This window comes from Bactrocera tryoni, chromosome 3 (genome assembly GCF_016617805.1).
Source record: "Bactrocera tryoni isolate S06 chromosome 3, CSIRO_BtryS06_freeze2, whole genome shotgun sequence".
NCBI lineage: Eukaryota > Metazoa > Arthropoda > Insecta > Diptera > Tephritidae > Bactrocera > Bactrocera tryoni.
In genome coordinates, this window is record NC_052501.1 from 34,048,986 (window position 1) to 34,121,074 (window position 72,089).

Below are 72,089 nucleotides of genomic sequence, written 5' to 3' on the forward strand. Positions count from 1 at the left end.
CGTTTCATAAATCAAGAATTTTAACAAATTCACATTACTTTACCCTAAATTGCGAACTCGGAAGGTGTTTTGTTCAAATTTTGCAACAACAACAATTACAAAATGTTTGCAAAATTTTCCTTGAATTTCGAATGTGGGCTTAACTTTTTTCATGATCAATTTATTTACTTAAGTTTTATTTACTACGTACATCATATGCTAAAATCGGTTATGTACTCGAACATTTTTATATTTAACACTAAACACACAGTTGACAGCATAAAAAGTTAAAAAAACAAGAAAAAACGTTAACTTCGGTTGCACCGAAGCTAAATACCCTTCACAGGTGCATTTCTGTAAGTAACTATGTGTTCAGTTTGTATGGCAGCTATATGCTATAGTTAACTGATCTGAACAATTTCTTCAGAGATTACATTGTTGCTTTAGAAAATAATATATACCAAATTTCGTGAATATATCTCGTCAAATGTGAAAGTTTTCCATACAAGCATTTGATTCCGATCGTTCAGTTTGTATGGCAGCTATATGTTATAGTGGTCCGATATCGGCCGTTCCGACAAATGAGCAGCTTCTTGAAGAGAAAATGCCGTTTCCAAAATTTCAAAACGATATCTTAAAAACTGAGGGACTAGTTCGTATATATACAGACAGACAGACGGACAGACAGACAGACGGACATGGCTAAATCGACTCAGCTCGACATACTGATCATTTATATATATGTATGTATACTTTATAGGGTATCCGACGATTCCTTCTGGGTGTTACAAACTTCGTGACAAACTTAATATACCCTGTTCAGGGTATAACAAGGTACAAGAGCTAACTTCGGTTGTAAGCCATCATTTCATACTCTCGCAATTTTCAGGGGTCAAAGCTGGTGAAATAATATTTCAGTCATATTTGATATATTTAGTTTCTTATCTGAAATATTTTTATTAAATTTCAATCAATTTTGGGCTCGCAAATCTCTACATACTATATATATTATATTAATGCCGGGAGAAGGTATGTATGTACTATATACATATACCATGACTTGGCATAATACTAAATGCAATATTCTTGCTTAATTTAATGTACTTATGTATATATGCGAGATATACTCAATTAAAAGGGCTAAAATTAAAACATTGCGAAGATCAAGAAAAGGTCAAACAGAGATTCGGCTGGACCAAGATCTAGATCGAATTTATTAATTCGTAATGCTAAACTACATTATGTTTAAGAACCTATATTGAAATTATTTAAATAACACCCAAATTGACCTAAATAAACAGTTTAAAGTCTGACTGTGCCAGGTATGTGGGGCAAAGTATTGACCCGATTTCATTCTTTTTTGGCATCAGAACACACAGTAACCTTTCTGAATTTCATTAATATCATCTTACAAAGTAACCGATATTTCCCGGAAAAACTCAGTATACGCACCGAAGTCCACGTGTTCGATAACATGGGGCTTAAAAATTTATGGAACGATTTTGATTATTTTAGGATGAGCTATGCCATCTAGCTTGAAGTAAGTATTTTTGCAAAGATTTGTTTCAATATTTTGGTTCGTTTTTAATGTACATATATACTGTGTAAATACATGTTATATGGACAGTAGGCGTAGTTGTAATTTGATTTCGTAATTTTCACATTCAGCCATATCACGCAATCCATCGTATGCTATTTTTTCGAGAAAGTTACGAAATTGCTAACATCTCTACAAGATGGGTAATAGTTAAGTAACTGGTCATCGATAGGTTATCAATAATTAATGCCTGCGTTATTCGTTATATTATTTTTGCTCTAGCCTCGGGAAAAAATAACCATTTGTTTCTCTTTCACTACACGTCGGTGGGATTAGCTTACTCGATCTCTCTCATTGATTTTGCGTATCTGTTTGGTTAGCCATCTTGAGGGTGACGAGAGGAGTTGAAGTCCGGTTGACTGTCTGTCTGTCCGTCCGAGCAAGCTGTAACTTGAGTTAAAATTGATGAAACTTGGTATGCAGGTTCCTTAGTACAAAAAAATATTCGAGTTTATAGATGGGCGTAATCGGACCACTGCCACGCCCACAAACCGCCATTAACCGAAAACCTCTAAAGTATCATAACTAAGCACTAAATGAAGATATAAAACTGTAATTTGGCACAGGGGATCGCAGTAGCAAGGAGCATCAGATGTTGTCATCGCCCATGTCTCTGCACCATATAGCAGGACGGGAATAATGATTGACTTATAGAGTTTGGTTTTTATTCGTCTAGAGAGGACTTTATTTCTCACTTGCCTACTCAGTTCAGAATAGTATCTTTTGGCAAGAGTTATTCGGCGTTGGATTACTAGGCTGACATTGTTGTTGCTGTTAATGTTGGTTCCAAAATAGACAAAATTATCTACAACTTCGAAGTTATGACTGTCAATAGTGACGTGGTATGGGGATTAGCTGGACTGATGGACGATTAGATGTTAGTGGTGTGATCTCCACTAGTCGGAATACCGAACAGTTAGGGTCGTTTGCGCGTGAATTATTTAAGCGGCGAAGGCGGTTAGCTGGAAGTTAGGGTTAGTTTCTGTATGATTGGGGTGTGTAAGTGATGTGTGTATGGGGTCCAACCCCTGGCCACCAGTCCAGAGCCGTATGGAAGCTCAACTGGTAGTAGTTTCGGCTACGAGGTCTGACCGGAGACTTGCCATTTGACCTGGTACCACGGGGAGCAGAGCCCTTGGAGTTCGCTCCAACCTGCTCGTGCGGACCGTCATTCTCGGGGAGTATCGTGGGTGAGTTGTGGTTGAAACCCAAATCGCGGGAAGAACTGACTTTGTCAGTTGAATGTGGAGTTGCATTGCAACCGGGTGCTGGACCCAAAGCACGGCAGAGGTTTTAGATGGGCCTCGAACCCTACCAAGGTGGTTAGGCGTGTCCATTCCACACTGCCAATTGGTACTGAAAATGCTTTGCATTCTCAGGGCGCTGATCAACGCATTGATTTGATCCGCTGTGCTTTTGAGCGCCGTGGAGTAAGGCTGTCGTCAGCAGGTGCACACGTAAAACACACCGGACGTTGTCAATAGTGACGTGGGTGCCTAGTCGCGAGTACGACGACTGTTTGTTTGATGACAGGAGATATTTTTATCTTGCCTTCGTTCAATACCAGACCCGTTTGCATTTTTCCTTTTTTCCTTATCTAGACTTGAGAAAGCAAAACTAACGGCGCGGCGGTTGAGGCCAATGATATCAATATCATCGGCAAACGCCGGCAGCTGTACACTCTTATAGAAGATTGTACCTGCTCGATTAAATTCTGCAGCACCTTTCCGATCCTGACGGAGCTTTTGGTATTGCATAACGTCAGTTTATACAACCGTATTAGCTTTGCCAATTTAACAAATTCAGACATCGCGGCATAAATCGACGAAGAGGTGGTGTATGTCGATTCGCTTCTCACGGGTCTTTTCAAGATTTGGCGCATGGTGAATATCTGGTCGGTTGTTGATGTTCCAAGCCACACTGATAAGATCCAATTAGTTTGTTGACGATGGACACAAAATACGCTCAATGAGGATATAAGGACATGTGATGTTTAGGAGACTTATCCCACGGTAGTTGGCGCAGATTGTGGGGTCTCCCTGTTTGTGGATTGGGGAGAGCACACTTAAATATGCGAAATAGATTGCATTAAAATAAATAAATATTGATGTGTTTTCTTGCAAAATTACAGTGCTTTCATATGTATGTATGTAGACCTTTCACTGCATCGTAACCAGTGAATAAAATTATTACAATGTATTTGTCACTAGAACTTTGTGATTAGTTTTGTTTATGTAGGTGTACCAATGAGGATACAATATAACAATTTTGTTTCAATCACTTCCTGATATTTTGTAAGATTCATTGTGTCCTCATATACGCGTCTTATTTAAATAACTTCATTTATCCGACCAGAGAACGTATATTTATAAATTTTTATAAATAAAATTTTATAATATAAATTTTTATAAATACATATACGTTCTCTGTATCCGACTGCATAAACAGAGAACGTATGTCATAATATACGTTCTCTGTAAATATTACCAGAGAACATAAAAGAATATACGTTCTCTGTTCAGAGGATTATCTTAAGGGGTGGTATCTTTGCTCAGCGGCAATGGCACCATCTACCGGACACGAGCTCAATTAGTTAATGGTAATGAAAAATGTTAACAGCGGAGAGGTTAACGAATGGACAGAGAATGTTAATGCAAAAACTTTTAAAACAAATGTTAAATCACAGAGAACTTTATAGAGTGGAGTGTCATAGAGAATGCTTTTGGCTATTAGTATCGTAGGCTTAAAAGTCGTCAGACAGAGAATGTAAAGTATATACTTTTATATATACATATATATACTTATATATATCGGGTGATTTTTTAAGAGCTTGATAACTTTTTTTAAAAAAAAACGCATAAAATTTGCAAAATCTCATCGGTTCTTTATTTGAAACGTTAGATTGGTTCATGACATTTACTTTTTGAAGATAATTTCATTTAAATGTTGACCGCGGCTGCGTCTTAGGTGGTCCATTCGGAAAGTCCAATTTTGGGCAACTTTTTCGAGCATTTCGGCCGGAATAGCCCGAATTTCTTCGGAAATGTTGTCTTCCAAAGCTGGAATAGTTGCTGGCTTATTTCTGTAGACTTAAGACTTGACGTAGCCCCACAAAAAATAGTCTAAAGGCGTTAAATCGCATGATCTTGGTGGCCAACTGCCCATGCATCCCGAAAAATGCACTGTTTGGTGTGGTTTGTACGCTGGTGGAATCATTGGACCGTATTTTTTCAAAGATGCTGTTGGACGCAACGTTACGGTGAATGGCGATCGCTATCGTTCGATGCTAACAAACTTTTTGTCGCCAAAAATGGAAGAACTGAACTTGGTTGACATGTGGTTTCAACAAGATGGCGCTACATGCCACACAGCTCGCGAAGTCAATTCGTACGAAGATCAGAATAATCGATTCTACTCAATCGGCCAAGGCATCGTCAATTTTCGCGGCAAACAAATGCTAAAGTTCTTTATCGCAAACACAATGCCATTATTACAAAAAGTACGTTTTAGAAACATAATTTCGAATGAAAATGATATATATTTCTGTATGCTTTACTAATAAATATAAAAACCTTAAATATTGATTACAGATCCTGGGTTTTAAAGTATTCGACGCCGAAAAAACAGATTATTTTAAACGTTTAGTTATAGACACAATGAAATATCGACAAGAGAATAAAATCCACAGACCGGATATGATTCAGTTATTGATCGAAGCCAAACAGGAGTCGGATCAAAATTGGTCCGATGATGATTTAGTGGCACAGTGCTTTATTTTCTTTTTCGCCGCGTTTGAAAATAATGCCAATTTTACTGCGGCAATCTGTCATGAGCTAATGGAAAATCCTGAAGTACAAGAACGATTATACGAAGAGGCACTAGAGGTGCGTGAGGAACTTAACGGAAAACCTTTAACTTACGAGGCAGTGATGAAAATGAAGTACATGGACATGGTCACTTCGGAAACATTACGCAAATGGTCCTTTGCAGGCATGATTGATCGCTTATGCTCCAAAGATTACGATCTTACCGACGACGATGGGAATGTTGTCTTTAAATTTAAAGCTGGCGACTATGTGGGGTTTCCGGTGGTGGGATTGCATAACGACGAAAGATACTTTGAAGATCCCAGCTCATTTAATCCCGAACGTTTCAACGATGGAAATAAACAAAATATTAAGACTTACACTTATTTGCCTTTTGGTGTAGGGCCGCGAATGTGCATTGGTAAGTAACACTGAAGTAGGTAACTATTGGTGTGTGGTCTAATAATATACGTAACAGGTAATCGATACGCATTGATGCAAGCCAAGGCAATGATGTACTATCTGATATTGGATTTTAAACTCGAACGATCTCCGAAAACGGTGAAGAATATTATGGAAGATGTTCGTGGGTTCCAAATCAATCCTATTGGTGGATTTTGGGTTCGTATAGTACCTCGGGATCCATGAAGGCGCTATCCTGCTAATGCTCAACATTTATTGTATATAACTATATATTTTAATACTATGTATAATCCTATACATACATATGTTATCATATTATTATCATAAATAATATAGACAGTGGTGGCATATATAAATAAATTGGTTATTACACTTTTGTACTAATTATTCAACACTCAATTTCAACAACACTCGTGAAGCAATAGGGAAACAAAGCGTTTGCAAACAATTCGAAAACCAATTATTCCATCAAAAAAATTAGTTCTCCAATCGAAATGCTCCAGTTAAAATTAATAAGTAGTTTTTTCGGCTTCGGTTTATCTTTGTCACGATATTCGGTCGCAAGCATAGATCCAACTCCCATCGCCAGTAATACGTTTTATGACATCCTGGTAGTCGGAAAGCATTGTTTCACAGTCATTAACGCGACACGTTTTTCGAAAAAATTGAGTGATTTTGGAACCAATCGTGCTTTCACTTTTTGTAGGCCCAAGTGATCTTTCAAAATAGTTTTTACTGATCCTTCTGGTATCCCAACGATGCCAGTAAAATCTGTGAAAAACACTTATTCACAACAAGCAATTATCACCGAACGCCTATTCCATCTTTCTGAACGCTTTGGTACCAGAAATTTGATTCCGCGCACAAAATTTTATGGCATTTCTTTGTTGAATAATTTCCGAATTTCCACCGAATGGACTTTATGTACTGCAGAAAGACAAGTATACTTGTATACTAAAAACTAATGATTACCAACCTAGAAAAAAATATTTCGTCAAATGGGTATTCGCGCGAAATCTTGATTACAAAGTCTTATTATTTTTTGCTCACAGTATACTTCGTTTCAGTTTTTAAATGTTCTTAATATGCGATTTTTTCGACAGGGCAAGTCTTTAAGACATGAAATAATTGATTAAATTAACCCTCTAACCGGCCAATTTTTTTTTTATTAAAAAAAAAATATTTTTTTATAGTTTTTGGCTAAATGAAACGTACGTTAATGTTAAAAAGTAAAAAAAATCTAAACTTACCTTTCAGGTGAGTAAATATGATGACCACCAAAAGGCGGACCTGCCTGGTAACGTAATAAAAAACTTTTATTAGAGGATGATTTTACTTAAAATTTTATTCAGTTCTTTTTATTGTTTTTATGATAAACTCGAAAACATTTGTTATTGTTTGAGAGGCACAGATTTAATTTACACTTAGTACAATACGTTTGTGTTTCGGAATTACATCCCGGAAGTTTGCATACTTTTTTGCCACTGCGGCTCAAAACGTCAGGCATATGTCCAACTCCATCAAAACGAATGTCATCGGGTGGATCATACGATTTCTTCAATTTTTGTATTTGTGGACTTTGGCTCTGAGGTCTACCAACAGCTCTTTTGGCGTTAGTCTCCTCATAACGACAAAGTACATCAGCCACTTCAATACGAAAATTTGGTAATTTTTTATGATAAATATCTTTACAGTTAATTCCATGAATACGCTAAAAAAGGAGGTATGAATTTAATATCGACATATCAATTAAGTGATAAAATAAACGCAAAGTCCATTTTTTGGTCTTAACTCTGATGTGATAGCGACCAAGTAAACTGTCCATCAAATCAACACCACCCATGTGGCGGTTATATTCTTTAATTATATTAGGACAGTCTACATCGACGTATGACTTATTTTTCCGATCATAACGGCATATTTTTAAGGGTTGTGAATTGCTGTTTAGTGTTTTAAATGGCTTAACTCCAGCATACGTGGATACCAGTCGTACATATTTTGTATCTTTCCATTGAACACAAGATATGTCTACTCCAAAGGCATGGCCAACAAACTCCTCTGAGTAAATAAAAATTATTAAAGTACAATATGTGGTTTTTGAAATCTGGAATTGTACTTGACAAACTTATGACTTGGCTGTTGATCCTAAATCAGGAGTATTGGGTATTACTTTATTATCGCCAGCTCCTTTGTATACTTCAAATCTGTACGAAAAGCCATTCGAGTCACAAAGAACAAAAAGGTTCATGCCATATTTTTGGGGGCTTTGCGGGCATATATTGTCGAAATTTTGTCAACATTTTTGGTTGAACACATTTCTTCATCAATGCACAACCGAGCTGTTTTTGGCACAGAATCAAATTGCATATTGAGTCTATCAATAAGTGGACGAATTTTATACAGTTCATCAAATCCTGCTTCCTGTGGCTTTTTCATTTTTTTGGTATCATTGAAGTGAAGATATTTTCTGATTGAAAAGTACTGTTTGGAAGTCATTGCGTTTCTAACTGGCTCGAAAGAAGTAACTCTCGACACTGGATATCGGTGCACAGACATATAAATCAAAATTCCGATATATTTTTTTAAATCACACGATGTCAAAGTAAAGTTTGTAGAAACATCTTGCTGTTTTGCATACAAATTGCTCTGATACACAATTTCATTTTGCAAGTCATCGTTGAAAAAATAATTAAAGCAACGGAATGGTGTGGTTAATTCTTTGAATTGTTGCGGCAATTCCTTGTCTCCTTGAAAAACTACATCACTTTTTTCAAGTTCAAGAAATTTTTTTTCCCATAAAATTTTTCTGAACTCTGGATTTTGAAGGGAAATATCTTTTATATTTCCGCTAAACCCCCCCGCATTGGATACTACTGGACTTTCACCAGCTTCAGTTGCTGGTAGAGAGGATCGTGCCCTTTTTGTTTTTGTTTTCCCAAGTTTCGATAGTAAAGTCTCGTCAGACTGCTCCACATAGTTATGCACTTCTGCCAGATGTTCTTCTGAGTTTCTAAAGATATTTTCAAAATCGTTGTTTTCTGCATTATCCCACTCTTCTTCAAATGTTGCAATGTCTACGTTTGGTAATTGAAAGTCTGGGTCTTCCAAATCATCATTATCGTCGTCGAAATCGTCTTCTGAATCTGCGCCATCCACCGATTCAGCCATGAGTTCTTCAATTTCCTTATCCATTAATTTTGAGAAATTAAAATTTTTTCTTTGTGAAAACATTTTCAAACTGCTAATTGTTTCCCAGAATGTTTCAAACCCAAAAATGTTTAACGAAAAATGAAATGATAAAGAAAATGGACTAGAGCCACGTGTATGCAAAATTTGCTTTTAACCGGCAGATCCGCCTTTAGACCGTGTTCAATTTTCACCGGCTACAAACAAAGTTTTGCTAAAAACTTAACAACAAAGCACAAAACATAAAAGAATATATATTTACCTATATGAGAGAATTTTTGTTCACGCAAATCATGAATTTTAACGATTTTATACTATTTTAAAAACTCCACTTGATGCACAAATAATTATTTTACACACTTTGTCAAAAAATTTACTTTAGCACTCAACGATTTGCAATCAAATGACGAATGCTTACTATAATTTGTTTCAATAAAAGAATTGTGTTGTGGTCAGCTGATATTTACCGTTAGAACAGAGATTTGAAATAAGAGCTGCATAGCAACATATTAATTATACACCGTCAAAAGTCAGGCTCGCCGGTTACAGGGTTAAATTATGAAACCCAGTGGAGCTTTCGAAGTCTAGCTTCCATATTCTCGCTCACAATTCCACGCATCAAAGACTAACATACTTATGTATATGTACTATATGTATGTATGTATGTATATAACAAACCTTGCGCTTATGTTTGTAAACAATTAAGAACAAGTAAGGAAGGGCTAAGTTCGGGTGCATCCGAACATTTTATGCTCTTGCAACTTACAAAGACCAAAAACTGGGAAATGTTGCGAAAGAATTAAACATCTACTTATTATTCGATGAAATCGTGAATAAATTATAATCAAATTTTGTAATTTCCGGACTTATTTTGGAGGTATTAATATGCCTTAAACTAATAAAAATGCTCCCAGGGTTTCATCAAGGCACCTCACACGCCAATACCATGGAGTAAAGACAACTGTGGATGTTCGAAAATACTAATATTAGTCATATCGCCTGATTTTATCCATTTTAGGCACAAACATACACTGTTAGGGTTAAAACACGCTATAGGAGGACTAAGAAAGTATTGGCCCGATTCAACCATTCCATTTTTGATACACAGACACAATATTATCAGGAAAGTATAGTTTTTAAAAAAACTGTTGTAGGTTATCATCTGATTTCATCCAATTTTGCAGTGTCGGCAAGGATACTATAGGGATTTATCCTGAGCGAATGTGGTAATTGTAGCTTGAGCGGTTTTAGAGATAAGTATGTATGTACATTGAATCCAAAATGATCATTTATACATATATATCTAACTCAATTATTTTTAGGTGATACAAACAACCATTAGGTGAACAAAACTATTATACTCTGCAGCAACATCTGGCAAGTGTATTCCGATTAATTTTAATTAAGATATTTTACATATTGAGCCATTTGAGCCATATGAGAGATAGGCGTAGTATTGAACTGCTTTTAACTATTTTTGCTATCACCAGTTATTATTAACAGAAAAAGATCATCTCTGAGATTCATTAAGGTACCGCACATTCCATCAATATAAGAAATAAAGTCAACCTGATGTTTGAAAATCGTGATATTAGTCATACAGGGGCTAAGGCAAGTTTTCAACTGATTTTTTCCATTTCAAGCACATATGTACATATATGTATCTCTAATAAAAAACAAGCTCTCTCAAATTCAGTCTTTAATGGAACTTTTACCAACAGTGTTTATACAAATTTCTTTAGAACGAACACATCTATGATGAAATTACAGGGAGCATGTTGGACATCCTATTATTCATGATTTTTTGAGTAACCGAAAGCTCTGCACGAACGACCAGAAACAATATTATTTAATTATTCTGTGCAGTGTTTGGAGTTATTCGATAGCAATGTTCCTAGACTTCAAGAAAATGGATACTGAAACAAAGCGAGATTGAGAGTTGTTTCAAAGCAAAAGATGAGTTATACTATGAAACATTTCACGTATGTGGACGATCCAACCATTAACTACGATTTATATATGTATTATGATTTCAAATACAGGGGCCGGGTAGAATTATTCTCGAATACTCGTAAATTATATAGTTTCACCTCTGTAAAACGTAAGTTCAGATTTGATTCGAACCAGTGATTTTCGCCTTCAATACAAATAAGGAAATCCTCGTACAAGGAGAAGAAAAATACAAAAAATGAGAAATGGGTGGAAAAGGAAGGAACCAGACAAATTTGTTTCTTTTTTCAAATCATGTAAAGATATGAATAGTTGCTGGACTGCAATGGAAAGAAGAAACAAGTTCAAATTTTCACAAAATATTTAATTTAACCATATATAATTAATATATACCAAAATACTGAAATGTTTACGTCTCAGAATGTTAACTTATTTCCCTCCAATATTTCATTTTAACGAAATTTTTGATAAAAAATGTAATCGCTTGTACAAATTTGTTGGCAGACTTATACTTTGTATTCATAAGAATATTTTGAAGCTGTATATTATTATACATATATTTTTTTGCTTAAATCTATGGTGGCTAATTTCGATGGACTTCCGCATTTGTTGCTCGAAATGTGCAAGTCCATAAGTGATGAAAGAATCTATAAAAAATGTAATGAAAAATCAGTTTAAAATACATCTTTTTAGGTAAATATGTACTTACTTATGTATAAAATTTACCATATAATATGTTGGACAACAACAACTTTGATAGCGGTTGCTTGCCTCCCCTACCGTCTCAGTTACACAAAGTCAGGAATTCGTCAGTGTACAGATGACAACTTTTGTAGTTGGGTGGAAATAGTTTTTAACATGTTAAAAACATCTGAAAAAGGTGTAAACATAATAAAGTAAAAAATTTTAAGAAATGCATTTTAACAATATATTGGATTACCATTTCCATCCACAGGCAAATTTTTTCCTTGTTGTTTTGAAAAGCTTGCCTCTGAGTTGTAGCAACCAGAAATGTTGAATTTCTTCCATTTAAATGTCAACTGTTCTACAATAACAAATGCGTAAAAATAAATTGAAAACTAAAATGACAATTTTACATGCACCTTTTACGGGAGTCGAAGAAGTTGTTGGGCATTCCTCCAAATAGGTGTCATCAAAAAGCGCTGGTGAATCCATCTGATTAAGAAATAAAAACTGGGCAGCATCAAAATTCATTTTAAATAACTTAACATAATATAATAAAATACCACCGGGATACAATAATTACAGTGGTACTAAATTGAAAATTCATGAAATAGATGATGTGAAATCGGAATTAGAAAAAACTTGCCCTCATGTGGAATAGAAAAATCTAGCACAATATTATTTTCATTTTCAAGTTGAGGAAATGAATTTCCCTCAAAATGATTTTGAATTCCTCTATATAAAAAAGTTCCACTTGGAATCGTTTGAATATTAAATTTTTTTCGGCTGGTACCTAGGAGATTTTTAGCCGTTAGAGGTAAATCTGTGCAACCTATTTTTCGCAACGTTTGCAGAAGATCGGTTACTGTATTATGGGATACCCTATTTCTTAAAGCCCAAGCTTTTAATTCTAAACTAAATGAGTTATTTTCTATCACTTTTAAAATTTCGCTATCGCTATTATTCCTATCACTAACATAGCTATCGCTGCGATTTGAAGAAAAATCAAGGGAGCTTAGTGAACGGCATTTCTCCACATCAGGAGCACAATCAAAATTTACATCTTTTTCACAAATTTTCACAAATTTAGAAGCACTAATATTAAAAACCTTTTCTTCCCGGCTCATATATGCACTAAATGTATTTTTCTTCGTATTGAATTAGTATTTTTTTTACTCACCCTTTTTCCAAATATTATTGCACTTGAAGACACAAAATATTCACAAATATTAAAGAAACACAATTATTTGCATAAATATGCACAAGCACAAATCTGCACAATTCTCAATTATCGACGCGTTTGTAACCGAATTCTTTTTTTCTTCGAATTCAATTTCTCACAACGAACAAGCAAACATCAAATTCACGGTATCATGCTGTACGCTTTCACACCCATGGTTTTCAATAAGCGGTGACTGCTAAAAAATTTTTTTGTCTTCTTTTGTTTTATTTTTGCTTAACATCTGTTGAGTGAAGAGCTTATAATATAAAACAAACAAAAGACACAATAGATCATGCATGGGCGTTTTGACTCACATGAGCAGTTACTCTCAGCACACGTATTCTTACGCTCTTATTTCAGTCGCTATTGAGAGCGAAAAAACCAGTTTTGCACTGTGGGATAATGAATTGATTTTCCTGCCAGTTGCGCTGCAGACAGTAACGAGGTAGCATAGGTAGTCGGTATGTTGATGTTTTTTATGCCCTAGTATATTTTTGCCACATTTGAAATGTATAACATAAATAAAATGTTATAATTTCAGATACCTTGGGGGGGGTAAATAGGGAGTTGACTACTTTTACTAGCAAACTAGTTAGCGGAAATTTTAAGATAAAGTTAAAATTGTGAAGCTCTCGAGAAATCATGCTTAAAAATAAGGCTTGCCTCGGCATCGGAAATCATAAAGCAATATTTGTCAATAATTTTGAACAAACAAATATAGATACGCGCATAAATAGTATCATAAAACAATCAAGCGGCGCACGATGTTGCTTCGCTGTTGTGTGTTAATCAACTGACTGCAAATGTTCTTTGGCCCATGGTAGCCACTTTACGCTCGCGGTTACCAATACATCCATACATTTCATTTGCCCATCTCTGCAATAGTAAGAATTCTTACTCATTTCAAAGATTTGTGAGGGGGTGTTAGTGACAAGTAAAAATTGTGTAAATGTATTGGAGTTTCGGTGACGCAAGTTTTGCTGGGTATTTACCATCGCATACAATCACACATTTGATATCTGCTAGCGTATGATTGTGTGCGTGCGCTTGCTTAGTACACTGAGTGAAATCGTGCTATTTGTTTATTTTGTTATTAAAAATTTAGAAAAAAATTAAAAATTATGGTTTTTGATTAAAAAAGCAATTAAGAACAACAATAATAACAACAAAAACAGCAATTACGTTTGTTAATTTTTTTTTTTAGCTTTCCATGATTTTTTCCATATCGACCTCAAGATCGTAAGTTTTGATTCTCATTAAGTCCTCTATATGCTTATTCAAAACTGAATTCCGGTATTTCGAGTGTATTTTTGACGCTGGCAGAATTAGCGTCATAGCGTACATGTTTCGACTGCATTTGCTTGCCTATACTCCGAGTATAGGCATGAATTATTTTGAGCGGCTCTGCTTTATAGTGCAAAACAAATATTGTCTAGCCTATGAATTCAGTAATGCTTGAACCATTGAAGTGAATAGTTGGGTAATAAATTTAGAGCTCTAGTCCATACAAAAAAGTTAGAGAAGAAGGATAACATGGTGTTTATCGAATTGGGACTTGTGTCCTTGTTACTCCTATACATTTTCTACAAATGGGCTACATTTAAATACAATACATTTAAAGAGCGTGGAGTGCCTCACGAAGAGCCTTGGCCTCTGGTGGGTAACGCGGGAGCGGTGGTGTTAAATAGAGAAGGCTTCAATAAGATGGTCCTCAAATTGTATCAACGCACTAAAGATCAGTGAGTACATGATTTGTATTACTTATGTACATAAAAGTATTCTCGTTAGAGCCTTATCACACGAAGCAACTTTTGTTGCGGCAACTCTTGGTTTATAGGCGAGGGGGCGACGAGGATAGGGGAATCGCGCCGAGTTTCCAGTGTTCAGCAACTCGCTTTGTGTTCTTATTCGTAGCAGTTCGCTGCGACGTTTTTCGGCATTCGTGTTCTTTCTTTCGTAGTACATAGTTGCATTTGCGTATATTTTTTTGAAATTAATATTTTGAATATATTTAAAAAATTTAATTTCATCTTTTGGTAAGTAATTTGCAAATATGTATACAAATATACATAATATAATATAAATATTTTAGAAAATGGAGTATGACGAAAAAATCGAATTAATTAAAGATATTGTGAAATGTATGGAGGAAGCCATACAAATTGATTTAGACGATAGTAAAAAGGGTGATATATGTTTGTTTTAATAAATAAAATGTATTTCTTAATTGACAGAGCTGATTAATATATGTGATAGAGTGCCCCAAATACCTATAAGGAAAAAGAAGCGACAATGGGTTAAAGTAAAGAGTAGACAATGGGTTAAAGTAAAGTGAAAGAGAATGAGAAAAAAACTCGAGCAGAGTTGCGCAACACAAGTTGCTCGTGTGAAGGTAATGGGCGACAGCAAAAGAGAATCGCCCGAGAATTAGCAACTAAAGTTGCTTCATGTAATCGCAAACTTACAAAAGTAACGGCGCAATCGCAGCATAGCTATCATTTCATATAAGATTTACCGTGCGATTCTGTACTGTGATACAGTATCAAGTCTCTAAATTTGAGATTTCAAGTTAGAGACAATTTTTGAGACTTGACACGATTTTGCTATTCTGTAAGTGGCAGTCACAAAATCTATTACATTTCATTATTCAGAGATGTTTTTACACTTGAATGAAAATAAATATGTCGATAACAAATATTAAATTTTCTATAACATCGTCAAAAAACATAATTATCAATAAAAATAAAAATATAAGTTAACTTTGTTTCATAATACTTACGAAATTTATGTAAAATTGATTTATTTTTAACCTTTCCGTGTTTGAGTTGCTTACAAAATATAAAAGAAACTACAATCGATTAATTCTATGATGATCTCTATTGAGTATATTCAAAAGTAGCGAATATATAAAGAATTTGGTCTGAAAACACTGCGTATTCGAAGTGTTTCATAACCAAATTTTCGACCAAAATATTAATCTCGTATGGGGGTATAATTTTGTTATCTATGTATATGTTGAAATATCAATTGTCAGAATTAGATTTGATGCAGGGATGATTCATTCATCGATACATTTATATATATTCTAATGAAATTAATTGTAGCTTGATGAAATTTATCGCCTTATACGTAGTGGTGTCCGTTATAAAAGTTATCACATATATGTAATTAATCACTTTAACACGTTCAGGACGGCGTGACCCACCGGTGTCTTTGATTCAGATCTATTTTTTTTTTTAATAAAATAAAAAATAATTTGGCATCAAAACCATTCTGTGTCATCATCACTTTTTTCCGAATCTTAACGGTCACTTTCCTCTTCTGAAGAAGATGAAAATACCCTCATACCGCCAGATGAAACTGACTACTAAAAACTGCGCCGTCCTCAATGTGTTAAGTACCTCTGTTTCAGTGTCAAGATAATGCGGAGTATAGGCAAGCAAATGCCGTCGAAACATGCACGCTATGACGCTAATTCTGCCAGCGTCAAAAATACACTCGAAATACAGGAATTCAGTTTCGAATAAGCATATAGAGGACTTATTGAGAATCAAAACTTCCCTGCCAACCATGAGCGGGTAAAACACCAGATAATTAGCGGGTAACATGGTGGTAAACGTGGTGGTAAACATATAGAATGTTTCTTAAGCCTGGCAGATATTTTACCTACTCACGTACGTATACATGTGGTCAGACATCTTTGTTGCGCTCATTCAGCAGTGTCATATAAAAAAGTATATCTGTCCTGCTCTAATATCCCCAATCGACGGCTGATGCAGGGTTTCATTTTAAACAGCTGATGCAGGGTTGCATTTTTTGATTCCAACTTTTAAAATTTCAAACTTAATACCTGAAAATAAATAATAATTACATTGAAGAAAGATTAATTGTATAAAATGATAATAATATCTGAAAAAAAAAGATTAATATTATCTGAAAGAATAAAATATATTAAATACAAACAGAATTTACTCTGAAAGCCAATATTAATTAAATAAAAATAGTGATAAAATCTGAAAAGAAAGAATAATTAAATAAAAATCATAATAATTTCTGAAATAAAAGAATAATATTATCTGATTATTTAAAATATAAGGCAAACATTTGTTTTCACATATTATATTGGATTGTGCAGGCCGCCTTAAACGCATAAAATACATACTTATGTACATATGTAATTATTTTTGCGTATTATGTTAAACTGCGCAATCCAATTTCAAACAACACACACTTTTTCTCACATACTTACTTAACAATTTAAATTTGCTGCTTCTGATGATATTGTTGCAGCTGCTAATTCCAATGCTATAAAAACAAATGAAGTAATTATTTGCAAATTATTAAAAAAAATCATTCACTTACCTTCTTGTTGTACGAGCCTCCTTTACGATAGTACCATCACGAATCAAGAATGATAGAAAAATGATTACGCATTGCGCAGATCCGTTATACTAAACATACAATTGCTTACGTCACATGGCGCAGTAAAAAATTTGGCAGCTATAAACTCTACTACTCTAACATTCTTGTTAACAAGCAATATTTATTTGCTAATCAAGCTATTTCGCGAAATTTATGTGCCGTGTGACGTAGATGCGCAGAACGAAAAATGTTTTGTCTTTCATCTGCGCAATCTTGTACTCTATCATTCTTGATCACGAATGACATGCGTCTTTCAATCGTTTCTTTATTACCCTTTTTGGGATTTTCTTTTGTCACTATTGACAATAATGTTTTCCCCTTCGCACTCATTCAAATAATTCAAGAGATGAAAGAAACTTTTTTTCATCGCATTAAGGTAAACAAAAAATAACCCGAAAATGTGCGTTGGTGTTAGTGTACAGAGAAAAAATGTGTAGTTGTATTAGAATATTTGTCCCAACCGGGGAGCCGTGGTTCGCAGGGTTACGATCTTGAAGTCGATATGGAAAAAATCATGGAAAGTTAAAAAAAAAATTAACAAACGTCTTTGCTGTTTTTGTTGTTATTATTGTTGTTCTTAATTGCTTTTTTAATCAAAAACCATAATTTTTAATTTTTTTCTAAATTTTTAATAACAAAATAAACAAATAGCACGATTTCACTCAGTGTACTAAGCAAGCGCACGCACACAATCATACGCTAGCAGATATCAAATGTGTGATTGTATGCGATGGTAAATAAATTTCGCATTATTTTGAGCGGCTCTGATCTACACGACAAGTACACGCGTACGCATGCTTACACATGCATACATATATTTATGTATCGGGTGATTTTTTAAGAGCTTGATAACTTTTTAAAAAAAAAAAACGCATAAAATTTGCAAAATCTCATCGGTTCTTTATTTGAAACGTTAGATTGGTTCATGACATTTACTTTTTGAAGATAATTTCATTTAAATGTTGACCGCGGCTGCGTCTTAGGTGGTCCATTCGGAAAGTCCAATTTTGGGCAACTTTTTCGAGCATTTCGGCCGGAATAGCCCGAATTTCTTCGGAAATGTTGTCTTCCAAAGCTGGAATAGTTGCTGGCTTATTTCTGTAGACTTTAGACTTGACGTAGCCCCCCAAAAAATAGTCTAAAGGCGTTAAATCGCATGATCTTGGTGGCCAACTTACGGGTCCATTTCTTGAGATGAATTGTTCTCCGAAGTTTTCCCTCAAAATGGCCATAGAATCGCGAGCTGTGTGGCATGTAGCGCCATCTTGTTGAAACCACATGTCAACCAAGTTCAGTTCTTCCATTTTTGGCAACAAAAAGTTTGTTAGCATCGAACGATAGCGATCGCCATTCACCGTAACGTTGCGTCCAACAGCATCTTTGAAAAAATACGGTCCAATGATTCCACCAGCGTACAAACCACACCAAACAGTGCATTTTTCGGGATGCATGGGCAGTTCTTGAACGGCTTCTGGTTGCTCTTCACCCCAAATGCGGCAATTTTGCTTATTTACGTAGCCATTCAACCAGAAATGAGCCTCATCGCTGAACAAAAATAAATCGGACGTAAAGCGCGAAACACATTTCGAACCGAACACTGATTTTGGTAATAAAATTCAATGATTTGCAAGCGTTGCTCGTTAGTAAGTCTATTCATGATGAAATGTCAAAGCATACTGAGCATCTTTCTCTTTGACACCATGTCTGAAATCCCACGTGATCTGTCAAATACTAATGCATGAAAATCCTAACCTCAAAAAAATCACCCGATATAAGTATTATTAAATCTTCGTTCACGAGGCATTCATGGAATGAAAAATTATAGATAAAAAATAAAAATATTAATTAGTTTTCGAATCTCTGCATCATGTCAAAAACTTGTATCTATCCAATATAAGCAATTTAAATTTGTTTTTCAAATTCATCATACTGATTTTCCTATATTTATTATGCATTTTGATAACAGACCTTATTTCATATTTCCCCCCTTCGCGAAATAAATAATTGTAAACGAAATGTTTACGATTGCTTGTTGACTAATCATTATTCAGACGGCTACTCTTTGCGTACGGGTATTTGGCTCTATTACGAAGTCGCATCTGTGCAGTAACACATCTATGATTCGTTTTTCTAGAAACCCTGTGAGAAATCAGTCGCTTATTGCTTTATCGAAAAGCAATATAATAAGGTAAATAAAACATGTAAGGAAGAGCTAAGTTCAGATGTAACCGAATATTTTTTATTCACGTAAATTGCAAACGTCAAAGCTGCGGAAAAATATTTTCACAATAGAAATGCAGTCCACATACTCGGTATCTGGGGGCATAGCATAGCTAGTTGAGTTCAGATTTGGTAAAAACACCAGTTCGTACAGAGTGTTATCGAGATACATTGATTAGTTCCTGATTTGTATACTGGAAAGTAAAAAGTCAGATGAAATTTTGAAAATGTGTTAAATGAGATATGTAGGCGTCGTTGTAGTCCGATTTGGCCCTGATATATAAATATGTCAAGATAATACTCCGTACTAAATTTTGTCGATATCGGTGGAGTAAGTCCCAAGATAGGGGGTTTCTCTTAAATGTGGGCGATGACACACCCATCGTTCAGATTCGATACTGTCTCCATTAAAGCTCTTTCATACCATCTCGGATCCAAAATTTATGTCTCTGCTGCATTTAGTTAAAGATTTAGCGCACTTGTAGTAGTTGTTAACAAAACCGTTATGTGAGGAGTAGGAGGTGTTATAATACGTATTTACACGTTTCCACAGGGTGGGTAGATTTACCAAAGCCATTTTCCCTGAGTAAATTTGGATCTTATAGCTTGAATGAGTTAGGATTGAAAGGTTTTTATTCGGACACTTTCTATTTTTCAGGACGGTCTTTGTTTATTTAAAAGTTAAATTATAGTTCACAAAATTTATTGAAAAAAATGATAATATCGCACGGGAGGCAGCGTTCGCGTTGCCGGTTGAAATTCAAGTGTTGCTTTTGATGTGTCGGTGATGCCACATAGATGAGAATTAATATTTCGCATAGGGTTACATTACAGAATATATGTATAGTTCATTAAACTTATTAAAGGGTGTGGCCACCACCACCTAAAATTTTGTTCAATCATAGATGCTCCTTGATAATATTCGTATTGATTTGGTACAAATAAAAGTCTTGTATCTTATTGTGTTGTTGCAACAGTAATTGAATTACTAACTCATTATTTACATATTTTTTTTAATTTTTAGGGACATTGTCGGTTTTTATAATTTTCGCTCGCCAATTTTTATGGTTCAGAATCCAGATTACATAAAAAAGATGACCGTGAAGGACTTTGACTTTTTTGTAAATCATGTTCCGTTTTTTCAATCCGAAGATGATCCCCTTATTAATGGAATGCTGACCGTGATGAAGGATCAGCGTTGGAAAAATATGCGCAACACACTTTCACCCATGTTTACCGCCGCCAAGATGCGCGCCATGTTTAGCTTGATGAACGAATGTTTCAATGAGAGTTTAAACCGCTTAAGGGAAGCAACTAAGGGTGGCAAAAGTCATGATGTAGAACTCAAAGGTTGGTTCACACGCTTGTCTAATGATATTATCGCCTCCACTGCATTTGGCTTGAAAGTCAATTCGTACGAGGACCAAAATAATCGATTCTACTCAATCGGCCAAAGCATCATTAATTTTCGCGGCAAACAAATGCTAAAGCTCCTTATCGCAAACACAATGCCATTATTACAAAAAGTACGTTTTAGAAACATAATTTCGAATGAAAATGATATATATTTCTGTATGCTTTACTAATACATATAAAAACCTTAAATATTGATTACAGATCCTGGGTTTTAAAGTATTCGACACCGAAAAAACAGATTATTTTAAACGTTTAGTTATAGACACAATGAAATATCGACAAGAGAATAAAATCCACAGACCGGATATGATTCAGTTATTGATCGAAGCCAAACAGGAGTCGGATGAAAATTGGTCCGATGATGATTTAGTGGCTCAGTGCTTTATTTTCTTTTTCGCCGCGTTTGACAATAATGCCAATTTTACCGCGGCAATCTGTCATGAGCTAATGGAAAATCCTGAAGTACAAGAACGATTATACGAAGAGGCACTAGAGGTGCGTGAGGAACTTAACGGAAAACCTTTAACTTACGAGGCAGTGATGAAAATGAAGTACATGGACATGGTCAGTTCGGAAACATTACGCAAATGGTCCTTTGCAGGCATGATTGATCGCTTATGCTCCAAAGATTACGATCTTACCGACGACGATGGGAATGTTGTCTTTAAATTTAAAGCTGGCGACTATGTGGGGTTTCCGGTGGTGGGATTGCATAACGACGAAAGATACTTTGAAGATCCCAGCTCATTTAATCCCGAACGTTTCAACGATGGAAATAAACAAAATATTAAGACTTACACTTATTTGCCTTTTGGTGTAGGGCCGCGAATGTGCATTGTTAAGTAACACTGAAGTAGGTAACTATTGGTGTGTGGTCTAATAATATACGTAACAGGTAATCGATACGCATTGATGCAAGCCAAGGCAATGATGTACTATCTGATATTGGATTTCAAACTCGAACGATCTCCGAAAACGGTGAAGAATATTATGGAAGATATTCGTGGGTTCCAAATCAAACCAATTGGTGGATTTTGGGTTCGTATAGTACCTCGGGATCCATGAAGGCGCTATCCTGCTAATGTTTAACATTTATTGATATAAATTATCTTTATTACACGTAATGCCATTGCGTGGAAGCCTTGTATATAACTATATATTTTAATATTATGTATAATCATATACATATGTTATCATAATATTATCATAAATAGTATAGACAGTGGTGACATAAATAAATAAATTGGTTATTACACTTTTGTACTAATTATTCAACACTCAATTTCAACAACACTCGTGAAGCAATAGGGAAACAAAGCGTTTTCAAACAATTCGAAAACCAATTATTCCATCAAAAAAAATAGTTCTCCAATCGAAATGCTCCAGTTAAAATTATTAAAATACTACTATGAGCAAAAAATAGGAAGACAGCTCGGAACAGTAAATTCCGGTATAGTCATTCAGTTATTGTCTTCAATTGACTCAAAACGGTTCCCCAGAAGAGGTCACTTTAGTTTGTCGAATCAATGGAGTATGCGACTCTTTTTACGAATAGCTTTGTGTAAACGACGTACAACACTCAAATAGTATTCCTTGTTGACAGGTTGGCCGGTCGGAAAGCATTCGGAGTGCACACACTTAGATAATCGAAGAAAACTGTCAGCATAACTTGGATGTTTGGCCTGCTTTGCGTAGTTTTTTCGGCTTCGGTTTATCTTTGTCACGATATTCGGTCGCAAGCATAGATCCAACTCCCATCGCCAGTAATACGTTTTATGACATCCTGGTAGTCGGAAAGAATTGTTTCACAGTCATTAACGCGACACGTTTTTCGAAAAAACTTAGTGATTTTGAAACCAATCGTGCTTTCACTGTTTGTAGGCCCAAGTGATCTTTCAAAACAGTTTTTACTGATCCTTCTGGTATCCCAGTAAAATCTGTTAAAAACACTTATTCACAACAAGCATTTATCACCGAACGCCTATTCCATCTTTCTGAACGCTTTGGTACCAGAAATTTGATTCCGCGCACAAAATTTTATGACATTTCTTTGTTGAATAATTTCCGAATTTCCGCCGAATGGACTTTATGTACTGCAGAAAGACAAGTATACTTGTATACTAAAAACTAATGATTACCAACCTAGAAAAAAATATTTCGTCAAATGGGTATTCGCGCGAAATCTTGATTACAAAGTCTTATTATTTTTTGCTCACAGTATACTCCGTTTCAGTTTTTAAATGTTCTTAAAAATGCGATTTTTTCGACAGGGCAAGTCTTTAAGACATGAAATAATTGATTAAATTAAATTATGAAACCCGGTGGAGCTTTCGAAGTCTAGCTTCCATATTCTCGCTCACAATTCCACGCATCAAAGACTAACATACTTATGTATATGTACTATATGTATGTATGTATGTATATAACAAACCTTGCGCTTATGTTTGTAAACAATTAAGAACAAGTAAGGAAGGGCTAAGTTCGGGTGCATCCGAACATTTTATGCTCTTGCAACTTGCAAAGACCAAAAACTGGGAAATGTTGCGAAAGAATTAAACATCTACTTATTATTCGATGAAATCGTGAATAAATTATAATCAAATTTTGTAATTTCCTGACTTATTTTGGAGGTATTAATATGCCTTAAACTAATAAAATGCTCCCAGGGTTTCATCAAGGTCACAATATTATCAGGAAAGTATAGTTTTTAAAAAAACTGTTGTAGGTTATCATCTGATTTCATCCATGTTTGCAGTGTCGGCAAGGATACTATAGGGATTTATCCTGAGCGAATGTGGTAATTGTAGCTTGAGCGGTTTTAGAGATAAGTATGTACATTGAATCCACTATGGGCGGGGCCCACATGTTCAAAATGATCATTTATACATATATATCTAACTCAATTATTTTTAGGTGATACAAACAACCATTAGGTGAACAAAACTATTATACTCTGCAGCAATATCTGGCAAGTGTATTCCGATTAATTTTAATTAAGATATTTTACATATTGAGCCATTTGAGCCATATGAGAGATAGGCGTAGTATTGAACTGCTTTTAACTATTTTTGCTATCACCAGTTATTATTAACAGAAAAAGATCATCTCTGAGTTTCATTAAGGTACCGCACATTCCATCAATATAAGAAATAAAGTCAACCTGATGTTTGAAAATCGTGATATTAGTCATACAGGGGCTAAGGCAAGTTTTCAACTGATTTTTTCCATTTCAAGCACATATGTACATACATATCTCTAATAAAAAACAAGCTCTCTCAAATGCAGTCTTTAATGGAACTTTTACCAACAGTGTTTATACAAATTTCTTTAGAACGAACACATCTATGATGAAATTACAGGGAGCATGTTGGACATCCTATTATTCATGATTTTTTGAGTAACCGAAAGCTCTGCACGAACGACCAAAACAATATTAAATTAATTATTCTGTGCAGTGTTTGGAGTTATTCGATAGCAATGTTCCTAGACTTCAAGAAAATGGATACTGAAACAAAGCGAGATTGAGAGTTGTGTCAAAGCAAAAGATGAGTTATACTACGAAACATTTCACGTATGTGGACGATCCAACCATTAATTACGATTTATATATGTATTATGATTTCAAATACAGGGGCCGGGTAGAATTATTCTCGAATACTCGTAAATTATATAGTTTCACCTCTGTAAAACGTAAGTTCAGATTTGATTCGAACCAGTGATTTTCGCCTTCAATACAAATAAGGAAATCCTCGAACAAGGAGAAGAAAAATACAAAAAATGAGAAATGGGTGGAAAAGGAAGGAACCAGACAAATTTGTTTCTTTTTTCAAATCTTGTAAAGATATGAATAGTTGCTGTACAGCAATGGAAAGAATAAACAAGTTCAAATTTTCACAAAATATTTAATTTAACCATATATAATTAATATATACCAAAATACTGAAATGTTTACGTCTCAGAATGTTAACTTATTTCCCTCCAATATTTCATTTTAACGAAATTTTTGGTAAAAAATACAATCGCTTGTACAAATTTGTTGGCAGACTTATACTTTGTATTCATAAGAATATTCTGAAGCTGTATATTATTATATATCACCATTTATCGTTGTTTGTTCTTATCTTTTAACTTATTGTGTTTTGCGCTCATTTGCTCTCGTTTGTTCATTAAGAGCTTTCTCTGCACTATAAACAATGACATCAACGACATTACGATACTTTTATACCAAATGAAATGTTTTTCACCGGTTTATTAATGTCAAAAACTGGTATAATAAAATTGATCAAAACCAGATACATATGTATGTATATAATGTTCGGCTGTGCTTTAAAGTGTGTCCGCCCCCTCTGTAAACTAATTCTCCCATTATAGAGGTTTTGAATCTTTAAGATTGTTAAGCTTTTACGTACTCACACACAAAGGAGAAGTGGTTTTCGTGTTTGCACAAAAAGCTCTTTCTCATTCGCATTAAAACATTTTATGAAATGCTTTATAGTGCAAAACAAATATTGTCTAGTCTATGAATTCAGTAATGCTTGAACCATTGAAGTGAATAGTTGGGTAATAATTTTAGAGCTCTAATCCATACGAAAAACTAAGAGAAGAAGGATAACATGGTGTTTATCGAATTGGGACTTGTGTCCTTGCTACTCCTATACATTTTCTACAAATGGGCTACATTTAAATACAATACATTTAAAGAGCGTGGAGTGCCTTACGAAGAGCCTTGGCCTCTGGTGGGTAACGCGGGGGCGGTGGTGTTGAATAGAGAAGGCTTCAATAAGACGGTCCTTAAATTTTATCAACGCAATAAAGATCAGTGAGTACATGATTTGTATTACTTATGTACATAAAAGTATTCTCGTTACAAAAGTAACGGCGCAATCGCAGCATAGCATCGTTGTTCTCTCCTTACTCTACGTGGTGTTCATTGTCATCCACTTTGTTGCAATCAAGTGGAATGATATGCAAGTACATTGCATATGCATATACATATGTATATATTTTTACGGTAATCCTATCTGAGCATCTGTATATGTACTTACATATGTACGAGCTTCTTAGCGCACACCTGGTCGGAAATATTCGTTTCTCATTTAAATATTTTCGGTTGGATGCTTAAATACTATTAAATTCTTTTAAATACAGATTTTCACTTCAAAATCACTTTTATAAATATTTTGAGTGATAAAAAATTATACCCTAAAAGAAAGTTTCGATATAAGGATATTGTGGAAATTTTGCACTCTTTTTATTTAGTTGGATCCAACCTTTACATAAATTTTAGCTCTAAGTTATTTAAAGTTAGTAAATACTTTTATCCTAAACAATATCATATATCCCCTCAATTTTCGAACGAAGCTAAGCTAAGCCCACATTTTGGTATATAACCCACGCGATGTCGGCATACCACATCATAGTTAATAAAAATAAAACCAACAATTCTAATCTTTAGCTCCTGTGATATAGAATTCCCACTGATATTGCACAATACTACAGTGAACATTTGATATTTTATTATATATATAATTGCGCACAATGCAATTGGCAAAATATAACAATAACAAACCTTTCCTTCGATAACAAATGTATCTAATCACCACGTTAAAGTGCCCATACACGAGCACACAAGTCCGTTCGATCGGTATGTGTGCGCTTGAGGTTTATCGTGTATGGGCTTGTTCGCGAACCGATCCATGTTCGCGAAAATGTTTGATTTTTTACGATCGGTGCGCGAACATGTGTATCGTATATGGCGTTGTCTGCGCACAAAATCTCATTTCTCTCGTGTCGTCGAACAGTGAAGAGCGCGGACAATGGCAAGTGTTAAGGGGAGAGACTGCTTTCGAGGCTTCAAAAAATCGATTTTTTTCAGGATTTTTTTGGGAGGTAAAGAAATAACTGATTCAAGCCAAATTTCTACACTTTATAGTTATATATTTGAACACCTTTCACAAATTTTTTGGATACGAAATCTTTGATATTCTGCCTTTGGGAAGCAATTGCCCAATGCATCTCGCATGTGCATTTTTCGGACGGCGGGCAGGTCGCAATTTCTATTGGAAACAAAAAATTCAAGGAGATTCATATTTTTTATGAATTTATCTTCTAGTTAAACTAAGAAAATTCCAAAAAAAGTGTAGAATTTTAAAATTTTTTTAAAAATTGAATAAATAGTGGCTTTTGACCAAAAAAATTTTACTTTATGCTGTTTAAAAGTATGTTAAAACTTGACTTTTCTTAAAATTTTTTTTAGTTGAAATAGAAGTTAATTTTATGCCAATGATAATAAACTTTGCCCTAGTTCCATACGACGTTTAGTTTTTTTTCTATCCTGCCGGCCAATTAAGAATAATCGTGAAAATGAAAAACCGAGAAATCACGCTTCAAAGTTATGCCTTTTGGTCACTTCCCTTCTAGCTTCGATAATATTTCGAATTCCTATCTATAACTTTGGGACATATTCTTAGATAATTTTTAAGGAAATTTAAGCAAAAAAAACCAATTGTTTGAAGCTTCTAAAGCAGGCTCCCCCCTTAATAAAGATTTCGTATCAGAATTTATTGATCTTATAAAAAATGAATTGGCAATTTGGCAAATGAAAAGTGATAAATATAAAAATAAAATTGAGAAAAATAAAAGTTGGAATGACTTATTTACGAAATACAAAGAAATAGATAAAAGTGCTACATTAGAAATTAATTCGAAGAAATGTTCCGCTTCCCTGCCGCACATGTTAACTCTGTGAAGAACGAACGCAAAATGGATTTGTGTGTCGTGTATGGGCAAACGAATTCATACCGATCGAACGCACTTGTGTGCTCGTGTATGGGCACTTTTACTGAGCACACTTTATCTATTGGAATACGTGCATAAGTACTTATTTATTATTCAAAAACATAAACAATATACTTGTATGAGTAAGTGTGCTTCAACTGAAGTATGCAACTTTTCGAATATCAATTAAAAAAAAAATAAGTTTTAATATTTGGTTTCTTGGTAAAAGATGGTGAGAATTTCACAATTTCACCTTCATTCAAACTACAATAGTACACATGTAAAGTAAGGTTTCGAAAATCTGAAACCCTCTATACCCTGAACAGGGTATATTAAGTTTGTCATGATGTTTGTAACACCCAAAACGAATAAATATACAAATGATCCGCATGACCAGCTCAGTCGATTTATCCATGCCCGCCTGTCTGACCGGCCGCCAGTACGTAAACGAACTAGTCCCTCAGTTTTTGAGATATCGATCTAAAGTTTTGCACTTGCCTTTTTCTCTGCAAGAAGCTTTTCACTTCGGAAGCCCCGAATTATGATACTCTTTAGCATATAGCAGTCATATAAACTGACCGCTCGAAATCAAGTTCTTGTAAGGTATTTTTTGTATTTTTTTAGTAATAATTATAAGGTGTAGAGGATCATTCAGGCAGCGTTGTTACACTATATAGTCAGTTATCCTAATGAACGTTTATCTTGCCCAAATAAAATGTCAATGTTCTAAAATACTTTGGAATATATATTATACTAAATAATCCTCTTCATTATTCACTGCACAAAACAAACAAAAAATAAATAAATCGAAATCGAAAATGATATTATTTTATCCCAAGAAGTATGATTCCAATTTATCCCTCAAATCGGGCAAGCAACATCCTGAAACCATACATACATGTATGTATGTATGCATTTGCGCTATGGTACATTGCATTTAATCAGTCTCCTGACAACACTATGCATATTTTTTGCAATTATCTTAAAAATAATAATACACTTTGCATTAATCAACTTGTTTATTCAGATTCCACAATTAAAATATTAATTATATTTTATTATATACTTTTTACTGTTATTTTTTGTTGTATTAGCGCTTGTTATATTGTCCATATTCATATTGTCAAGTTCAAGAATTAAAACATTCTTCTTACTGCCAAGAAGTCTAACTTCATCAAATATCGTTTCAATTTCCCATATTCTTTAATATACTAGTGCTATAAAAATGAGCAAAATTGGACAGACACATTTATTAGTATTTTATTATAACTAATTTTATGTGTAAACAATGAATTTAAGGGCAGACAATGTTGACCTACTTGTATTTATTTTTCAGCGATATTGTCGGGTTCTACAATTTTCGTTCTCCTGTATTCGTAGTACAAAATCCCGATTATATCAAAAAGATGACTGTAAAAGATTTTGATTTCTTCGTAAACCACACACCGTTTTTTAAAGCCGACGACGATCCTCTCATTAACGGAATGCTGACTGTAATGAAGGATCAACGCTGGAAAAATATGCGCAACACACTTTCTCCGATCTTTACCGCCGCCAAGATGCGCGCCATGTTTAGTTTGATGAACGAATGTCTGAATGAATGTTTAGGAAGGCTTCGTGATGCGACCAAAGGTGGAAAGAGTCACGATATAGAACTCAAAGGTTGGTTTACGCGCTTGTCAAATGATATTATTGCCTCAACTGCATTTGGTTTGAAGATCAATTCTTATGAGGATAAGAACAATGAGTTCTACATGATCGGACAATCGATTTCAAATTTCCGCGGCAAACAAATGCTCAAATTCTTTGTTTCTAATACAATGCCCATTGTACAAAAGGTATTTGTTACGTATACTCGAAAAAAATCAGTAATATATACTTACATACATATGTAATTGTATTTATATTTCGCCTACAGATCCTGGGATATAAAATATTTGATACCGATAAAACGGATTACTTCAAACGTTTAGTTATAGACACAATGAAATATCGACAAGAGAATAAAATCCATAGGCCGGATATGATCCAGTTATTGATCGAAGCCAAACAGGAGTCCGACCAAAATTGGTCTGACGATGACATTGTAGCACAATGCTTTATTTTCTTTTTCGCCGCTTTTGAAAATAATGCCAATTTCACCTCGGTAATCTGTCATGAGCTAATGGAAAATCCTGAAGTACAAGAACGATTATACGAAGAGGCACTAGAGGTGCGTGAGGAACTTAACGGAAAACCTTTAACTTACGAGGCAGTGATGAAAATGAAGTACATGGACATGGTCACTTCCGAAACATTACGTAAATGGAATCTTGCTGGATTTACAGATCGCTTGTGCTCTAAGGATTACGACCTCACTGATGATGATGGAAACTTGGTATTTAAATTTAAAACTGATGACTATGTGTGGTTTCCCATCATTGGTCTGCACTATAATGAAAAGTATTTCGAGGATCCCGACGCATTTAATCCTGAACGTTTTAGCGATGAAAACAAAGACAATATTAAACCCTTTACGTACCTGCCATTCGGTGTGGGGCCACGAATGTGCATAGGTTAGTTACAAAACATACATCATATGTACATATGTATACATGCTGACTTATATTAACTTTACTCAAGTGAACAATTATTTTTTGATTTAGGTAATAGGTATGCATTGATGCAAGCCAAGGCTATGATGTACTATATGATATTGGACTTCAAGTTGGTGCGTTCTCCGAAAACGGTGAAAAACATAATGGATGATGTACGTGGTTTTCAAATAAACCCGATGGGCGGGTTCTGGGTTCGCCTTATTCCACGCGCATAATCTTGAATCGAACATGTCAAATTCGCAAATATGTACATACATATGTACATCAAAATATTGTTATTCTAGTTGCTTTAGTGAGTAGCCGATTAGAATTTTAATTTACTCTTGTTTATGCAAAGCATGTGTCTATGTTTATGAATTCTTGTATATACATACTTATGTAACTGTAAAGAGTTTTGCATATTGAATAATTGTTTGTTTTTTATATTTTTTTAATTTACTTAATATACTCTCTTTTTTTCAATAATAATAAAGTGCTGTTCTCTCTTTTACAAATATGTAAAACAAAGCATAAGAAACCGTTCTTTATTTACTAGGTGTCTATACTTATCCATATATTGCTTCCGCTCTCAGATTCTCAAAGCATACAGGAATAATTTAAGCAGCAGCTAATGGTCTGCAGCGAAAAAAGTTCATAGAATAAACAATAAAATTAATAAATTATCAATATAAACAGCAAATGGACCGATAAATTAATACCCTTTTAACTTGACCCAGCGAATCTCCCCTTTTTTGAACATGTCTAAACGGCATTTGGTTTCTGATATATATACATATAGGCAGCGAAGACTTTCTTGTTCGACCCTAATATCACACGTGGTATTTTGAATAACGGCTTTCTGAATTGCCAATGCAATATTGTAGACTCCGGCCTTTTGACCATCGTCACATATCATATTTCAAATAATTCTACTGCAAGCAGACATACATACTATGTATGTACGTATAAATTGTTACTTTGCAAATTTTTTTTATGAATTTTATAACTTAATGGAAAAAATTATAAAATGGTAAACTTAGTTTTGTAGGAAATTTACTGCTCTACAAGAACGGTCTCTAACAAGATAAAGCAAAAATTAAACAAAAAAATATTGTAACGGATTTCTCTATAAGTCTTGTAATTCACCCTTTTGTTCGATCACTGGATTGTTAAAATTGTGTCTTTATTTCTAATTCCAACAATTTAATGTTTTATTACTCATTATCTTAGCTCACAACTGTTACCTAGAACTGTGCCTGCTGCACAATCCGGCCGACCTTATATAGTAGATATTTTACAAAATTTCGTCATTCGAGCATTTTGGCAACTACGAATTTCGCATTTATTTATATATATATTATAGATGTTACAAACAACCGTTAAGTGAGCAAAACTATTATATAAAATTATTATAAAAAATTATTGAACTAGCTGACCCCGAAGGAGTTGTCCTGCGTGAAATTATGTGTTTTGAAATGAAAAGAAAGTTGAATTTACGTTGTGTTAAAAGTCATTTATTTTCGATTTTTCTAAACTTTTTTCTATGTAACGCATCCTGATAAACAACATCTTTTGGTTTTTGTTCCGGTGCGTAAATGTACAGAGAAGATTGTTTTCCAACTCGAAACTGAATACTTTCGAACTAAAATGACAAATCGCTGGAACTTAAAGGTATTCGTAGAATCATGCATTCTGCCCCTTGTATATGAAAGCTGCAGCACAATCAGTAGGGTTCCATTACAAAATTTCGGTGCATAAAGATTGCGAAATAATGGGTTGCGGTATTTTTATTGAATTTTTTTTTTTATTGAAATTGAAATGAATTTTTGATGACTCATGCCCAGCTCTTGACCGATGCTACGGCTGCTACTATGCCGGTCTCTTTCGACCAATTCAGCGATTTTATCATCTGGCGCATCTTCGACCACCTCTATACCAGAACGAAAACGTTGAAACCATCGTTGTGCGGTGGAAATGGAAACTGTATCGGGTCCATAAACTGGACAAATTTTATTGGCGGCTTGAGATGTATTTTTGCCTTTATCGTAGTAGTACTGTAAAATATGCCCTATTTTCTCTTTATTTTGCTCCATGTGTGCGACGCTATAACTCACGAACGACTTAAAAGAAACGACAATCAATCAAACACGTGTTAGCGCGCGAAATAAGCTTTCCAAAAAGGTGTAGCATGACCCGATACGACGAATAAAATTTCAGCGCCAACTAGCGAAAATACCGCAAGACTTTTTTGACAACTAGCTAATAATGACAGATCCAACTTTGAGACGCAATTAATGCGGCGGCATACTAAGCCTCTTCTAAGATTTTAGAAATTCCACTGGATAATTCACGGCTTCGTATTTTTGGCAGCTAAAATTGCGCGTGCACTCAAGCAGTCGTAGTTACGATAATTTGGCCAATACTGGCACAAACATTCGTGATAAGTTCATTATTCGTTGAAGTGAATTGACAAAAGGCAGGTGGAATTGATATCAAACCACTGGTGGTATCAACCGGAATTTCCCTATTTTCAATTCTTATCGAATACGATGTAAAATGTCTTCAACAATGTAATTTTTGTTCGTATCCCATAATTGACACGAATTTGATGGTTAATATGTCGAAATGATCACATCAGTGGCATGCGAAGTAGCTATCGAATCATTCATCGTTTGATTCCATTCATTATCATGTGCCAGCAATTGTAATTACTGGCATGCTTCTCAAATATTGCACACCATTGTACCATTCACAGTACGCAATGACAAATGAAATTGAACCACGTACATTTATCAATATCAACCGAAGATACTTGTAGAAGCAATCGTCGTTTTTCGGGCGGATTGTGTAAATTCGTCCTAAGGTCCCTATTTGGGAACACACCTGGATGTCAATCTACTGGTTGGCCTTGCTTTCTTCGTAACTATTTCTTCGACGATGCATTCCATGCGTTTCCGAATATATAGAGCAATGTTCTCGCAAACGAATCACTGACGTAAGTTGAGAAAAAACTCGTCAACTACAAAGCGCAAGGCCAATAACCGCCATATTGCTTTCTTTGATGACGTATTTGCAAACGTATTTGATCGATTTCACCAAACTGCAATATTCAGCATTGACATGAATTTTGAATGTGAATTAAACAACAGTCGCAGGTACGATTCGTGTGTTGTCGACTTCGATATTCACTCCTCTAAGTTGAATGCTAAGTATTCGGCCATTGTCGTCTGGTCATTTCCAGTTTGCGTTTCCGAAAGAAAAGCAATGGGATAATGTTTCGTACATTTATTGTCAGACATAAAAACCGAAGCGGGATTGTGGTGTCCGCAAGGTCCATGAACCATATTGGTTTTCATCGCTTCGTATAATACTGTATCTTTCTCTACATCAGGAACTTCCGCAGAAATGATTTCATCAATTTGATCTGGTGTAACCACCATCCTCCATCCAATGAAGAATGCGTGCGTGCGACAAACCTCTTTTTTGCAACTCAACAGAGTACATCCAGCATCTAACAGCACCATGTATACCATACGTTGCTTCAAGATAAAGTCCATCAAACATCGTAGCTGTTGTCTGAAAAGTCGTGCTGTGACATCGTGACGATCGCTTGCTGATTGACCGCGATCCATAATTCCACAAGTATGTCATCGCATTCTGGGAGTACTCGTTCATGTGTCTTGGGCTGCCATACGTTGATGGCAAAAAAAACGCCGGCCGACATTAGCACCATCTCTTCGTGTATACATTTTTTAATCCTGAGGACCTCCTCTATCCAACCGTACCATCAAATCGCGGCGCCAAAAGAATCGTAATATTGCCAGGTTACTTTTTGGAATTGTCCAATTATTCGTCTTTTACTCATGAAAGTATAAGGTTTTTTCATTCCTTAACCTTCCCCAATCCACAACGAACACCCTCTGAAAATTTTATCAAGATTAGTGCAGACGTTCTCGAGCCTTAGCGTTACTAACAAACAAACTTTCAAGAGAAGGTCTGTTTTTAGGGGTTTTCCATCTTTAAACTTCAACGAACATTTACAAAAAAAATTGGTCAAATTGGTCCAGGCGTTGTTGAGTTATGCGCTTAGCAACACATTTTGCGATTCATTTTTATATTATAGGTAAGTAAAACAAGTAAGGAAGGGCTAAGTTCGGGTGTCACCGAACATTTTATACTCTCGCATGATAAAGTGATAATCGAGACTTCATTATACGTCATTTACATATTTTTCAAATACGGTATTTGTGTAAAGTTTTATTCCGCTATCATCATTGGTTCCTAATGTATATATTATACAGAGAAGGCATCAGATGGAATTCAAAATAGCTTTATATTGGAAGAAGGCGTGGTTGCGAACCGATTTCACCCATATTTCGTACATGTCATCAGGGTGTTAATTATTATTAGATATGGTTTTTGGTCCATAAGTGGGCGACGCCACACCCATTTTCAATTTTTAAAAAAGGCCTGGGTGCAGCTTCCTTCTGCCATTTTTTCCGTAAAATTTAGTGTTTCTGACGTTTTTTGTTAGTCGGTTAACGCACTTTTAGTGATTTTCAACATAACCTTTGTATGGGAGGTGGGCGTCGTTATTATTCGAGTTCTTCCATCTTTGAACTGTATATGGAAATGCCTGAAGAAAACGACTGTGTAGAGTTTGGTTGACATAGCTACAGTAGTTTCCCAGATATGTACAAAAAACTTAGTAGGGGGCGGGGCCACGCCCACTTTTCCAAAAAAAATTGCGTCCAAATATGCCCCTCCCTAATGCAATCCTTTCTGCCAAATTTCACTTTAATATCTTTATTTATGGCTTAGTTATGACACTTTATAGGTTTTCGGTTTCCGCCATTTTGTACATTTGTCAATTTTTTCTATCTGCACCGAATAATGAGTATTTTCTACCCTCTGTCTAATAATGTCTGAATGTTTGTAGGAATATGTGTTTCAGTGTTTCGAAGATGATCACTTCGACGCCCATTCTTTTACGTTTATATTCATAGATTTGTGAGGGTTTGTGGAGAAGTCTGAAGTCATGCAAACTCATATAGTTACAATTATTTATACGTTCCATTGAAGGATCTAATGTTTTCTTCAAAAATACCGTTAGAACTGGTAAATTATGATTGTTACAATTGAACCTGGACTTGGCATTAATTTTGAACATCTCCTGTTCTTGAAGTAACGCAGGGTTAAGTTCGGCTGTAACCGAAAGCCCCGGAAATTACTGCGAGCTCTGATTAAACTATAATATCCATATAAGTACATACATATTAAACGAGTAAGGAAGAGCTTAGTTCGGGTGCAACCGAACATTTTATACTCTTGCAACTTACAAAAAACAAAGCCAGGGAAATACCTTAAGATGTAAAACGTCAACCAGAGCATCGGAATTTAAACAATTTTATATATACATAAGTATACTCTATATAACTCATACACTGAAAGGCAAATTCGGTATAAATTTGTTTTAAAAAAAATGAAAATCATTACATGTAGTATAATGGTGTTGAGGTAGTATCGACCTAATTTTATCCTATTACCATGACATTTACTGAACAATGTTCCTTGGGTTTCATTATTTCTTTCAACCCCAACTTTTTCCGCGTGAAATGAATTTTTTTTTAATATTAGTGATTTTGTATTCATTTAAGGTACCTCACATACAACCACCAAACATATGCAGAAGAGTCAGCCGAATGTTCGAAAATTCTCGTAATGGTTATATGGGAGCTAGGTCAAGTTTTCGCCCAATCAGAGAAGTATTGCACTGATTAAACCCATTTTTGATACACAGAATAACTACTGTTAAGAAAGGATTCTGTCTGAATTCGGTCGGGCAGGTCCTGAGATATGTAATTTTACCTAAAAGTGGACTTTGGACAATTTTTAGTCATAAGCTGTCTTACCATATAAGCATTATTCGTGAAAAGTTTCATCTAGTTACATTTATTGCTTCTTGATTTGTACCCTAGAAACTGAAAGAATCGTATGGAATTTAAAATTGTGGTTTATGGGAAGTAGGCCTGGTTGTAGTTCGATTTTGCAGTATTAAAAAAAAACGTATGATATGAATGATATCGTAAAAAGATTTATTGAAATAATCGAAAAAGAAACATAGAAACCATGTATCAAAATATATTCACAAGTGTGTGCTTCACATTTCCAGCAATGCTTTTCACCGGTGACCCCGTCGCACATAGGAGCATTTTCCTTCAAACACCGGACAAAAATGAAAATTACAAACTTCAGCAATGCTATTCAAAATTAATTTTTCTAATGACCTTCAGCTCGCTATATTGCAACACAAGTAGTCGGAACCTGGATTTCGTTTAAAACGCAGGTGCTTATTCGCGGAACTCTATATTGTTCTCGAAATTGCAAGTGGTTTTTTGTGTTGCGTGAATGGAATTCTGGAAAATATTTTTATGGATTCTGGACAACATGGTATATATTTAATATTAATTATATGAAAATTAATTTAGTTATTGTATTGTATTGTTTTTTCGGGAAATCAATGAATCATTAAAAAAACCAATTTTTTTTTTTAATTTTTTAGAAATAAGTGTTTTTGTTGTAGTGTCGGGCGAGGTCGAGCTTTGAATTATTTTTCTTAGTAAACTACAGGGTTTCTACTTAACATATAAGCTTAAACATTTTCCCCGTCTTTCCCCCCTTTAAAAAAAGCGCGTTGAATTAGGTTGGTCACTTGCATAAAATGAGTACTGCTTTATTTATTTTTTTTATTAAATACAGAAATCCTGCTAAATTATTATATACGGATGGTATATAGATGGTATAAGGTGGCTCTATCGGAGTCGGTGTGAAAATTGTATAATGGGCATAGTACCGCCCACTTTCTGGTGAAATCCCATCTCTCGGGACCGGACCGACCGATTTCGACAAAATTTAGAACGTAACATTCCTTTCACATTCCTATGCTACTCGTGAAAATTAGCGTAATCGCACTACAACCACGCCTACTTCCCATATAACACAATTTAAAAATCCATTTGATTCTTTCACTATCCAGTACACAAATAAAGAATTAATTAATATAACGGACTAAAATTTTGCGGCAATAATTCCCTTAAAGTAAGCCACCTTTTGACCAATAATTGTCTAAATCCAACCAAAACTGTTCAAGCCCTTAGGTACCAAACATGTGGACCCGATACCAATAGTTGACTTTTGATCGAAAACATCGTTCAATGTGTAAGATATGAAATTGAAATTCGCACAGAATCCTTTTCTGGCAATAGTATTTCATTCTGTCAAAACTCAATGAAAATTGCATAACATGTTTTATTCATAACAGTGTTTCTTTGCGCCTAAAATACTTAGATACAATGCGCAAAAACTTGAAACCCCAAAGCCTATATATAACTACTCGTATTACCAAGATTTTCGGACATCCACTTGACCTTGCTCCATATGATTAGTGATTGTATGTAAGGTACCTAATTGAAACCGAGCTAACATTTTTTTGAGTATGTGGCATATTGGTAGTATGTGGGATGAGCAAAAATAGATCAAATCTGGTCGGCATTACCTTCTACTCAGATATATTCAATATAAAATGTTCGGTTGCACCCGAAATTAGCCCTTCCTTGCTTGTTTTATGTTAATATATTGCATTATTATATTCAATCATGCATTTTTATTAATTTTCATTCATAAAATCACTTTAAATAATTTTGTACGGTTTTTGAGACCAAATGATCCTATGTATGTGCGTCGCTTCATCATCACAAACATCTATTGCATTCTTTGTTTTGCTTCTCTCTTCTCAGTTTATGCCCGCACACAATTGAACAATTTCAGCAAAGTCGCTCACTACTTAATTAGATTGGAATTGAGTGAGAGCGCCTAGTAGCGATAAAAGTGGGCTGTATTGCGATTGCTGTATAAATTGTGAAATATTTCAATAACAATATTTATTAATTCGACATAAGTATCTCGCTCCGTGCGGTGTTTATAAAGCTTCGATCGCTTTATCGTTAGAAAAAAAATACAATTAATTATTTGCACACTCACTGATGGCTCTCGTAGAAGTTCTAATTCTTTTGACACTTGTTGTGTTTTTATTTTACAAGTGGAGTGTTTCTAAATATTATATATTTCGTGATCGAGGGATACCGCACGACCAGCCAACTCCTTTGATTGGAAATTTAGATACCAAAATTTTCCTGGGAAAATCATCTTTCATAAAATTTATTATCGAACGATATCAAGCTTATAAAAACAGGTGAATTTATAAACAAATGTTCGTTTTTGTTTGGCTATAATATCAAAAGCGATAAGTGATTATACATATATAGTATATAGTACATACATAAGTAGGTACATCACAGTGTTTCAAAAAGGTACAACCCCTACGAGTTACGAAAGAATTAAACATCCATTGTTCGATTAAAGATGAATCGATTACAATCAAATTGCTAAATTTTAGTTCGCGTCAGCTAAAATTTTATTTAAAAAATCTTCAAATGAGTGATACGTAGTCATACATTAATATACTATACTAGAGGACCCGCCCGTGTTTTACTGTGGCTGATACATAGGTAGTACTACTAATACCATCTATATGATTTCTATTAGTTAGATGATAAGTATTAGTTAAGGAATAATCACATTTTTTGGTGAAGCAACAAAAATGAATCAAAAAGCATTTCGTGCGTTAAGAAAGAATTGGTTTTTGGGGTAAAAATACTATTGAATTTGGGCTGTGCATCAGAGAAATCAATCAAGTCCAATCGATTGTCAGCCTGGTGGACTGCATATTAAGAAACGGTTCTCAAGCGTGGAGAGACAAAAAAATCGGCTGGCAAGGTTATGGCATCAGTCTTACAATGCTTCGAAAAAATGTCTGTATATCTCAAATTTTAATAGACCTTTTTATCAACACTTCAGTTATGCCGCTATTTTTTTATGCCAGATCTTTTGCAATTTTAAATTACCTGTCAAGATACCCCCTCCAATAGTTAGCAGGTATGAAAAAAATGTTATAGCTACCCATAGATGTATTGAATCACCCAATTTATTACTTATTACTTTGGCATCGTTTTGTTTATTGCACGTTTACGCCAATTTAAGGTTTGAATATTGGATACTGCGATGGTAGCGCAATCTATCGGTGAAACATTCCAAAATTAGCAATTGATTACAAGTGAAAAATTAATTTAAAAAAACATTTTCCAGTGGACCAAATTGTGAATCTAAACCATTCTCGAATCTCCTTGAACACACACAAAAAATTTCATCACAATCGGTCCAGCCGTTAAGAAGCAGTTCAATTACAAACACACGGTCAGAAGATTTATATATATATGTATCATAAAGTTATTGAGTTAATGTTCAAAACGTCATTCAGACAATCGAAATTCTTTATATTAGGGATATGAGATTTAGACTTAAGCATATACCAATTCCATTCTAATTCAGCCCCATACAATTTTTAAGAAGTTTGTCCATTTAATTTCGTCAAAATATCACATTTTGACAAATTTGAACGGTTTAATTCAGGTGGAAAAACCGAAATCATTATATGGGATGTTTTGGCGACAGAGAAAGCGACGGACTGATTGTATTACTTTGGACATTACTCAGGTATACTTAAAACATATTTTCAAGAAATTTTCTAAATACTACTATGAGGAAAAAGTAGTGAGACTTATAATAGTGAGACTCATAATTTTAAAACTCTTAATTTATTCAAAAGCACTCACAGAAATCCCCATTGGCCCCAATATACTTGTGCCAATGTTTTTTCCAATCCTCGTAACAATTATTACTTAATAAAATCAATTTGTCGTTTAATGTCTTCAATTGACTCAAAACTTTGTACAAAAAACTTAGCATGGTAGTTTACGTCTATAAATTGTCGAATTCGGACCATAACTTTTCAAGCCCCCAAAGATCGTACATGTGGACTGCGATCTAATAGCTGATATTTTACCAAAATATATATGTATAAGCAGTTTAATTAATTAAGTAATTAAAGGCAACTGGCGATTAAATGGTTGTGTATCACTCAGAATTTCCCGTTCTGCGTTTTTCTTATGATATGGTTGCGATATGTACAGTTTTTCCAAAAAAAAAGCGGGCACCCATATTCTTGAAATTACTTTATGCGCGAACAACTTTTACTGGATTCGGCTCATTTCAGCCATACCATCGACTGCTGTTTATTTTCGGCGTCATCCACGTTCATCATCTGTGACGATTTCATAAACGTATTTCGAAGCCCTGCTATCGTATTTTTTAAACACTTCTCTCGACCGTGGCGATCGTTTTTTGAGCGATTGACAAATTTTGTGAGATCCAGCAAAAAAAAATTTACAATGAAATGTTCATGCAATATTATATGTATACTGATTTCATTAATGCCTATAGTTGTCCAAATCTCACGATAGGTCACAGGACAATTTGGCAATATTATTTTGAGCACAGCATCAATTGTTTCCGGAACAGCAACTGATTTTGGATGAACTTCATGAAATCCCTCTTGGAGTGATCTGGGACCTCGATTGAATCCACCATACCATCGATAAACAGAGGTCTTTGATTAATTTAATTAAAAAACTTTGCGATAATGGATTGAGTTGCCAGAATACAGCACAAAGTTGCCAAATCGCGAATAAAAGGGAATCTACATATGAGAATTTCAGCTTTCCTGGTTGGCTTTAGGGTATAAAGAGCTGGCAATTTGTAAGATATATTGTCAAAATTTAGGAAAAATAAAATATTAGATATACCACACCTTAATTGATCAAAGATTTGTGTGATCAGTGTGTGACTGAGTGAAAAGGTTTTTACAACCTAACTTAGCCTTTCCTTATCTGTTATTATTTACATTTGAATAAGAACTAGCCCTCGTGACAAGTTATACAGAATATGCTAGTTTTTTTGGGCTTGAAATCTGAATTTCTGAAAATTGGACAATGATATTGTTATTCGTACAATCTCTGCCGAATATTGTAGAAATGACATATGTATCTCACTTGTACGATTTAAATTAAAACCCCGCTTTTGTCTCAACCTGTTAGTAATTCATTAATGTTTTTGATATGTAGTATGAAGATTGATTCGATTTATCGATAATGTCGATTAGGAATGAGTTACGTCTAAAACAGCGATGTTTAACTTAATGTTTGAAATAAAATATATTAGTAAAGAAATGCTAGAATTCAGAACTCATATAATAAATCATATATAAATAATAATCCACCAATTGATCAGTAACGCTATTGATAATTTGAAAACTGGCACATTCTAAAAGTATTTTTGACTATATCCAGTAAAATTTATGGAATTTATTCGATGCGTGATTGCAACATTTACATTCGTGACTTGGAACTCATCAAAAAGGTGGGTATAAAAGACTTTGATTCATTCCCAAACCACAATTCTGTTGGAGGAGAGAGTGGCGAAACATTTTTCTCGAAAAGTTTGATCGTTTTGAAAGATCAAAAGTGGCGGGAAATGCGAAATTGTTTGTCACCCGCGTTCACGGGAAGCAAAATGCGTTTGATGTTTACGCTGATCAACGAATGTGTGATTGAAGCGGTTAACTATATCACCAGTGAGATTCAAGCGAGTGGCAATAACGATGTGGACATCGAAATGAAAGATTTTTTCACCCGATTCACAAATGATGCTATTGCATCCACAGCATTCGGCATACGAATCAATTCATTCAACGATCAAAACAACGAGTTCTATCGGACCGGAAAAGCGGTTACTGAGTTTACTGGGCTCGTTTTATTTAAAGCTGTTTTATTTGGACTTGTTCCGAAAGTAATGAAGGTAAGTTCCACACATTTTAAAAATGGTAATTTATGATTGGCTCTGTCTTTCAGGTGTTACGCATAAAATTGTTTGATGACAAAATTCTTAATTACTTCAATCATTTGGTAATTGATGCTATGAAATACCGAAAGGAACACAGAATTGTACGCCCCGATATGATACACCTATTGATGGAAGCTAAACAGCACTATGAAGAGGAAGCATCGAATTTGAAGGGAGAACATGCTGAATTTACTGATGAAGACCTTTTGGCTCAGTGTACGCTCTTCTTCGTTGCCGGATTTGAAACCGTATCCGCTTGTTTGTGTTTCACAGCGCACGAGTTGCTTGACAACCCCGAAATTCAAGATAGACTTTACTCAGAGATTTTGGATACGCAAAATTCACTGGACGGAAACCCCTTAAACTACGATTCACTTATGAAGATGAGGTATATGGATATGGTTATATCGGAGTCTTTGCGAAAATGGCCTCCAGTAACCATTACAGATCGTATTTGTTCTGCGGATTATAGTCTTAAGGATGACGAAGGAGGTTTTATTGGTGAAATTAAAAAAGGAGACAATATATTTGTACCCATAATTGGCATTCATCGTGATCCCGAATACTATTCTAATCCGAACCAGTTTGACCCCGAACGATTTTCTGATGAAAATAAAAGTAAAATTAACCCAATGAGCTATTTACCGTTCGGTGTGGGTCCTAGACTGTGTATAGGTAAGAAGATATGAGAAAACATCATCACCAATATGCTAATTTCATTAAATGTTTTATGAATATGCTTATCAGGAAATCGGCTGGCACTGATGGAGGTCAAGGCAATTATTTACCATATTATCTTGAATTTTAAAATTGCGCGGACAGAGAAAACATGCGAAAACCTAATGGAGTCCATTTCCGGATTCACCTTAATACCAAAAGAACGCTTTTGGATGAAATTGGTTCCAAGGAACTCTTAAAGTTATTCATCTTTCTTTTTATATGAATTCCATTAAATATGTCATTTAAAATAATGTTTATTTGTATGAAGGACTTCAATCAATTGCCTAGCTTGGATAATTTCGACAATAGACACCATTTTTTGGTTACCATCCGGGAGCACAATGGACCTAAGCGCCTCCCTTTTCGAGCAACCAACATTTTCTTTGGTTTCTTACTTCCTCAACTTATTTTGCAAAGAAGTTTCAAGATTTCATAATGTTATAAATCTCAATACAAATAATATGAAGTTTAGACTCTAAACCATTTTTTCTGATAAAGAGGGAACGAAGTCTCACATTCAGCTGAATTGATGGATTGATAACACAAAGATTTTATGGGGCTTGAAAGGATGGCATATTATTCTCCAATCCCCGTTCTTTTTAAATATGTAGTTATGCAGGAGCATCGTCGATTGTGCAATGCAACAACTTCAAGCAACAGCACAAAATGCACAGGAAATGCACTTTTCATATACGCATACACAAGAATGTTGCAAGATTACACTGAAATTTAAGGGATTTCTCGATTTTTTTTATTTTGAAATTAACTAATCGGCCGTATTTTTTTATGAGAAGTAAAAATTTCAAAAAGATTATTACTCTGCGGGAAATTCGTTATCTCGCTATGGAAGTTTTTTCTGTTTTTTTGAAATTTGGCAAAATGGCAGCGGTTTGAACAAATATTATCGAATTTGGCCCTTTTTTCGACAGTTTTTCGTAGAAAAAAAATAAAAAGATTTCAGAAGAAAAATAAAAGCTTCCATAGCGTGCTAGCGAATGACGTTAAAATTGTTCTCTCCAAATTCGAACTAGATATCTGCATTTGAGAGTGAAAACCATTCTGAGAAAACCGCGTTTGAAGATTGGAGTCGCTATGTTCCCCACTCTCTTTCCTTTCTACAAGAAACGCTGTAGCGTCTGAAATAATTTGATTTTCGATAATGAATTTGAGAGAATGTTTACTACAGTTTTTAATATCCGATAATGCAACAAAAAGAAATCGATTTCTCGAAAATTTCACACTGAGACGATCCCTTAAGACTAAACTTATATAAAACTTCCTTCACCATAACTATGATATAACATACATAGTAATAAAGAATCGTAAAATAATACAGCAATACATCCAGAAGAGCTGAATATAATTGGCTGAAATTGGTTTAAAAACATTTCTATTGTTTAAAGTATTTATTTCTTGGTGTATAATCTGGTTTAATCTACTCCCTACTACGCAGCTTTAATTGCACGTGAGCAGCTGCCACTCGACAACAGGATACCAAATTCAACTCTACGAGAGAATATCGTCCAGCTACCGCAGGCAATTGCGTATATTATCTAGTATTCTCATATTATAGTAGATGGTAGTGTCAAAATCAGAACACTGCTCAAATGCGAATGCGTTGAATATCTTTAAAGAAAATATGTATGTATGTATGCTTTTTTTCATTTATGAACTTTTCTAAATGATATAGAGTTTCTAATTTTCAAAAGTTAGTCAGATAAATCAAATGTGCAGGAATGAGAACTAAAATCATGACATGGCGGAATGAAGTACATCTATTTAGACTATTTTTGTTAATTCGTTAGTCGTTACTTGGTAGTTTTATACGTGCGCTTTGTTTTTGTAAAATTAACAGAGTTTACCGAGTAACGAAGAATAGCCGACAAACAAACCAGTTTTTTTAGTTCAAAAGCTTAGTTTTTAGAAAACTTCGGAGACCTATGTATATATAAAGTATATATACTTGTATATTGTATATAAATGATCACCGTGTCGAGCCAAGTCGATTTAGCCATGTCCCATTGTATATACATATGCTAACTAGTCTTTCAGTTTTTGAGATCTCATTGAAATTATTGTAGATTTGGTGCATTCAAAATACGCACATACATACATACATGTATGTAAAGCAACCAGGGGAGACCAGTTTTTTCGTACATCCTCTTTGTGGCACTCCTCAAATGAACGTAGTATGTAAGCGATTTTTCAGTGTATTCATAAATCCAACAATACATGCTGATGACAACTCAGTCATTCGCAAATGTGATCATTGAATGAGCAATAATAAGGACGAGATATCTACACGTATATAAATGCAAATTATTTTGCATACACGCATACTTAAGGACATAAATATACGGGCAACTAAGGCTTTACGCGTTTTGCATTAAGCCTTCCGTTGAAAATCACAGCTGCGTTAATATTTAAAGCGTTTCCTGTGCAAAGCGTTTCCGCTGTTCTGAGAGGCTCCTTCATCAACGTTCCATTTAAAGTACAGTTTTTTATATATAGTATATAAATGATGTACCTCAATCATATGCCGAGCAAGTATTTCGAACATTACTATTGAGTAGATAGATTAGTGCTATTGAAACCTTTGAATTTAAGTTTAAGGGGGTATTCTGGTCTAGAAGCATGAATTTCAGGTAATTTTTAAAGTCTCGAAAAAACAAGGCAATTAATATCTTTACAATCCATTTTTTATTAGTTATTTGTTAATTTTAGAAGAGTACTGAAAAAAATTAAAAACTAAAAAAAGGAAAAAAATTCAAAAATTATGAGCTGACGAAGTGGGGGTCTCTAAAAATTTCCACGTAACCATACCCATGATTTCAACCCTCCTAGTTATCTGAAACCAAAAAACAAAAAAAATTATTAATCTAGAATAATGTCGCAATGGCCGGAACTACGGAAAAGTGGGAAAAAAATTTTTTCACGAAATGGCGACTGCCTGAAAAAAAAGTTTTTTTGGATCACTTTTTCTGACTATTTCGAACTTTTTAAAAATAATAAAAATAAAAATTTGGGGATGGGGCTAGTTCCAACCATAGACAAGCCTATAAAGAAGACTCTATAAAAATTTCAAGTAAATCGGTATAGTAGAACCTGAGAAATCGTGGGTATCGTTCCGAAAAAGTCAGTTTTGAAAAAAACACGTTTAAAGTTTAGGAGACAATTCTTGTGAACACGGACGCCACGTCACAAAATCGGCTGTATCTCCGAAAATAATTCGAATTTTGAAAAATCCTTCCAAGGTCATATTTTTGAAAGTCTAAACTTTCAAGATATGCAAAAAAATCGATTTTTTTTAAATCTCTTGTCTAGGATACCCCCTTAAAATGAGCGGATAAAAAAATGGACATCACGAGCTATGAAACGTATCTATACTACACCAACCATTTTATCTGATTTCACTTTTTAAGGTGAAGTACGAAGTTATAACACTAGAAGGTTTAAAGAAACCAATGAAATGGGCACAAGCTGATGATCTGCAATATTTATACTCTCGCAACATGAAAGTATAACCGTTCTCTTCCCCCCACGGCTGATTTTTTACCGTAAATTTCGGTTAATCAGTGAGACATAATATTGAAATTCAAAGAGAATTGTGTTATGTTGCTACTACAAGTTTATTTTGTATCTAACCTGTTGGATAGTTTTCGAGAACATACATACATAATTGAATTTCAAGCACTATAAAATGTACATTGGTGTTTGCTTGTAAACTGCGCTTCAGCAGAAATATCATTGGGTTAAAACTAATGCTTCAGTTAGTGACCAACGTCCCGCCCTTCCGTAATTACCGCTCGTAACAAAAGAAATTTGTCAAAAGTTGTGCCCAGAGTGACAACGAACTATAAAAATCTATTGTTCTCATGTGTTCAATGGTGCCACTGCACAATTCGTTTACAAGGTTTGGAAAATATCTAACTTTCAGTCAAAAGTTTTCATAATGTTAAAGATCAAAACTAAAATACAACTATTAAAAATAGTCCACCGATTTATAAATAATTGTACATATTCGGCTGTGACTTTTAGTTAATTTCAAAATATTTCAAATATATTCTAGTTTAATTTTTAACTACCACAAAATATCGAGGCTGGCACACCTAACACAGGTTTGCATTCAGTAATCAGCTGATGCACTTTTACGATAAAAATCCAATTTTAGCGGATATCCACATACAGTAGATGTTAGAAGCATTGGTGAGTGTTGATTTACTTTGCGCTCTCATAAGATAGGTCGTATCAGCTGATTAATGCCCGGTTTCACAGTCCATACTTAAGTTGTGCCTAAATAAAATCTTAGCTAAGTATTGTTGCAAACTGAGTGGTCGTTTGCGTTTCACAGTCAATGCTCAATTTCTATAAAATTTTATTATGATATATGGCAACGTTATGGGCAACATATGTTTTACAAATGTCATTCATAAAAATATGTTTGAAATATTTAAATTATAACAGACAATACATAAATTTGCGAGGAAAATTATATCAAAAATTGATGAAAACAACAAAAGAACCCCAAATTTCATCACTAGCGAGTCGGAGCACCTATGGGAACTGAAGGAATAGTATAAGCTGTTATTGAGTGCAAACGAACGGACACTTGCCCTACGCTACGAAAGATGTCGCTGAAAATTCAAAGCAAATTCAAAACAAAAATCAGCTGTTATTTAAGCACTGCTTAAGTCTCCCCATTTCCGTACTTAAGCATTACATAAGTATGAACTGTAAAACAATATTTTCCTGTTTTATCTTAAGTACAACATAAGTATGGACTGTGAAACCGGGCCTAAGTCTACTGTCTTGCGTTGGTCACTAACGAAGCATAAGCTATGAAATAAGATAAAAAAGGCTGTAATTTGGTGCAAGAAACCGAATTATAGCTGTTGTCCTCCGCTATTCTTTGTTCAAGATACTTAAGCAAATTATTTTTTATAAAAATGTGTAATATATTTATACGTTGAATCAACTCATTGGAAAGTTGGGAAAAAATGGTAAACGTTAGGCCGACGAGTTATTAGTATAATGAGATACTTTTCTTGGTTAACGCAAAAAATTTTCGATATTCAGTCGAAATAAAAAAATTATGCGTCCAATATTTTGCCTCAGACAACACAAGATATGTTTTGCCCGAAAAAGATACTTGGATGTAATTTTTTTTAAGAAAACTGAATTAATACAAATATTTTATTGATTGTAATGTTTTTAAAAAATTAGTTTCATCGAGCGGTTCGGTTAACCCTTTTGTAGCTAAAAAGAGGCAGCTTACATAAATTTTAACCACAGCTACCTACAAAACTTGCCGGAATCGAATAGTATAGTTATGACCCTGAGAATTAAGGGGTTAGGGATAGTCAGAATTTTCAAAAAATTATTTTTTTTTATGCATTTTCGTTAAGAGGGTATTCTACTTTAGAATTTTGAAAAATTCGATTTTTTTTTCATATATTTAAAGTTGAGACCCTTAAGAATAATAGAATATATCCTCCAAAGAATTTTTAAAAATTAAAATTATTTTAAGAGCTACAATTACTTTAGTGATGCAGTACCTAGCCCGGTTCGGCCGTATCGAATTTTTTAAACACGATTTTCTCGAAACTATTTTTTTCCACACGGTACCGGCATTATCTCAAGTTCTATACAACCGATTTACTTGAAATTTTGTGTGAACCTTCTTTATATAATCCTTTATTGTTTCTACCAGCATCGTGTCAAAATTTTTGTTTTTAATATTTTGAAACAATTCAGGAATTTCAAAAAAAGCGTAAAAAATGGTTTTTATTTTCAGGCAGTCGCTATTTTTCAAACAAATTTTTTTTCGTGTTCCCTGAAATAGGGACTCTAACAGCATCCTAAGTGATTAAGAGTTTCTTTTGATTTTTTTTCAGACCACCAGGAGAGCCAGGATCAATGTCACCAGGATGCGCCATTTTTTTTACACCTGTCTCTCACCCCCCTCTAATTATTTTAATTTTTAATATTTTTTTGTAAATTTTTTTTTCTGTATTCTTAAGATATCAATAAAAAATATCATAAAAAATGGATGGTAAAAATATGAATTGCCTTTTTTTTACGACACTTTAAAAATTACCCGAAATTCATGCTTCTAGAGTAGAATACCCCCTTACGTGTAATATCTTAAAAATATGCCCTGAAAATTTCACTTTGATCCGATTATTAGTTTTTGGGTTATTCGACAAATAACAAAAAGGACTGGGGCACTTCAACGCGCTAGTGTGAAACTTTAAACGTGCTTTTCTCAAAACTATGTTTTTTTAACTGGTGACAACTATAACTCGAAAACCGCTCAGTAGATTTTAATGAAATTTATACAGCTTTTAGGTAATAACATAATAAACTCGGGCCTGATTGAAGGATTTTTGTTTTTTCAAAAATTTCGATTTTTTAAGATCAATTAACTGTTGATTTTTTCCCAAAAATTTAGAAAAAAAATTCCTGAGGCCGCCATTTTGTTAATTTTTGAAAAAATAAAAAATCCTTCGATCAGGCCCAGGATTATCTATTTATAAAACTAATTTTTTTTGTCCGATTGATTTTAGATGAATCTCCAAGGACTTACAAAAACCAATATCAATTTTACTTCGTGCTGTTCCCGCAAATTCGCAACAATGTTGCTAACGAGAGTATTATTTTTGTTCACATAACGGTTATTTGAAAATTCGAAATCCGGATGTCTGTCTGTCCATCCGTCCGTCCGTCCGCAAGCTGTAACTTGAGTAAAAACATGATGAAACTTGGTACACGTATTCCTATGTGGCTCCATAAAAGGTTAAGTTTCGGCCAACTGCCACGCCCACAAAATGGCGGAAACCGAAAACCTATAAAGTGTCATAACTAAGCCATAAATAAAGATATTAAAGTGAAATTTTTAGGGAGAGGCATATTTGGTGACTTCAAGACAACACATTCTATAATAATGGCATATTACTACTTTGGTAAAATAACACGATTTAATAGTAAAAAAAACAGAAAATTCTCATTTTTTCGTGCCTCCGACTACGCCTAACCCCTAAGTAGGCGACCCAATTATTTTACTTCGTGCTGTTCCCTTTTGGATAATTCATTATTTTCTTTTATTTTTACTTTCAAACGTTTGGCAATTACCATACGTGGCTAAATAGAAAATGAATGCTTGTCATTCATTTATATTCAGCGCTAAACCGCATTGTGGTTAAAAAAATATATCAGTTTGATAAAGTTAAATAACAAACATATTGACCATTATAAATCTACTCGTAGTAGTGTCAAGCAGTTAGCCAAAAATCACTATTTTGCATACATTGTGGCCAGGGGAAGGACTAGACTAAAGTGTGCTTGGGAACGTATTCCACTCTTAACTTTGATTAGTATATGCGATAGCAGTCTGATGTAAATAATATATTCAGATATTGTAACGTTATGTTAGAAAAAAATCCGTGCCAAATTTCGTAAAGATAAGTATCTAGTAAAATAGATTTCCGCACAAAAACTTGGTTTTGAACGATAAGTTTGTATGATATCAGTCCTATAGTGGATTGCTGGCTTGAAATTGCTCAAAAATTAACAGCTTCTTAGTGAAATAAAAACATGTGCAAAATTTCAGTGCGATACCTCAAAAACTGCGGCACTAGTCACGTATATACAAGCAAACAGATGGACATGGCTAAATCTACTCAGCTTGGCACGCTGATTATTTATCCATATTCGGGGTGTTTTTTCTGTTGCCACTTATAAATATGGACTAAGAAGTATTTCACAGATGCTTTTACTACATATTTGCTTTCAACCCTTTTGTCTGTGTCCACAATTGTGCCTCTTCTTCTTTTTTCTTCTGGCATGGTCACATTTGCTGATAATAGTTGAGTAGATTTGACCACAAAGCTGAGTTGTGGTGCCAACCTAATGTAAACCCATATATTTTAGCTTCCTTCGAGCTTTCGATGGTGACAGCGAAGTGTCCGCTTATTGCAACATTTAAGTCGTCAAATTTAATTAGGAATCTACAACGAACTAACTGTCGGCTGCTAACTGCCTGCAGTCGAGAGACGCGCTCATCTCATGCCCATAAATAAATTTAGCTGCCTGCCCTTTGCGTTCGGCTGCTAACATCAGTGAGATCATAAAAATACTTATTACGAATTTCTAATTGCGTCTGCCACAAGCCGAGACCACATTTCGCGCCAAAGTAGAAGGACGACAGGTTTGGTTTGAATGAATGTGCACGTCTGTAGTCAACGTCAACATTTTGCATTTTGCTCTACCATGCTACTGCCAGGTTCTTTATGGCATCTTTGTCTGTGTTACTTTCGGTTGATGGAACAGCGATAAAACGTCAATGGCAATGCTGTTGACTGACTGAGAAAGGCCGAGAAGGTGAATTTCTCTTTCTTGTTAATAATGTGAAGACTCTTATGGTTGTTATATATGCAAAACTTACAGACCACAGTACTTCAGGTGACGATAATCAACAACCAAAAAGCTGACATCCACACCTACTCAACATGAAATGCATAACAGAACCAACAACAAATCGAGAAAGAAGTTGTAGGGACGTTCAACGTTTCAATGTTCACTGAACCGTGCCTGATGTTCGGTATGTTCGCTGCCGTCGCTTGGTTTAAACTTTCCGCATCAGCTGTTTACAATACACATTTGTATTTCGGGCTTTTGCTTACAAAAAAGTTGACTGTCTTATTTTCTACATTCATTTTTATTTCCACATAAAAAGCGTGGAATTGCACGCATACACACATACAGCTGACATAAATTTCGAAAGTAGCTGTTGTGGTCCCTGAATGACCCGCAAGTTAACTTCCTGCCAAATGGCGAGAAGGATAAAACCTGAAGACAGCAATCAGGCATTTTGCAGATTACTAACATAAGATTAACAGGGGTCCCCGTGAGAAATGGCGCAAATATCTTTGCGTGGGATGGAAAGTGGACAGCCAATGCAAACTTTTGCAAAGGTAGAGAAAAATTATAGAGCCAGCTGTCCTTGAAAAGATTAAGCAAGGCAACGTGGCAAAGTATTTTTCCACTTTAGTGCTCTTGGAGATAACTAATACGAGATTTGATAGATATCATATCAGCTCAAAAGAGAATTATTAAGCTCTCTAAACCAACTTTCCGAAAAATTGGTTTCAGTCTGATGCTGTTCTGGTTGGATCAATTATAGTCACGATATTCTGGTATTTTGCCATACAAATTTGAAATTTCACCAAAGGGTCTTTACTTATCTGCTCAATAGCACGTTTTTTACATCATACTCGTTTTTAAATTGTTTCTTCTCGATTGCCTTTTCAGTTTTTTATTGTTTAGCGGTTGACATTAAAAGCATTTGTTGTATCTTAATTTAATGCTGTCAGATTACTTTATTAAGGAAAAGGTAAAATTATTATTTTTTTAATATCCTGAATAGGGTATTTAATTTTAAGTGGCAAAGAAGATTGTAACACCCAGAAGAAATATACAATACATGGCTTCTGTGCAACCGAAGTTTGCGTTTTTTCTTGTTTAATAAATTATTTGATAATTTCAATATTAGTAATTTTGAAGCTGTTTTGCCAACCAAAAATATTTTCGTCGTCAAACAAAAAGTTAAAATTTATAAGTGAGAAAGTAGGGAATTTTAAAGACAATTAGAGTGGCAAACGAAAATAGGTCTGGCAAAACAAATTCTTTCAATTATATACAGAAGTGTTGAATTTTAATTATTAGTATTTTAAGAGTTTTTTGGCGGGTTTTGTCTCAGCCAGGCTTCACTAAACTCTAGACAAGAAGACTTTGCCGGGACAATTCTGAACATATTTTCGGACATATTAGAAGAGGAGGTGGAAGAAGTGTAAGGATTACGCCTTACACGTTTTGTAAACTTTTTAATAAATCTAAGGGATTACGGTACGCCAATATTCATAATTAAGGAAAACTCCGAGCCCGTTCCACAAAGCGAAACTGTTTCAATTGCATAGTTTCACCAAATAATAGCAAGTGTGTGCAAGGACAAAGTGGTACCTGATTTTTCTTGGCACGAATTGCAAGGTCTACAACGACCAGGCCATACCTACAACCTGATGATGACACACGCTACTCCCTGCCCAAGCATATAATGTATAAACCTGCATTTCAACATAATTTTATTTCATTCAACAAAGCCAAGTTGACAGGTTTAAATTAATTAAAAGAAAGATTAAACTTGTCATAGGATAGATGGGGAACAGATTTAATTTGCTAAATTAAAAAGTGTCAGAGAATATTCCTGCTGTGACAACAACAACACCAATTTTTTCGTAAGAATAAGAATTTTCTTTTTAGTTAAATTTTATAATAGAAGCCTCAGCGCTATATATTAATTTTAGCTATTTTCAAAACTCTTATGTAAATTAAATACATAAATATGTAAACATTAAGCGTATATTTTATTTACACATATATTATTTACAAATATGTATTTGCTGTCCAACAGCTTATAAAGTATTATATGAATTGTGATATTTTGCTTGTAAAGTTTTATTTTCGTTGAAGTGTTCCAACTTATGACTAAAAATTAATCATATCGGGCTGTACTGGATATATGGACCCCAAATCCTATAGTGAACCTGTTATCGGAAATATAAGTAGGTCAATCTGTGAGATATATTACAGAAATGCGGAGAGAATCCGTTCCTAACAATAGTATGCACATTAGGGTGTGTCATTCTGAGTCAACCTTTTTTTTCAACTGAAAAACTAAAAACTTTCGAAAATGTGAAAACGAAAGTCACTCAAAAGATGAGCTCTTAATATTAATATTAAGAGGTGCCTGTTTCAAATTTTCTGTTTTCCATATACATATGTAAATAACATGGAAAAAAAATCATTTTTTTTTGTTGTGGTTATTGTGCGGAGGTTATTATATGTGCACGCGATGGCTGCCAATAGGGATGGTAAACTCGATTCGGATTCTACTCGAGAATCGAGTTTGCTCGTAAAATAATCGATTTTTCGGAATCGATCTTCAGTAGTCGAAGTCGATTAAGAATCGATTCTTGACAAGTATGTATGTACATATAATACACATACTGAAACAAGTAAGGAAGGGCTAAGTTGGGGTGTCACCGAACATTTTATACTCCCGCATGATAAAGTGATAATCGAGATTTCATTATCCGTCATTTACATATTTTTCAAATACCGTATTTGTGTAAAGTTTTATTCCGCTATCATCATTGGTTCCTAATGTATATATTATACAGAGAAGGCATCAGTTGGAATTCAAAATAGCGTTATATTGGAAGAAGGCGTGGTTGTGAACCGATTTCACCCATATTTCGTACATGTCATCAGGGTGTTAAGAAAATATTATATACCGAATTTCATTGAAATCGGTTGAGTAGTTCCTGAGATATGGTTTTTGGTCCATAAGTGGGCGAGGCCACGCCCATTTTCAATTTTTAAAAAAAGCCTGGGTGCAGCTTCCTTATGCAATTTCTTCCGCAAAATTTAGTGTTTCTGACGTTTTTTGTTAGTCGGTTAACGCACTTTTAGTGATTTTCAACATAACCTTTGTATGGGAGGTGGGCGAGGTTATTATCCGATTTCTTTCATTTTTTAACTGTATATGGAAATGCCTGAAGGTATCGACTCTGTAGAATTTGGTTGACATAGCTATAGTAGTTTCCGAGATATGTACAAAAAACTTAGTAGGGGGCGGGGCCACACCCACTTTTCCAAAAAAATTACGTCCAAATATGCCCCTCCCTAATTCGATCCTTTGTGCCAAATTTCACTTTAACATCTTTATTTATGGCTTAGTTAGGACACTTTATAGGTTTTCGGTTTTCGCCATTTTGTGGGCTTGGCAGTGGGCCGATTTTGCCCATCTTCGAACTTAACCTTCTTATGGAGCCAAGAAATACGTGTACCAAGTTTCATCATGATATCTCAAATTTTACTTTAGTTACAGCTTGCACGGACGGGCGGACAGACAGACATCCGGATTTCAACTCTACTCGTCAGTCTGATCACTTTGGTATATATAACCCTATATCTGACTCTTTTAGTTTACAAACAAACGTTATGTGAACAAAACTATAATACTCTCGTTAGCAACTTTGTTGCGAGAGTATAAAAAAAGTTTGAACTCCATTATCCTATCAAACATAATAGGGGAAGATAAATAGGGGCAACAAGGAATTTTCATTTCTGCGTGTCTTTTTCGGTTTTTTTAAGCATCGGTGATACATACATACATTATATGTGTACACCTATGTAGGTTGCCAACTTAATTATTCGATTAAAGCTTAAAAAAAGACCGACATAAAGACAAATTTCGGTAGACTATCTACTTTAATTTGCCATATTTTTACAAACACCATTGGAAAGAGTTAACCGTAAAGAAGTCTTACAATTTTTGAACTGGCCAAAAATAACGTAAATTTTAATAATTGTGCAATGAAATATTTCATATAAATCAACTAACTTATAATACATACATACATGAACGATATGAGCAAATGTGCTGTGTATCAATACTCAGCTGGTTGAACGCCTAACGCTTTAATATTTGCCATATGGAAGAAAGTTTTTCAAGTACATAGCAATGTAAATATGTATGTATGTAATCCGTGTTTTTTTCTCCTCGCGTACAGGTGTTCATGGGTCACGCGAAGCATCCGAATACTACAGTGGACCTTTTTAAGAATGGAAAGAGCTGTGCTACACCTTTCACTTGACTTTTAATATTAATTATGTGCTGATTTATGGGAATTTTGGGCTGTCACTGCCACCTTTGCATTCTAGACGCGTTAACAAATAATTAACACATAGCGTATTAATTTTATTTGCAGTGCCTCAGCTGTGTTTGCCAAATTTCAGTTGTTTTTGTTAGCACAGTTTTACTTGTCACTTAAAAGCCATTAACAGCAATTCATTGATTTAGGGTTGTATTGAAAACATATATCCACTGAATTAAGGCGAGGCCTTTTCCATTTTTTTACTCACAGCTCCTACCAGAGCCACTAACTCGAATTCACGTTTCCGTTAAAACAAACCGAACTCCTTCGTCACTAAAAGATGACTGAGATGCCGCAGTGATAACCAGCGCAGATATGAAGTGAATGCTGTTTCTCATACACATTTGCACCCACGACCAGAGCAACTGAGGCCAGAATTCGGAGTGCCAAGTTACGTACAAGCTTCGGAATCGGAGAGCTGTACTGACTGAACCGACCGCCAAATCTACAAATGGCACTAGGGCACTGGCACACAAAAACAACCGCCACATGGCTAGAATTGTCACCCACATCTCACCCCGAATTAACTTTTGATGTTGTTCAAATTCGACTGCGATTTTCTATCCTTTCAGCAGCTGCCAGTTGAGCGTTTTGTTGCTACGCTTGCGCGCTCTCTTCTCTCTCGCCTCTGCTCTTTCGTTTATTGTAATAATATCCTAGGTAACCGGCTGATGATATTATAACCGTAATAAATACTCAAGAAGTAATATGCTAAATTGGCATGTGAGTAATTTAATGCAAATTACTTGTAAATTTTACATTTGCAACGGTTCAATTTAAATCAATTACTGCTGGGAAAATACATGGGGAAGATTTTTTACCCCTTTATGTACCTTGGGTAAATTTCAAGTATTTGTAGTATTGAAGCACCAATTTAATAACTTATTGTATGCACAATACTTTGATATGTAATGAGAGGCAAGAGTTGTAGCACAAGTTCATTAAGTTATTTACATTTTTGGTTTAAATTAGCATTCGAAGTCATATCAAATTAAATGCAATTCGGACAGGTGTGCTTACTTGCTACAACAATAAACCGTTAAGAGAACAAAACTATTATGTGTATTTTGTGGGATCATAAATAACCTACTTTAGATAACTCTAAACTTAATTACTAATACTAACATAAATGGTTTGCATAACTGCCTTAAGGGGCTATACCAGTGTGACACTTTCAAAAAAAAAAAATTTTTCTGCTTTTTGGATAGTTTATTTTATATCCTGTGAAATCGGCAAGGTCGTATCTTGATTAGTTTTTAAATGGCAGCGATCTAAAGAGCGACCGCCAGCAGGTATAGACATATATGTATGTACATACATATGTACATATCCTTCGTCACTAAAAGTTGAAGTATGAAACTTTAAATGCGTTTTTCTCGAAACGACATTTTTCAAAATTGCTGACATCATAACTCAACGAGAAATTGACCAATCAGCTTCAAAATAAAACTGAGTATTGTTGCATAATTTTACTACACAAATCTACGATCTTTTCGACTGGTTGCAAATTGTCAATTTGGCATTAAAAAAACGAACATTTTTTGCCAAACCTTTTTGAATATTTTTGTTTAAGCTGCTCGTTCGGCCGGAATCTTGTCAGCAGTTGGGGCACTTTTTTTGGCACCTTCGAAGACAGCCATGATTCCGTTATTTTTTAACATTTTTGTAAAAAAAAAATCTTAAAATATAGCTGAAAATATATCTGATTATGTCCAAAGAGCTTCGAAATATACGATAGAGGACTTTCTATAAAAAAAATTTACGAAAATGGGTTACAAATATGATTCCTTTGATTTAGCCTATTTCAAGTAATTTGATATTTTATATTTGAAGATATTATTTAAACGAACAATTCTAGGAGGCCGAACAAATTAAAATTTGTATACCCTTGTAACATGTTGCTACATAGCATAATAGTTTTGCCTATACATAATAGAGTTTTTAACCTCTAATTTTGTTCAATTGGTCATGGGTTTTGCCATGTCAGCGTAATTTGAAATACATTTATGGTAAAAGGCGGTTAATCGAAGGAATGCGCTGAACTCGTTTACTTTTGTTTAAATTGGGTATAAAACTAGGCTTTGAGGGAACTCGGACTTTGAGGGAATTCGGTTTACAATGGAACCAAGATAATTGGCTTTCTTTTTCGTGAATTCACATTTGTCTAATTGTAAGTGTTTCAGGCATTTTTTTGAAATGCGTTATAATAAATTTAAATGTTCTATCTGTAAATATTAACTGATTTCTTTCTTGGTTTTGAAAATTTTTAAATTGTTTGATAGTAATTTCAATTTTGATATTTCAAAATCATTCTAATGTTTTGTTTCTATTTCAAATCTTTTTTTTTTGTTTTTAATGGTGTCTGATTTGCCTCTCTATCTGATTCTGGTGTTTTTTGAATAGTAAAATCTTGATTTTTATCTAAACTTGAATTAATCACTTGCTGAAAAGAGTAACTGTGCAAACTTTTATAATTTATTTTTTTATGTATATTTGATTTTGCAGTATTTAACAATTTTCTGTCAATTAGCAATGTTTCAGGAGTTTTTATTAGATTATTTCTGTTGAGTTGAAATTCGACTCGTATGTCTGTCTGTGCAATTGATAATTTGAGTAAAAATTGAGATATCGTAACGAAAGCTGGTACAGGGGTTCCTTGGCAGAAAGTAAAATCGAGTTTGTAGATGAGCGTAATCGGACCACTGCCACACCCACAGAACATCATTAAACGGACTAAAAGTTTTGAAAAAAGTGAGCGCGGCCCCGGCTACAATAGGTTTAATGTTTATATCACCTAAACCATTCAAGCTTATACCCTACCTATAGTGCGAAAATGTATGAAATCAAATGATAACTTCGGTCACTCCTCGTATAACGGTACAGTTAAAATCTACTAAAAGCGCAATCAATAAGCACAATAAATAAGCTAGAAACATTATATTTTACCCCAAATATGGTTTAAACAGTTTTATAGAAGCCGGGTTTAGAGTTAAATAATGGTCGTGACCCCGCCCACTTTTAAGTGCAATCACATATCTCGTTACCCGTTTGATCGATTTCAACCAAATTAAGTATTTGACCTTCTTTTAATATTCGTTTATCACAGTGCAAGAATGGATGAAATCGGACTACAATCACACCGCCTTCCCTTATAACAGAATTTTAAATTCCACTTGATTCTTTTACTTTCCGGTATAAAAAATATGGAGCAATTAATATTACGGAATAAAACTTTGCACGAATAGTATCTTTGAAGTATGCCACCTTTTGAGCAAAAATTATCCAAATCGAACCGTAACTATTCAAGTCCCTAGGTACCAAATATCTGGACCCCAGTACATATAGTTGACATTTTACCAAAAATATCTGCCATTTTGTGAGATACATATGTATATAAAATATATAAATCCTAATATAATCCTTTCATGACAATAGTATGTCTGTGTGTCAAAAATAGATTGAATCGGATCAGTACTTCCCTGAGCCCCCACATACCTAATATAAATATTTTCGAACATCCGGCTGACTTTACTCTATATAATTGGTAATTGTATGTGAGGTACTATGATGAAACCCTGGGAGCATTTTATTAGTCCATGGCATATTAATTACACATCCATTATAAGTCAAGAAAATACTATATATATATATACCAATAGGTGGCGCTACCAGAAATAGTTATATTTAAAAGGTTCTGTTTCTTTTGCGACAGACCTTGTATATATGTATGTGTGTGTTTAAGTCTTCCGCAACATTTTTCAATACAAAGCTTCCCCAGCATCTAAAGGAATTTCCCGGTCATGGATCATTACAAGTCAATAATGTATATATATAGAATGACGGCAAGAGTTGACAGAGTGATGTCCGTCCGTCTGTACTTGGTACATGTGTCCCTTAGCCCTTTGGGAATTGTGTTTGTCGAACCTGTTCCGAAGAAAGCCACGACTGTTCAATCAGCCGTATTTTGGGATTCCCAAGGTGTAATCTACATACATACACTTAAAAACAAAATGCTCCAAGCGCTGTTTCCCAAAGATAGCTCACCGAGTCATACATTCAGTGTTACCATGGTCAAACTTGCCGAATCGGGATACGAATTGTTGTCCATCTATCATATTTTTTACATTTGACCCTATGTAAGAAAGTTCCTCCAACAGAATTCCATGACTTAATAACTTTCACTTTTAACGAATTTTGAGCAAATCACGTCTTTATCTCATGGAATTCTCTCAACACAAGGTAATTTTCTACCAAAAAATACATACTCTTCTATCGGACTAGTAATTCCTTTAACAAACGTAAAATTCAAGATTTTACGACCCTACATAAGAAGCGACATGTTGAAGTGTATTACCCTATAAATAAAATATTCTCTCTTTATCCTTTTATCTCCGTCATCAGCTTACTCACAGTCATATCAACAAATTCGGAGAAGAGAGCCAATAACATCATTTGGACAAGAAGGACCTTTGTGGGGCGTGCACAAAAGTGGCGCCACAAAACTGTAACATCCGTCATAGTTGCCACAAACATATCTGTATATATATATATATATATATTATATACATACATACATATGTATATATATTTATATATACATATATTAAGAGATAAATTTGTCTGTAATATTGATGCTTGACTCTGTCTGTTTTGCTTTTGTCAAATGTTTGAATGCGTGCACACCAAAGGCCACCATCTGAACCTAAGCAACACACAAAGTTGTGAGAAGCATACACTCGAGTCACACATACGCACATACGCAGGCACTTTGTTTCACATTCAGATCTATAATGTGTATATTATATAGTACATATTCGATTTCTTAAATAAATTAATTAAAAATATAAAATATGTAGATATGCATAAATATTGTACAAGTATGTATGTACACACACATATGTATATTCATTTTTAGCGTATTCGGTGTCCCTGTTGAAGAAGAAAATCAAACTTTGACTCTCGGGGATGGCGTGCAATTTTAAAGTATTTAAATACACTACTACAGCAACTTTACCTTCCAGTACCTTATTGCCGGACCCATTCGAGGATAAGCATTCCCAAACCATTCAGCTATTTTCCACTGACTTAACTATGAGTAAGGTGCTCTTTATCGCAGTTCTTATTTGGTTCTAAACGAAAACCGTGCCATATTAATAACGAAGTCTAATTATCGACTCATCAGTTCAGAGCACTTTAGGCCAAACGTTTGGAGATTTTAATATGCACTCTTCATAAAATGCTTGTATCTTTTCCTATTTGCCTCAATTAGGTAGAGCAACTTTCTGGCTGCGCTTGGCGTTGCGCAATCTATTACGGACGGTGTGCACTAAGGGGGTTTTCTTGCCCGAATTTTAAGCTGTGCGCGAATTTTTGGAACTGGTTTGATTGGATGAGAATCCAATCTCTTTTACCAACTCTCTCCATCGTAATTTTTGGGCTGCTTGTCTCTTCTTTCTGATGACTACATTTTATTTGTTGGAATCATTAATATTTCAACAAATTAAATTAAAAGAAGTAAGGAAGGGTTAAGTTCGGGTGCAACCGAACATTTTATACTCTTGCAACTTACAAGAATCAAAGCCAAGAAAATACTTTATGGTGTAAAACGTCAACCTGAGTATCGAAATCCAAGCAATCTTATATATACTACGCGCGTTGAACGATTTGGAGAATTATTTTTTTTTTTAAGTTGGTAGTACTGTCAGTCACATTTATGTCAAATTTCATGTCAAAATATTCATTAGTGTTTGAGATACGTGTCGTTTTGTGAGCTGCTAAAAGTGAGTTTTTCGTTTTTTGCGATGTCGAAATTTGTTGAGGAAAGAATTTCCATTAAATTTTGTTTACGGAATCAATTTTCTGCTGCGGATACGTTGAGGATGGTGCAGAAAGCCTTTGGTGATGAAGCTATGTCTAAAAAAAATGTTTACAAGTGGTATAGTGAGTTCCAAGCCGGCCGTGAACGTGTCGAAGACTAAGAGCGTCCAGGGCGACCATCAACCTCAACCGACGAAGCTCACGTTCAACAAATCAAAGATTTGGTATTGAAAAACCATCGATTAACAATTAGAGACCTTGCTGATGAAGTTGGCATATCGAAAGGCTCAGCCAATACCATTTTGAAGGATGTTTTGGGTCTCAAGCGCGTCAAATCTCGCCTGGTACCGAAAACATTGAATTTTTTTGGAAAAAAGGCGTCGCGTTGAAGTGTGTAAAACGATGCTTTCCGACTGCCAGGGTGTCATGAAACGCATTATAACTGGCGATGAGACTTGGATCTATCTATTACGACCCTGAAACAACCGATCAATTGAGCGAATATCGTGCCAAATGAGAGCCGAGACCAAAAAAACGCGCCAAAGTCGCTAAAAAGTCAAGGTTATGTTGCTGTTTTCTTCGATTATCGTGGTGTTGTGCATTATGAATTCCTTCCAACCGGTCAAACAGTCAACAAGGAATATTATTTGAACGTTATGCGTCGTTTGCGTAACGCTATCTGCCTAAAAAGGCCGGAATTGTGGAAAGACAATTTTTGGTTTTTACACCACGATAATGCACCATCCCACACTGCCCTCGGAATTCGTGATCATTTCGCCAAAAACTCAACCCATATCGTTCCGCAACCACCGTATTCATCTGATCTGGCGACGTGCGACTTCTGGCTGTTCACCAAGCTCAAAAGACCGCTCCGGGGACAGCGTTTTTATACGATAGAGGAGATTCAAGCCGCAGCGAAGACGGAACTGAAGGCCATCCTGGAAAGTGACTACAACCAGTGTTTCGAAGATTGCATTTAATCGGGAGGGGTTACTTTGAAGGGGATGAAATTGATTTGGAAGAATAAATAAAGAATTTTCAAAATAAATACAATGTCACCTTATTTTTTGGGCACAGTGGTATATACATATACTAAATATAACTCTTATACTGACAGACACATAATGTTTGTTAGAAAAACTAAAAGCATTATATAGTAGTATATGGCAGTTGGGGTAGTATAGAAAAGATTTTTTTCATTTTTCCCAAAACCACATACTATTAACATTTTACATACTAAAAAACCTATCATGTAGAGTAAAGACAGCCGGTTGTTCGAAAAGACTAGTATTAGCCAAATTTTATTTATTTTAGGCACAAAGATATACTTTTATAAGTAAATTTTTTCCATTTTCGTTTAGATAACTCACATATTGGCCGATATATGCGGTACAAAGTCACCCGGAAGATCGAAAATCTTTATATTAGGTATATGGGGGCTAAGGGAAGTATTGGTCTAATTCCACCTATTTTTGACATACAGACATATCATTGTCAAAGAAGGATTGTCCCTGATTTTCAATTATAGATCTCACATATTGACCTACATTTTCGATAAATAGTGAACTGTAGGTACCGGGCTAGAGCAGCTCATTTTCACAAAGCTATATGTATAGGAATATGAAAAGCATGCCACGTACCAAATTTTGTCGAAATCGGTTTGGTTGGGTCCCGAGATATGGGATTTCACCAAAAAGTGGGCTGTGCCACGCCCATTGCCTATTTATATCCCGGCCTCTATAAAGCCTTGTCAAACAATTCCGGCGGAAAAATTTTACCTCTCTGGTGCATTTAGTTATTGATTTATCGTGCTTTTAGTAGTTTTGAACAGTACCGTTATATGCTGAGAGAACGGGTTTTTCATCAGATTTCTTTCATTTTCACACCATCGATAGGAGTTCTTTTAGTATTCGTGCTGTGCTGTGCTTTAGTGGCTTATGAGATATATATATTAAACTAATGAGAGAACGGGGCCATACCAACTTTTTCAAAAATTTTTGCCCAGAGATGTCCCTTGCTACTGCGATACTGTGCAACAAATGAGTTTTACACTAGGCGTCAAATGAAAGTATAAATGTAGTATATACTGGCAACCTCATATCATTAATTTACTTCCTACATTTTTGCTTAAGAATAAATTCATAAAGCGTTTTATGTAGAAGCACCGTTATGTAAATAAACAGTTGGAGTAATATTTACACTTATTATTTAGACCAAAAAAATATTTACTTCATCGGGTGTGATTAGTCTTCGCTGGTGAGCCTATGAGTGCGCGTCAAATGAAAGTATAATTTTAGTTTTGGTTAATTTTTTTCAAGGTAAAACTGAATTATACTATATATTTAATACATTTGTATTTATTAAGGGAATTTATGTCATGGTGAAATTTTTTTGTTCTGTTCTTAGAAAAAATATAAAAAAATTTAAGAGAATCGGATCTTAATTGTAGAAGATGGGAAGAGGGGTGAAACGTATCAAACAAATTTATGAAAAATATTCCATTTCGAACAGAGAGGGAAGAAGAAAGATTTTTGAATAATCCAAGAGAAAAAAGAAGAAGCAAGACTCAATACGGTGGAGGTCCAAAGACCAAAATTTCTATACACGCTGAGCGACTTTTTCAATGCAATGTTTTCCATTTCGAGTAGGAAAAAAGGACTAGAGTTTGCAAAACAATATCCAAATATGCCAACCCCATTTTGAGATAAAGGAATTTGGTCCGATTAATTCAAATTCGAGCTAAGGAGCTAAAAAACAGTGTAGTGTAAACCTTCTAATCGCTTAAGCCACAGTGCATACAATCATCATTGAAGCATGGAGGATGTTCTCTCATGGTTTGGGGCTGTTTCTCAAAATTTGGTGTAGGTTGTGTACTTAAAATCGATGGACGAATGACGGTTGCTTCATATGTTAACATTCTTAGAAAAAATTTTAAAATAAATGCGGAAAAAGTTAACTTGTGGTCGTTTATCTTCCAATAAGACAACGACCCCCAACACACATCTCGCCTGACTACTGTCTTTTTTGAAGAAGGCTTAAAGAAAAACTGGCCTGGCCAACTCAGTCACCGGATTTAAATCCAATTAAGCATTGTAGTTAATTTTTGATTCAAAAATACCAAAAAGCAGCCGTACAAACTTGGAAGAATTTTTCTTAGAGACGAAGCGTCAACTTGACATTATTCCAATAAAAATATTAGAAAATTTGGTTCGAGGCATGCCAAAACGTCTTCCTGCAGCAATTCAGAATAAAAAAGGCAATATGAATTATTAAATTTACTTTTAAATCAAACGTTTCGTATTTTTTTCAAAATTTATACTTTTTTTTTAATTTTTTCCTTTCTATTCCGGAAAATTTTTTTTTAATACATATAATTTGTTACTTAAATACTAATGTAAATGTAATATAAATGTATGAATTATAAGTTGTTTATTTTAATAAAACTGCATTGAAATAACGTCTGTGAAATTTATACTTTCATTTGATGCCTAGTGTATATCTAAATTTATTGCTTAGTTATGGCACTTTATAGGTTTTCGGTTAATGTCGATTTGTGAGCGTGGCAGTGGTCCGATTACGCCCATCTACCATCTATCTTTTGTACTAAAGAACCCGCATACCAAGTTTGATCGAGATATCTCAATTTTTACTCAAGCTACAGCTTGCACGGACGGACGGACAGACAAACAGTCAACCAGATTTCAATTTTTCACGTCTTTCTGATCATTTATATATACTTATATCCTTATATCTATGTCGATTAGTTTTAGATTATACGTATAACCGTTAGGTGAAAAAAACTACAACTGGTTCCAAGAGTATAAAAACTGTGCTGTAACTTGGCGTGTGTACCATGGAAATGTTTCGGATTAATAAAGTCAGAAATACTCTTTATGCATTAAAAAGAGAGGTGGCAACGTAACTTTTTAATGCAACCTACTTGCCCAGATAGTGTTGTTCGATATACGCAAGAGTAATTTTCCCCCCATTTTCTGATACATATTGTGAGAACTTGTGAAAAAAAACAAACAAATTTACAAAATTACTTTGCTGCAAATTGTCGAAAGTTGAATTTATTTAACTTAAGGAGGTATTCTAGTCCACAAACAGACAGTTCGGCCAAATGAATTAGCGCTTATAAGCTTAGTTCTTATACACTTCTCCAATTTAGTGTCGTATTGGACGTGGATTAAAGCATTTGAATTTAGATTTTCCTTTGAGTTCCTACTTCGATGAGAATTGAATGACTGAGTTTCATGACTTTCGAATGTTAAATAACTGAAAAGAATCTGAAAATGAGTGCTACCAAAAGAGAGGTTATAATAGGGATGAAAGTTGATATACGTAGTTCGGTAGTATCTACAAATACGATTAATGTCCAAAATTCCACCGTCTAATTACCATCATAAGTATATACATATATACTGCACTTTAACGTTTGATGTAGCCGAATGCAACAAGACTTTCGGCAATAGCCACTCACATAATATTCATTAAAGTTTATGTCTTAAATTAACTTCGCCATTACATTAATGACAATACAGACAATGGCATCATCTCGGATTGAATGGAGACTTTTTCATGCGCTCTTATTTGAATCTCAATTAATCTGCTTAATTACAATTTCATTGCCCACAGAAAAAAACCATCAACTAATCTTGTGTCGCCTGTCAAACCCATGAGCTTAGTCACTTCACTCTACAAGCGTGAACTCAGTTTAACCCTGTCAGAAGTGCCACATAAAGTATCTAATTTGAAGGAGAAACGCAAATCGCGAGCGAAGAAGACACACACGCAATCCTAATTCTATCTTCAATTGCGGTAGATTTACTAAAAAATAAAGAAAATAAATATAACCTCGAATAATAACGGTGGCAATAAAATTGTCTGTGCAAATGCATCCATAAATTCACACGCCTAAATTCTCAGATATAAGTATGGATGTATACTTATGTGGGCATACATACAACCCCAGAATGAAATTAACTATATATAAATAACTTATAATTAATATAAAAGGAACCACTCTTTTTTCCTTTTTTCATAAAATAAACTGATACTTCTTTCAATTTGGTGTTGTACAAGATACCAATTTCTGTGAGAAATATAAAAATTTGGAAAAAAAGGTAGATGTGAAATATGGATTATCTCAGCTTGGCTTATTTGGCAGATCCCTCACAGTTGTCTGAAGACATATGTACCTTTATGAATCCCAACACTGAAGAAAGCTTGGCATATTTCTATAGTGCTCAATGATGCCTTTTCTTGTAGGCTTACCAGCTTTACAAGACAAAAATAGTAGTCTGATCATGAAGTAACTCGATGCCAATGAACACGGAAAGTGACTAAGCAGTAAGTTTAGCAACACTGTTTTAATCACTTTTCTAATATACATAGGTTATGCTCTAGAACAGTAGATCTACTGCAACTATAATGGCAGCCAACAATGCTTAAAAACGCTGATTTCTCCCGATGACCGCTGAAAAAATCATATTAGAAAGCGCCTTAAGCAGTTAAGTTGGCTATAAAAAACCAAAAGATGGTAATTTTTAAGAAGATTTGTAATTTTTCAGAAAAATTCCTTGTCGCAAGTTGTTTAATGGTTGTACAAATGGATGTAAGTAACTTATTATCTTATCTGTAAGTTCATTCAGTTTTAAGCATTATTGTAATGCTGGACGATAAAATACGTTCAGCTCGCCACCAAAAGGATTTCTAACACAACTCATGATTTTAAACAAAATCATTAAACATTAGTCAATCGCAGTCGATTTGACAGTGGCAAGAGAAATGCCTTTCGAGTTAGCGAGCAAAAAAGCACACTAATCACACACAAGTTTCAGCTTGAACTCTGTCGTCCTTGAATTACAGCAAATTGCTTGTAACATCTCTCTGTTGCTTCGTTTATAGTAGAAGCGTTTGTCGATACCAAACTTGAGTAAATTATCCCACCTTGACACACGCACGGCTGAATAGCTGGCAAATGTGCACACCCTAGAATTTTTCCCTTTGTGCTCGCAACCTACACAGCCCAGCCTCCGAGAAAGCGATATCTTTCGAATCATTAATATTCAAGTAGTTACTCGCTTAAGCACTGCAGCGATTTTCCCACGTTTCGCAAGAAAAATTAATATTTTCCTTTTCGGACGATTCGCGAAGAAAATCCAACTCGGCCGTTGGAGAGCAATTTAAATGAATTGAATTTAAAGGAATAATTTTAATTTTCCACTACATTAATAAATAGAGAAATAGACAATCACGTCATGTCATTGAAACTTTCGAAAGAAACGCAGATATACATATATGTACATATGTTTATGTTCAAAGAACTGAATGACCTCATAGTCATTGAATTGAATTAGAAGAGGCATAAATGTGAAGATTATTTCACAAACAAAACTTTTGAGCAATTAAATATATGTATGTATGCATGCAGATTTTATTCGTTATTTCGATTATAATTTTCAAACGATAATATGTTTGCATTTTTTATAACAGAATTTCAATCCGGCTGATTATATGAATAAAATAACCAGTTAAAGTGTCTAATAAGTATAACACTATATCAATTTAGACATATTAGACAGATCCATTTACTTTTTACCAGAAGCCGAAAATGGTATACTGCATAATATATTCATTAGGGTGTTTTTTTTATCTATTCATTCTTTTCAGTTTCGTCATGAAATTTCCGTGGAAATACCCTAAAAAACTTACCTGAAAATTTGAGCCCTTAATATTAGTATTAAGGACTGGCCCAAGGCATGTAAAAGTTTTCAATTGAAAATACACGACAATCGTGATTTTTTATCTTTAAATTTCTATAGCTCAGAGATAGCTCAGAGGCATTTTATGACAACGCATTGACTTTAAACACATATTCCTCAGAATTGAACACTCTACAAAAGTGCCCATTGCGGCAAAGTAGAAACTCACACCGGCGAGGTAGTACGGGGCTCCAAAACTGATTTTTCCACGAAATTAGCATTTTTTGTATATATAGTACATATCTCGTAAATGACCAGAGCTATAGAAAAAATGTACATGCCAAACTTGTAGGAAATTTTATTTGCTATCATTAATACCTCTCGAGATGTTCGGCTTTTTAGTTAAGGCTGTATGGAATTTTCATAGCTTTTTTATTATATACTATATATGAAAATTCCAAATTCAGAAATTTAAAGATAAAAAATCACGATTGTCCTATATTTTCTATGGAAAATTTTTACTTGCCTTGGTCCAGCCCTTAATGTTAATATTAAGGGCTCAAATTTTCAGTCCTAGTTCTTCAAACTCCTATTACAATTCACTCAATTCCAGCAGGCCGAAAAATGGTTGAGACATTACGATGAGTACATTTTGGCTTACAAATACGTAGGTTTCCTTTTACATTTCGAGCTTTGTCAACTTCCAACTTATCTTTATCGTAAAGTTTGAAATTTTGGATGTTATATGTAAGTACTCAGAACATTTTGACATAGTAAAGCTATTTGTGTTGATTACAGTAACTTAAAATATTTATCTTGCGCAAAAATTGGAATTAATGCAGGAACAGTACGCTCATCGATGAACTTAATTCAATTTTTGAATATGGAGCTCCATTAAGGACCAGTATTTATTGGTAGTACGGTGCCGTGCGCAAACTGATATTGCAACATTGTCATGTGACCTATCGTGCGATTAAAACAACAAGGCATGTATTGGCATCAGTAGGATCATCATGGATACAAAATTGTATAAACATTTGATTATTAGTCGATGGAAATGTTAAAATATACCATTACGGTACTTCGAGACAAGTCTATGACAACGTGGCTGATGGTGAATCATAGATTTTTAAGAATGAGCACGAAAGATAAACTAACAGGTCAACGTTTTTCGACACCTAAAGAGGCGATCAGAACGCATGTTTTGGAGAGAGAGAGTGGCAAAAGTGCTTTGAGAATTCGTTCAAACGCATGCAAAAGTGTATTGATCTTAATGAGAAATATTTTGAAAAATAGTAAAGCATTTTTCGACGATCAATATTTGTTTTTGTTCTGTAATAACGCAATATAAAAGGCAACTAACGTGTTACTACAGTTAAACCACAATTATTTCAATAAGGGATCGAATCGTATATCGCATATCTACTAAAGTCACAGTATAGAATCAGCAAGAAAGGGTCGTTGTCATAAATCAACGCCCTGAGTAGACAGAGGCGCAGCACCAAGATAAGGTTGAAGGAAAGCGAACGCCAGTGTGAGCCAAGCAAGTAGAGGGCGGATCAAAGTCAATTTCCATCGGCAAACTTTTAAACTGATACCAGACATATTTGCTTACACTACCGAGAAAAATTTAATATTTACCGAAACTCGATCGAACGTGCAGAAAACTAACCAGTAGTCTACGTTCGCCGCCACAGTCAACTGCAGCTTACAACTGTCTGCAGGGACGCTTAAAGAGAGAGGCTATCGAGACAGTGCACCAATCCATACGTATAAGGGTCTGAAGTTATGGACACCTTGGCATATCGACTTGGATGTCCAGAATTACTCATTACAGTTCAGTTACGCCCAATATGGGAAATACCATATATGTATATTAGAATCTACCATCGTCAAAATAATTCCGTTCTCCATCAAGATAAAAACTTAGCCATGTTACTACGGTCTATCCCACAATTAAAGATTTAGTGGCAAATCTAATGTATTTACGTATATCTACAGTGCGGATGCCGAAGAGTGCAAAATTATGTGTTACATGAGCCATCGATGCTCATTTTAAGGTCACAACCAGTTGAGATTCCACCTATCCCAACAGACAGTATTCAGTTGTACAGTCAGAAAGTGTTTGTAGAATAAGGCTTCCGCTCTACTGTAAGAAGAATCATCTATAACTATGTTGGATTGAGCAGCTTGGAGTACAGGGTTACTAAAGCTGAGTATGAATAAAGTGATTGGGTGGAAAAGCCGCTAGCCAGAACACAACTATCGTTGCCATTAACATTGACGGTTTAAACCGGAAATATAAGTTGCGTCATGTCTACGGTATCCAAAATTTACAATTTCCGATTCAAGGCTTGCAGTAAGCTGATGTTGATGAAGAACGTTTGAAAAAGCTATCGATTCAAACAACATTGGGGTAGCCGCTTCTAACAATACAAAATAGATCGCCTTAGAACCCACTGATAACTTCAATAAAGTGAAGACGTCAAGTTTGCATATGTCCGTCTCTGAGAATGGATAACTTCATGATCTAATAGCGGATTACTTTAGCGGCGAGAGTTTGGGGTACGCCGAGCACTACTTGTCGAACATGACGAAGATAAATGTGTCCGCAAATCCTCAAGCCTGCAGAACGAGAAAATGTTCAGTTGCTCGGCAGTTACTCCAAAGCCGAGAAAGGCTAGTCGAAGCCGAGCGTAGAGTGAAACGATTGTGTTAACAAAATTATGCCAGAAAGTTATGACCACGAACGCTGTCCAAGAGCCTATGATTCTACCAGACCGAAAAGAAGACATTAAAATTGTCAACGGATTTAGATATGCCGGCATTACTCAACTTTTCTTCAAATTCGTCAGATACTAAAAACGCCCTCAATGGTCTAGTAATGTCGATATTTGATTCACTTGAGTTTTTATCCGAAGTTATGACTAATGCGAAGTTATAAGAAATCGTGGCGTTACGAATTGCGATGGGATGAGTGGGATAAGAGGCGCCCTCAGTTTAAGAATATTTAGAATTTTCGGATCTCTCGTCACTATTTTGCCTGTGGATTGCTAGCCGAACTCCAATTCCATATTTTCGTAGATACCTGTGGAGATGAATTTGCAGTCTTAACATACTGGAGAGCGACCTAACCACATAACAAAGTTTGGGTCGTACTCGTATGTACCAAAACGAGGTGCGCTCCAATAAACCAATGACTGTTCCCCTCCTTGAATTACAAGAAGCCGTCTTGAAAACACGAGTATTAGAAATCATCATGAAAGATCATGCACAGGGGAACGTTACTGATGAAGCGTCGTTCTACTCCAATGGTTAAATTGGCTATTTTTTAAAAAAAGCAGAGCAAGCTTGGCCGACAACTAAAGGAATGCCTGACCTGTGGGAAAAGTGCGAAGAACTTCACCCGAAATTTGTAATATTAACAATGCACTCATCTTTTAACACATATACATAACAAAGTTCTCACATTTAACCAAACGGAATCGGTCAATCGCTTGGGCCGTCCATTTTATTAACAAGTGTCGTCGCAAACAAGTAGAAAGATGTCTGACCGTCAAAGAGTTGAAAGCTGAAACTTGCCCATGCCGCCTTGTACTTACACGTTTAATCTAACAGGATTGTCACAATCGAAAAAAACATCAGAATGTGAAGGCGACGATATTTGAAGTTCGGCAAAGATACTTTCGAACATAAGAGATTCTATGAATAAGATCATATCGACGGGTCCAGGTCGGGTAGTTTATTTCATACATGTAGTAACGAAACTAAGTAAACCTATGGCATATAATGCCTTAATGAACTTGTTACTTGGTAAAAAAGTGAGAACAAGTTCGTTGATGGGCGTAGTCGCCCACGAAACGCAATTAAACGAAAATTTATAAAGTTCCATAACTAGTAAGTAATAAATTAAAATATTTTGCTCGAAGTATAACATTAACATTCCTAATACAAT

At 34.8% G+C, this 72,089-nt stretch overlaps 3 protein-coding genes and 1 long non-coding RNA gene across 9 annotated transcripts; 3 read left to right on the top strand and 1 right to left on the bottom strand.

Annotated features, from left to right (window-relative positions):
- The first annotated feature begins 1,715 nt into the window (after window positions 1–1,715).
- Window positions 1,716–6,175, top strand: LOC120770073 (cytochrome P450 9b2-like). The gene is made up of 4 exons (XM_040097202.1): window positions 1,716–1,719; window positions 4,948–5,075; window positions 5,167–5,803; window positions 5,861–6,175. Exons 1-4 carry the CDS (start codon window positions 1,716–1,718, stop codon window positions 6,028–6,030), a joined length of 939 nt encoding a protein of 312 aa, XP_039953136.1. The 3' UTR covers window positions 6,031–6,175.
- A 4,867-nt stretch (window positions 6,176–11,042) lies between these two features.
- LOC120772972 lies at window positions 11,043–13,983 on the bottom strand. Of its 4 annotated transcripts, none has more exons than XR_005705112.1 (4): window positions 12,045–13,983; window positions 11,882–11,981; window positions 11,651–11,812; window positions 11,043–11,588 (listed from the first exon to the last, which is right to left on the bottom strand). It is a non-coding gene; the product is annotated as an uncharacterized LOC120772972 (long non-coding RNA). The 4 variants fall into 4 exon arrangements; XR_005705113.1 differs by having other exon boundaries at window positions 11,882–11,986; XR_005705114.1 differs by having other exon boundaries at window positions 12,039–13,983.
- Window positions 13,984–14,290: 307 nt separating this feature from the next.
- Window positions 14,291–30,670, top strand: LOC120772971 (cytochrome P450 9b2-like). 3 transcript variants are annotated; one of them, XM_040101878.1, is made up of 4 exons: window positions 14,291–14,586; window positions 20,514–21,015; window positions 21,107–21,743; window positions 21,801–22,180. In XM_040101878.1, exons 1-4 carry the CDS (start codon window positions 14,381–14,383, stop codon window positions 21,968–21,970), a joined length of 1,515 nt encoding a protein of 504 aa, XP_039957812.1. In that variant the 5' UTR covers window positions 14,291–14,380; the 3' UTR covers window positions 21,971–22,180. The 3 variants fall into 3 exon arrangements, with proteins under 3 accessions (XP_039957812.1, XP_039957814.1, XP_039957813.1); XM_040101880.1 differs by lacking the exons at window positions 20,514–21,015; window positions 21,107–21,743; window positions 21,801–22,180 and adding exons at window positions 29,019–29,520; window positions 29,601–30,237; window positions 30,328–30,670 and having other exon boundaries at window positions 14,296–14,586; XM_040101879.1 differs by lacking the exons at window positions 14,291–14,586; window positions 20,514–21,015; window positions 21,107–21,743; window positions 21,801–22,180 and adding exons at window positions 25,448–25,724; window positions 29,019–29,520; window positions 29,601–30,237; window positions 30,328–30,668.
- A 7,549-nt stretch (window positions 30,671–38,219) lies between these two features.
- On the top strand, window positions 38,220–43,305 carry LOC120772970 (probable cytochrome P450 9h1). The gene is made up of 4 exons (XM_040101877.1): window positions 38,220–38,509; window positions 41,562–42,069; window positions 42,123–42,789; window positions 42,862–43,305. Exons 1-4 carry the CDS (start codon window positions 38,301–38,303, stop codon window positions 43,029–43,031), a joined length of 1,554 nt encoding a protein of 517 aa, XP_039957811.1. The 5' UTR covers window positions 38,220–38,300; the 3' UTR covers window positions 43,032–43,305.
- The last annotated feature ends 28,784 nt before the right edge of the window (window positions 43,306–72,089 follow it).

Bases quoted from the DNA above. Each gene is read 5' to 3' on its own strand.
- LOC120772971 (XM_040101878.1), top strand. From the start codon at position 14,381: ATGGTGTTTATCGAATTGGGACTTGTGTCCTTGTTACTCCTATACATT. The intron at 14,587-20,513 runs GTGAGTACATGA...TTTAATTTTTAG, and splicing joins TATCAACGCACTAAAGATCA to GGACATTGTCGGTTTTTATA. The intron at 21,744-21,800 runs TTAAGTAACACT...TATACGTAACAG, and splicing joins AGGGCCGCGAATGTGCATTG to GTAATCGATACGCATTGATG.
- LOC120772970 (XM_040101877.1), top strand. From the start codon at position 38,301: ATGGCTCTCGTAGAAGTTCTAATTCTTTTGACACTTGTTGTGTTTTTA. The intron at 38,510-41,561 runs GTGAATTTATAA...GACTATATCCAG, and splicing joins TATCAAGCTTATAAAAACAG to TAAAATTTATGGAATTTATT. The intron at 42,790-42,861 runs GTAAGAAGATAT...TATGCTTATCAG, and splicing joins GGGTCCTAGACTGTGTATAG to GAAATCGGCTGGCACTGATG.
- LOC120770073 (XM_040097202.1), top strand. The intron at 5,076-5,166 runs GTACGTTTTAGA...TATTGATTACAG, and splicing joins CAATGCCATTATTACAAAAA to ATCCTGGGTTTTAAAGTATT. The intron at 5,804-5,860 runs GTAAGTAACACT...TATACGTAACAG, and splicing joins AGGGCCGCGAATGTGCATTG to GTAATCGATACGCATTGATG.